The 72,089-nt window shown below is 41.7% G+C and overlaps 2 protein-coding genes across 3 annotated transcripts; one reads left to right on the top strand and one right to left on the bottom strand.

Moving 5' to 3' along the window:
* The first annotated feature begins 4,454 nt into the window (after positions 1-4,454).
* Positions 4,455-34,703, top strand: epn2 (epsin 2). 2 transcript variants are annotated; one of them, XM_060943014.1, is made up of 9 exons: positions 4,455-4,725; positions 12,698-13,556; positions 24,109-24,221; positions 29,181-29,276; positions 29,596-29,731; positions 30,738-30,905; positions 31,099-31,185; positions 31,348-31,548; positions 31,737-34,703. In XM_060943014.1, the coding sequence occupies exons 2-9, from the start codon at positions 12,962-12,964 to the stop codon at positions 32,078-32,080; spliced, it is 1,740 nt and encodes a 579-aa protein (XP_060798997.1). In that variant the 5' UTR covers positions 4,455-4,725; positions 12,698-12,961; the 3' UTR covers positions 32,081-34,703. The 2 variants fall into 2 exon arrangements, with proteins under 2 accessions (XP_060798997.1, XP_060798998.1); XM_060943015.1 differs by having other exon boundaries at positions 29,596-29,722.
* Positions 34,704-34,831: 128 nt separating this feature from the next.
* Positions 34,832-49,303, bottom strand: b9d1 (B9 protein domain 1). The gene is made up of 7 exons (XM_060943016.1): positions 49,107-49,303; positions 48,924-48,992; positions 48,693-48,804; positions 38,212-38,308; positions 37,898-37,960; positions 35,410-35,477; positions 34,832-35,321 (listed from the first exon to the last, which is right to left on the bottom strand). The coding sequence occupies exons 1-7, from the start codon at positions 49,167-49,169 to the stop codon at positions 35,206-35,208; spliced, it is 588 nt and encodes a 195-aa protein (XP_060798999.1). The 5' UTR covers positions 49,170-49,303; the 3' UTR covers positions 34,832-35,205.
* Between the last annotated feature and the right edge of the window lie 22,786 nt (positions 49,304-72,089).

Consider the following 72,089-nt stretch of genomic DNA (forward strand, 5'->3'; position numbering starts at 1 on the left):
GGATGACGTATACAAGGCTACGGTGTGCCTTAGGGGACAGAAGGGTTCGTTTTACCTTACAAATGACAAAAAATCGTTTCATATCGATATTATGAATTTTGATATCGTTTGACACCAATATCGATATCGTGATAAAAATACGATATATTGCACAGCTCTACCAGGAGAGGAATCCTGTCTACAATGAGCTCTGTCTATGATCCGCTAGGAATGTTGTCACTAGTCATACTACCTGCTAGAAACATCCTGCAAGAATTGTGTAGACTAAGAACAGCCTGGGATGACACTGTGCCAGAACACCTCGCACAACAATGGACCAAGTGGACCGAAGAACCCCAACAGTTCACTGACTTTGGAGTAACTCGATGCTTTAAGCCACCTGAATTTGGCAAAACTTCGCCAATGAATCAGCCCCCAGAGGATCATGGCTGATGGGAAGAATCGTGAAGACTGTGGAGGACGAACATGGAGTCATCCGCAAGGTTCGAGTCAAGACGAAGATGAATGAACTTGAGCGGCCGATCACCAAACTCTGCCTGCTTCAAGAAGCAGAATGGAAAGGACTGTTAAGTACATTCAATGTTGTAATTGTTTCTAGGTTAGAAAGCAATTAGGGGCCGGGTATGTAGCGGCCAAAGTAGAATTCATATAGACGTGAATTACAATTTATGTTAAAAGGTATAAATAATTTAATTTGAGTGTGTAATTTCATATAAGTAATTTATTTCATGATTAAAATGATGAATATGTGGCAAGGTTAGAAGAATTAGAACTAGAATTAGAACTGTCTCACGCTTCTCAAGAATTAGAATTAGAATTCATTCAGCTATATAAGAACGGTCTCGTGCTTCTCAGGTAGATCTCGAGAAGCCGTGGAAGCGAACAGTTTTTCTTACCTGACTCACTGACTCTCTGCATCTTGGAACCTTCGTAATTGTTAAACCGAGGATTAAAGTTCGACTTTCAAGACGTTTCAAGTGGATTTATTGCCAGGCACATGGACATTGAGAGTGGAAACAGCTACTTTGGGTCAGAGACTTCGTCAGTGTAAGCTATAGCACTTTTCTCAAGGTCTCACTAAGAACAAGCCTCTACACCAGCCAATATTATTTAAATGTCACTCAGTTCCATGATGTATTTCGTATGAAAAATGTGAGTTTTTCAATACGAGAAGATAAACTTCATATCTTCAAGCCAACATGTGATTTTCTTTTTATTATAGCAACACATTCACAAACAAGGGCGGCACGGTGGTGTAGTGGTTAGCGCTGTCGCCTCACAGCAAGAAGGTCCTGGGTTCGAGCCCCGGGGCCGGCGAGGGCCTTTCTGTGTGGAGTTTGCATGTTCTCCCCGTGTCCGCGTGGGTTTCCTCCGGGTGCTCCGGTTTCCCCCACAGTCCAAAGACATGCAGGTGAGGTTAACTGGTGACTCTAAATTGACCGTAGGTGTGAATGTGAGTGTGAATGGTTGTCTGTGTCTATGTGTCAGCCCTGTGATGACCTGGCGACTTGTCCAGGGTGTACCCCGCCTTTCGCCCGTAGTCAGCTGGGATAGGCTCCAGCTTGCCTGCGACCCTGTAGAAGGATAAAGCGGCTAGAGATAATGAGATGAGATTCACAAACAAAAAGTCCCCAAATTTATCAAAACAACTCATCAGTTTCCTCACGAGTGACATATAGAGATTTATGTTACTGTTTTAGTTCTCCAGGTGGCACGGTGGTGTAGTGGTTAGCACTGTTGCCTCACAGCAAGAAAGTCCTGAGTTCGAGCCCAGCGACTGGCGAAGGCCTTTCTGTGTGGAGTTTGCACGTTCTTCCTGTGTCTGCGTGGGTTTCCTCTACAGTCCAAAGACATGCAGGTTAGGTTAACTGGTGGCTCTAAATTGACCGTAAGCGTGAATGGTTGTTTGTCTCTGTGTCAGCCCTACGATAACCTGGCGACTTGTCCAGGGTGTACCCCGCCTCTCACCCATAGTCAGCTGGGATAGGCTCCAGCTTGCCTGTGACCCTGTAGAACAGAATAAGCAGCTACAGATATGGGATGGATGGATGGATGTTTTAGTTCTTCATGTCCCGGATGGAGGCGGCACGGTGATGTAGTGGTTAGCACTGTCGCCTCACAGCAAGAAGGTCTGGGTTCGAGCCCCGTGGCTGGCAAGGGCCTTCTGTGTGGAGTTTGCATGTTCTCCCCGTGTCTGCGTGGGTTTCCTCTACAGTCCAAAGACATGCAGGTTAGGTTAATTGGTAGCTCTAAATTGACCGTAAGCGTGAATGGTTGTTTGTCCCTGTATCAGCCCTGCAATAACCTGGCGACTTGTACCCCGTCTCTCACCCGTAGTCAGCTGGGATAGGCTCCAGCTTGCCTGCGACCCTGTAGAAGGATAAAGCGGCTAGAGATAATGAGATGAGATGAGATACTGGATGGATGGATGGATGTTTTAGTTCTTCATGTCCCGGACGGAGGCGGCACGGTGGTGTAGTGGTTAGCGCTGTCGCCTCACAGCAAGAAGGTCCGGGTTCGAGCCCCATGGCCGGCGAGGGCCTTTCTGTGCGGAGTTTGCATGTTCTCCCTGTGTCCGCGTGGGTTTCCTCCGGGTGCTCCGGTTTCCCCCACAGTCCAAAGACATGCAGGTTAGGTTAACTGGTGACTCTAAATTGACCGTAGGTGTGAATGTGAGTGTGAATGGTTGTCTGTGTCTACGTGTCAGCCCTGTGATGACCTGGCGACTTGTCCAGGGTGTACCCCGCCTTTCGCCCGTAGTCCCGTAGTGTAGAACAGGATAAAGCGGCTAGAGATAATGAGATGAGATGACATGACATATAGAGATTCATGTCACTGTTTTAGTTCTCCAGGTGGCATGGTGGTGTAGTGGTTAGCACTGTTGCCTCACAGCAAGAAGGTCCTGAGTTCGAGCCCAGCGGCTGGCGAAGGCCTTTCTGTGTGGAGTTTGCATGTTCTCCCTGTGTCTGCTTGGGTTTCCTCCACAGTCCAAAGACATGCAGGTTAGGTTAATTGGTGGCTCTAAATTGACCGTAAGCGTGAATGGTTGTTTGTCTCTGTGTCAGCCCTACGATAACCTGGCGACTTGTCCCGGGTGTACCCCGCCTCTCACCCGTAGTCAGCTGGGATAGGCTCCAGCTTGCCTGCGACCCTGTAGAACAGGATAAAGTGTCTCGTCTCGTCTTCTTCCGCTTATCCAGGACCGGGTCGCGGAGGCAGCAGTCTAAGCATGGAAGCCCAAACTTCCCTTTCCCCAGACACCTCGGCCAGCTCCTCGGGAATAACACCGAGGCGTTCCCAGGCCAGCCGAGAGACATAGTCCCTCCAGCGTGTCCTGGGTCTTCCCCGGGGCCTCCTCCCGGGGGGACATGCCTGGAACACCTCCCCAGGGAGGCGTCCAGGAGGCATCCGAAAAAGATGCCCGAGCCACCTCAGCTGGTTCCTCTCGATGTGGAGGAGCAGCGGCTCTACTCCGAGCTCCTCCCGAGTGACTATGCTTCTCACCCTATCTCTAAGGGAGCGCCCAGCCACCCTGCGAAGGAAACTCATTTCAGCCGCTTGTATCCGCGATCTTGTTCTTTCTGTCATTACCCAAAGCTCATGACCATAGGTGAGAGTCGGAACGTAGATCGACCGGTAAATTGAGAGCTTCGCCTTTTGGCTCAGCTCCTTCTTCACCACGACGGACCGGTAAAGCGACCGCATCACTGCGGAGGCTGCACCGATCCGCCTGTCGATCTCACGCTCCATCCTTCCCTCACTCGTGAACAAGATCCCGAGATACTTAAACTCCTCCAGGACCATGACGTCGCCCGGGAGGACGCAGCCGGGGCCCCACCCTGGAGCCAGGCCCGGGGTTGGGGCTCGTATGCGAGCGCTTGGTGGCCGGGCCTTTGCCCATGGGGCCCGGCCGGGCTCAGCCCGAAGAGGTGACGTGGGCCCGACCTCCTGTGGGTTCACCACCCACAGAGGTAGCAGTAGGGGTTTGGTGCAGTGTGGATTGGGTGGCAGTCGAAGGCAGGGGCCTCGACGACCTGATCCCCGGACACAGCGGCTGGCTGTTGGGACATGGAATGTCACAGGATAAAGTGGCTAGAGATAATGAGATGAGATGAGAACACTCATGTCCATATAATATAGAGGTAATGCTAGAGGTACAGATGAGGTCTAAACAGAGAACATTGTATGGAACATTTGTTCTCATTAGATGGCAGCAGTTTACCAGCAGCCGGCTGAGGGGAAAATATGCGCCATCAAAACATAGTTTATTTAAAGTAGTTTACTGATTAAAAACTTAAAAAGCTACTGTGTGTAACAAGTTGTGCACCTGTAAACTGTAATAATCTGTGAATATTCAATCACTAATCTTACAGAGGAATTATGATTTGTGTGGAATATTGAGAAACCGAGTCACACCCTTGCATCTTCTGGAAGCTGATCTATCAGCAGGTCCGCCATGTTGGATAGAGTGAGTGGGTTTCTCTCTCTCTCTTTCTCTCTCTCTCTCACACACACGGAGTTTTACTACTGGCTGAACTAGATCACACTGCGACGTGTATCCCGCCTGTCTTCTCTCCACATAAACACTAACAGAGACATAGCAAGCTACTTTCACAAAGTTCACTCCATCTTAACAAGCACTTATACTTTCTACATCCCTTCCTCTGGTACTTATGCCGGGTATTAATCCCGGGAGGATACTGAAACTACACCACTGGAGGATTGGTAAGTTATTGTTTTTCTAGCCGCTTCTCTCTCTCTCTGTGTGTGTGTTACTGACTCCCAGTTTTGGTGATATCCCCACAAAGCACCAGTCAGCCGATTAAGATCAAATTAATAACTTGGCGAACTAAATATCTTAACTTGTTCGGGAAAACCTGGCAGCTTAGATACATATCTGGCGATTTATTTAGTCATCAGTAACACCTTTTAAACTATCAGTCAACCATTAGTCCAAGATTAGCTTTAGAGAGCTAGCGGTGTCGGCCAACTAACTACCACAAGACTAGCCTTTTATTACAAACCATCTCCAAATCTACCCTCGACCTGTTTAATAATAAAGAATAATAGATATGGTGATACTTGTTCAAGTTATGTACTCGCCATATTTATCTCGCAAACCGACCGTTAGCAACAAGCTAACAGGATGAGAACTTTTCTTGCATTTTTTTTTCTCTTGCTGTCTGTCCTGCTAGCTACATGTTTACTAACTCACGGGGAGTTGAAGTTTAACGGTGTTTTATTTACGTATTCAGACACATAGCAACTGGAAGTTTGACGTGAGTTTTAGTGTTAGTTGTTTTTAATAATAATAAGAGCTCTGTGTTAAGATAGCAGCTAGCTAGCTAACAACAACGGCTAACTCAAGTATGCTAATATCCTAGCTTAACCGAGTTAGCAAGTTGGCTGTTTACAGTGTAATGTTAAACGCGTAGATATGATGATTAATATAGTTATCTAGAAAGTTCGACCTCGTTTGCTAGTATTTTTATGTTTTTGCCTTATAATTTTGTACGTTAAAGTGACCAGCTAATATTAGTTGTAAGCTTAGCTGAGTTTAATGTTGCGTATTTATAAGAACAGCCTGCTTTGTTTAACTGAGCTTTTTTTTTTTTGTTTAATTTTTCATGTGTTTATAGATTAGCGAACCGTCTATGGGTGTGATTTTAGAGAACTTGTCTTGTATGAGTAAAAGAAAAAAGGTCCTGAATGGACATGTTCAGTCCCTCCAGGTGAGTAAAGTCAAAGCGCGGGTGGTCCTTTCAGCGTAGGCTGAATAAAATAAACACTGAGCTGTACATGCTAAGAGTAATGCGGTTATTTCGTGGCTTTGTCCCCGAGTGGGACACACCCGTGTATCTCCTCTTTCCATAGTGGTGTGGGGTATTACGGTTTAAAAATTCTACGGTATGATAACTTGGTCTTAAATATCACGGTATTCATCGGCCATGTAAAGACTCATGCTGATTAAAAGTATTACGACTTGGTTGTACAAAATATTTGTCCTGTCAGTAATTTTTTGGCTTTCTTTGAAAGATATCCACCGATCAGCTGTAACATTAAAACCGTTGACAGGTGAAGTGAAGATCATTGATTGATTTATTTCATTACAATGGCACCTGTCAAGGTGTAGGATATACTGTATTAGGCGGTGTAGTGGTTAGCGCTGTCGCCTCACAGCAAGAAGGTCCGGGTTCGAGCCCCTGGCCGGCGAGGGCCTTTCTGTGCGGAGTTTGCATGTTCTCTCCGTGTCCGCGTGGGTTTCCTCCGGGTGCTCCAGTTTCCGCCACAGTCCAAAGACATTCAGGTTAGGTTAACTGGTGACTCTAATGGCCCTTTTCCACTACCCTTTTTCAGCTCACTTCAGCCCGACACGGCTCGCGTTTCGACTACCTCAGAGCAGCACGACTCGGCACCCAAAACTCGCCCGGTTTTGGAGTGGGGCTGAAGCGAGCCAAACCGAGCCAAGTGGGGCTAGGGGCATGAGGAGACACTCCCCTGTGCACTGATTGGTGAGGAGGAGTGTCCTCACATGCCCACACGCCCCGCGAGCACGCCGGGATCTGTAAACACCGTAAACCTGGAAGAAGAATTACAAGAATTATGAAGCCTTATGTGCCTCGCCTCATCTATACGCTCTTGCCAGTATCTGTTGGCGTTGTCGGTGACAACAAGCCACAGCACCAAGACCAGCAACACTAACGACTCCATGTCCTCCATGTTTATTGTTTACTATCTGGGTCGTGAGACTACCACTTAAAAGATCACTGATGTCACTGTTTGCGCCGCCTAACGACATCACGTGACGTCCACCCACTTTCGCTAACTCCACCCAATGTGTCCACCCACTTCCAGCCAGCACGGTTCAGCGCGGTTGTAGTCGAAATGCAACTCCAACAGCCCCACTCAGCTCAACTCAGCCCAACTCAGCACGGCACGACTCAGCCCAACTCAGCACAGCACGGCTCAGCCCAACTCAGCCGCGTTGGTAGTGGAAAAGCGGCATAAATTGACCGTAGGTGTGAATGTGAGTGTGAATGGTTGTGTGTGTCTATGTGTCAGCCCTGTGGTGACCTGGCGACTTGTCCAGGGTGTACCCCGCCTTTCGCCCATAGTCAGCTGGGATAGGCTCCAGCTTGCCTGCGACCCTGTAGAACAGGATAAAGCGGCTAGAGATAATGAAAGAGAAGAACGGTCGTTTTCCGAAGTTGATGTGTTGGAAGCAGGAAAAATGGGCAAGCATAAGGATCTGAGCGACTTTAGAAGAGAAAGTGAAATTCATCCTCTGCATTTAACCCATCTGAAGCAGTGAACACACACGCGCGCACACAGCCAGAGCAGTGGGCAGCCACACTAGAGCGCCTGGGGAGCAGTCAGGTGTTAGGTACCTTGCTCAAGGGCACTTCAGCCCAAGGCTGCCTCACGTTAACCTAACTGCACGTCTTTGGACTGTGGGGGAAACCCACGCAGACACATGCAAACTCCACACACGCTGGGTTTGAACCTGGAACCTTCTTGCTGTGAGGCGACTGTGCTAACCACTACGCCACTGTGCCGCCCACGGTGGATGGCTGGATGACCGGGTCTGAGCATCTCCAAAACAGCACATCTTGTGGGGTGTTCCCAGCATGCAGGGGTTAGTACTATTGTACAAACTGCTGAAAACGTTAATGTCGACACCTTTCTGTTTTAGCCAGAATTAACTTTTTCAGCAGGTTGTGCTCTTCTGTGGGATTGGACCATATGGGCTATCCTTCATGCCCCATGTGAATCAATGAACATTCGACACCCATGACCCTGTCTCCGGTTCACTGGTTGTCCTTCCTTGGACCACTTTTGGTAGGTACTAACCACTGCATACCAGGAACACCGTTTTGGAGATGCTCAGACCCAGTCATCTATCCATCACAATTTGGCCCTTGTCAAAGTCGCTCAGGTCCTAATACTTGCCCATTTTTCCTGCTTCCAACACATCAACTTCGAGAACTGACTCTTCTCTTGCTACCGAATACATCCCACTCCTTGACAGGTGCCATTGTAATGAGAGAAGCAGTGTTTTCCCTTCACCTGTCAGTGGTCATAATGTTGTGACTGATTTGGTGTATTTGAGAACTTTTCCATAAAACCTCTCACATGAGCCCTATCTGGACAGGATTAAATTTACATAAGGATCTGGGGTTATTTCCTGTTTTACAGGTGCTCCTATGTGACTCCCTCCCCAAGTCCAGATCAACCATGTTGGTGTTTTTCTCCATCTTTCTTCAGAGAAAATACAGGCCGAATTATCTACTGCTTTTCACCATATTTGGTGCTTGTCTTTTTTTTTTTTCTGTCCAGATACACGTCTGCAGTTTTCTTTACAGATGCCTCCTCACGTAGAAAGCAGGATGTTTGACTTCTCCGACTTACCATATTTAATCTCGTAGCACGCGCATCAGTGACCCTCCCCCAGATATTAAAACATTTCCTGAGTCTCAAAACGTTTTCTTGTAAACTTTGATTATGAATTGTTTGTAAATTGTTGCTGGAGCCTTGGCTAACGCCAAACTGAAATAAAAGCCGGCATCTTTTCTCAACTCTGATACCTTGTTGACCGCTTGGAATGGTGTGAATGGAGCATGAACTTGTAACGATGTCACACACACGCCCAGGTTCTACAAATCTGCTAGAAATGCACTCTTCGTGTAGTACATTTATTGCTGTCTGGATGCGAGATGTTTTTCTCTGAGAAGACGCATGTTAAAAAAAAAACCTGATTACTGTGAGAAAAGAATCCAGTCTGAATGGGACTATTGTCAGTATTTATCACCTTGACTTTATCAGCCATTCAGCTTATTATTTAAAAAAAAAATTGTCTAGTTCTAGTCACCGATGCCATGTTGCTCTGTACGTTTGATATCCGTCATGTTTGATAAAGTTGTGAAAATGCTATGGGTGGCAGCAGCATAAGACTTACACAGCCGAAGGGTTTTCAGTGCCGCCGCCGCCGCATCCCCTGTGCAGAGAAATGAAGGGTGCCGTAGTGTGATGTAGGGGTCCTGAAGGTTGCAGAATATCTGGGGAGTTGTACCAAGGCACAAATGGGATGATAACCACTGGAATAAGGAGCTTGATTGGGGGGATAAAGAAGTCATAAATAGCATAATGTCTTTTTAATCTGTATTTTGAAAGTCAGTTTTGCTGTAACCCTCTGATCATACACCAGGACACTGTAACAACCCCAGTTCTGTGATTAGTGTCTCTTTCTCACGGTATCGTTTTGTCGGCACCTGTATAGTTTTACATGACGTAGGACGAGCCGTGCAGTTATGAACCTATGTATTAGATGTCAATAATTCTGCTCTGAACTTAAGTGACAATAACGTGTGTCATGAAGATGGGGCTTTTCCCAAATGGTAACCAGCTTTTAAAACGTCTGCATTAGGCGCAGTTAAGTTTATACTAAAGTGATATAACTGGCTGAGTTAGGAAAAATGGCGACGTGCGCTGAGAAACACACCCAGTTGTCTCTTTGACACTCATGTGTTTTCTCTTACTTAAACAGCACTGTTTTGGTTTAGACTGCATTCTGAACTTGGTGTTCATACTGACACACCCCACTACTAATATCATTGTTTAGGCGAATGCCTTATGTACAGAGTTTGCTTTGAGAGTTGAGGTGCAATAGTTTAAAGTCACAGTTATCGAAACCGTCATTTAGTACTCGTATCTCCTCATTTGCTTTTTTGTAATGCAACCATGAAGACTTGTCTGTACTTGGCGCAGACTTTTTTGTTCATCAAGGTTGGCCTGTATCAGGGCACTTTGTCCTTCATACCTGTGCTGTATTTCTCGCATGTATGTCTGTTACCATTCAGCTAATGTTCATAGCATTTGCTCTGTCTTGTTCAGGGTTGATTATGGATTTTTAGAGCTGCATTACAGCGAGGAGGAGAAGTAGCTACTACAAACTATCAAACTGCTAGCTTGATGTTTTGATAATACTAATCATGCTTCATTTACATGGCGCCTTTTACAATCCCAAGTTCGCATAGGTCTAGCGTACAACGAGGGAGACTCTTGGTTCATCAGTGAACATTGAGACTTTTGATTATTGCACTGGCTGAATTGAATTTTCTGCAGTGTTTGCTTTTTTTTGCTTTCCGTTTCTGTCTGGTTTCTCAACTCCGAATAGTTAGTTTCAAGTGAAACCTTTAACAGTTTTGTGATCTATACAGTAGATAAAAATGGGTGTCTGTAGATTCTGGGTTCTCGGAATGATATAGGTTGATTTTTTTTTTTCCCTCCTCCCCATTTTCTTTGCTTTCACTCCCTCCTCACATGGACCACGGTAAAGGTTATCAAACCCTCTTTAATATTGGTAGAGGCAGTGTGTGACCTAACCCATGCCCTGAAATTGGAAACTGATCTTGCGTTGTGAGCAGGGTGGGTGAGTTCCTGTCAGATTTGAATTTCATATACATTACTCTCACCCCCTGCCCTGGGCTCCATAATAAGCTTATCATAGCATAGTGAAGTGTTTAATCAGCAGCAGCTAGGTGGGAACTACGACTGTGCGATATGGATAAACATAGCAGATTGCAATTACGCTGCAACATGTTGAGAGAACAATTTGCTTATCAGTATGTTAAATGGTGAAGTCGTGATGTGTCAAGGTTAAACTTTTTGCCTGCGTGATTCGAAAAGTTTGGCTCACGTAACAATACGTGAAGTATATTTTGCTGATCGTTTGTGTAAAGCAGGCATCTGTGATATCGGTCTAACGCATTTTGAGAATGCAATTACCTTGGACTTGTTTATCTCTGCGTGTTCATGATGCTGTTCTCATGATTTATCATTATACATTACAGGCATTTAGCAGACATGCTTATCCAGAGCGATGTCCAACATACCCAGGGCAGCCTGGGGAGCAGTTGGGGGTTTGATGAATGGCTCAAGGGCACTTCAGCCATTCCTGCTGGTCCAATCGAACCAGCAACCTTTTGGTCCCAGAGCTGCTTCTTTAATCCTTAGGCCATGGCTTCCCCAGTACAACAGCTGTATAGGCTGCAATTGGTTATCTGTAATCCTAAAATTAATCGAGCCTTTGAGACCCGTGAAATGTTCTCAAAGACTCGACTAATTTTAGGATTGCAGATGATGACCAGTTGCAGCATGTAGAGCTGTTGTACTTGTATGGCAAGTTATCTTTTGAATTAAAGAATCATCTTCCAAGCCTAGAAATCAGAGCTTTACCAGCAACAGATGTGAGCATTATGACTCAGAGCTTATCCATCTTTCCATTCTTATACGTTTCGATAACTCGTGACAGCATTTTATTTGTCCAGCTGTCATTTCATATTGATCTCCATAGGAAAAGTTGTGTCATATCTCCGATTAATTAATCGGGTGTTTCGGTAAATTTGACGAAGCCACAGTGCATCCTTGCTTTTTCTCTGTCCCTGGATTTGTTCTGCCTGGTGCTTGGCTTTGTTTCAGCACCAGCTACTGAGTTGCCTAGATCTTGGCAAGGCGAAGACTTGAGCTTGTTCTTTAGTATGGAAGAAGCCACTGTTGCGTCTTACACCCTCACACAAACTGTGCCTGTGTGCTCGCTTCCTGAGCCCCCGGTCAGAGCGAGGGCATCTGCATCAGTCGCCCCTCTCTTCCTCCTGTGTGCCGGGACTGAATCGGTGATTAACGCAGCAGATGTTTCATTAGGGCCTGTCTTTATTCATGTATATGCAGACTCAGGGATGTTGGGAGGGTGGTGGGTGGAGGGAATCGATGCCGAGGTTGAGCTGTATGGATGCTTGGCAGGAGTCACATTTCACTGATTTTTAATGAATTTACAAGACATGCCAAGCATGCCGAGTTTGCCTCCTAGTTAAGATTAACTCATTGTTGTCAGTAGGAAACTTTTTTTTTTTTTTTTGATCAATCATTTAAAAAAAAAAATGTGCAGAGTTGGAATAGGTCGGTCAGGAAAATGAAATTAAAATCACGATTGGGCTCACGTGCTGAGAAAAACTAAGCAGAACTAAATTGCAAACTTATGTTGCTGTGTGTTGTGATTTTAAGATTTGATAGCTGTATTCTATTAAGGTGCTGCTTATTATTTTTTATTTCACAGTAGCAACTTGGTGGTGGTCAATCCTGTGGACTGTGTTTCTTTCAGAAATGGAAAGAACAATATGATGCAATTGCTTTCGGGAAATGAGACATTTCCTCACATACTGACAGTGTTGTATTACTGTAAGATGTGTAACATGAGCCACGTCAGGCATTAATCCACTCTGTTTTTTAGTCTCAATAGCATGTAGTATGTGTGTGGGTAATGTTTCACTACCTGGATGGGAGCCTACTACACATTCTGTTTGGAAAGTGCACAGCTGTGACCTATTTCTCTTTATCCGACTTGGGGGTAATTTTTTGACAATGAGGAAATGCTGGTGCTGTCAGGAAATGTGCTCGCTAAACTTGCCTGCATGTGCGTTCTTAAAACAAAGTGCATGGTTTTTTTTTTTTTTTTGGACCTAAGATTAGCTTATATGCATGACCTGTCGTGATCAAGTTTGAAGACAAATCACAGAAAAATAATACAATTGGGATCAGTTCAGCCGTGTTGGATGTTTAATTTGTTTGTTCTGTAGGTTTATGACCAAGGATTGTTTAGATGTCTTGACTCTGTACTGACTTTCTTGGTTTTGTGTTCTAGGTAATGGAGGAATTTGCCATGCTCACTCCCTACTCTGTGTGGAAACGATTTTAACAGGCACCAACTAACGCAGAATCGTTGGCATACACTTGGACTAGTTAAAACCTTTCAGAAATCTGAACCTGACTCTGAGAACTTACAAAAGAGAAGGAACTTTCTGGTTGTGGTTTTTTTTGTTTTTTTTGTTTTTTTTTTGTTTTTTGGCAAAGTTGAAAAGTTTTCTTCTGTCTAAACTTCAAGGATATTAACACGCGAGACCACACCATGCCGAGCTCAACGATCCGGAGGCAGATGAAAAATGTGGTCAATAACTATTCAGATGCAGAGAAAAAGGTCAGAGAGGCGACCTCCAACGACCCATGGGGGCCATCCAGCTCGCTAATGTCCGAGATCTCTGACCTCACGTACAACGTGGTGGCCTTTTCCGAGATTATGAGTATGATCTGGAAGAGGCTGAACGATCACGGAAAGAACTGGCGGCACGTGTACAAGGCGCTGACACTGCTGGACTACCTGATCAAGACCGGCTCGGAGCGTGTGGCTCTGCAGTGCAAAGAGAACATCTTTGCCATCCAGACCCTAAAAGACTTCCAGTATGTCGACCGTGACGGTAAAGACCAGGGTATCAACGTGAGGGAGAAGTCCAAGCAGCTGGTGGTTCTGCTGAAGGACGATGATCGGCTGAAAGGCGAGCGCTCACAGGCCCTGAAGACCAAAGAGCGCATGGCCCAGGTAGCCACCAGTGTCGGTAGCAGCCACCAGATGGGCTTTGGTCGTGGTTCTAGCCAGCCGAACCTCTCCACCAGCTACTCGGAGGAGTACGGCAGGTCTGAGGGCTCACCAGCGTCATATCACGGATGTAAGTTTATTTGGTAATGATTTTCTAAAGTAGTGCTAAAGCCATATTTGGTTTGAGACTTACATGATATTGCAATGTAATACAAACTCGTTTATCACAGGAGTAATATAAATTTGTGTGCGTGCCTTTATGGTACATTTATAGTAATTTATTATAATTTTACTGTGGTGAATGGTAATTAATCGTCCGGGGGGGGGGAAACAGGCAAGCAATCATGTCTACCATTTCATGTACTGTACCGTGCTGTGCTGACTTCCGACTTTGTTGTCGGCCTGTTTAACCTTTTTAGGTCAAAATCTTCAACTTTTTTTCTCTTTAAAGCGCCGTGGTTGGTGTTCCATCCTGAGCTCGAGTGAGCCTGCGGGGTTTGATTAGGGCAGCAGTGACTCAGTGTTGGTTAAAGGTTCTGGGTTACTGATCAGAAAATGAATGGTTCGAGCCCTGGTACCAGTTCACTGCCACTTGAGAGAGGCTCTCCTCATTGATGAGCCTGCACTCTGGCCCCACCTTCCTAACATACTGGGATATGTGAGGAAAGAATTTCACTTCACTATAATGTAGATTCAAAAAATAAAGGCTGCTTCTTCTAATAGTTAAGTATGGTTAACTGATGTTAACTTTTATAATTTTCTAACACACAAGTCTAAGTCAAACATGCATTGCTAGATTTTTCTAGACCTCAAAGCATTCTCTGTTCCACTTTGTACAAAGCGAGGCCACAGAGGTGGAGTAAAGGGGGAGGGGCTTCTCGATGATGTCAGTTAGTAGTGGAGAGTTCAGAACATTGTTGTTCAAAACAACTTGTAGTAGCGTCCTCCGATGCTGAATTTCGGCACTCCTATGCAGGATTTGTAAAGGTTGCCAGGTCTGGTGCTAATGTAGAAAACATCACTGTGATAATTTCACAGAAATCTATGGTATAATGTTATGTGGTGCATGGATATTTTTTTTTCTTCTTGAACAAAGTTTCAGGACTAGGAACATGAGGCTTTATAAAGTAATTTTGATCTAGCCTAGCTTGTGTAATATCTTGTCTCATCTCATTATCTGTAGTCGCTTTATCCTGTTTTACAGGGTCGCAGGCAAGCTGGAGCCTATCCCAGCTGACTACGGGCGAAAGGCAGGGTACACCCTGGACAAGTCGCCAGGTCATCACAGGGCTGACACATAGACAACCATTCACACTCACATTCACACCTACGGTCAATTTAGAGTCACCAGTTAACCTAACCTGCATGTCTTTGGACTGTGGGGGAAACCGGAGCATCCGGAGGAAACCCACACGGACACGGGGAGAACATGCAAACTCCGCACAGAAAGGCCCTTGCCGGCCACGGGGCTTGAACCCGGACCTTCTTGCTGTGAGGCGACAGCGCTAACCACTACACCACCGTGCCGCCTGTCTAATATCTAATATGATGTTTAGCATTTTAGCCATTTTTTTGGATTATCGTGGATGCTGTGCATGTGGCCTGGCCTGCCCCTTACTCATGATTTACTGTCCTTGAGCCTTGAAGGCTTTAATCTCATGGATTAATCCTTTACTCTGTACAATACGAAAACTAGTAGCTCTGTTTTTTGGATTTATGTCACTTTGTTAGCTATGCTTCTGTTCTTGGAGCATTCTGAACTGTGGCATGCCTTGCATTTCACTCCCCATTTGCCTCACGCTGGTTACAGGAAGCCAGCATTCCCAAATTCCCCAAGGCCCAGTGTACTGCTCTGTGATCCTGTACAGAGGGGAAGAAGGTTGTAAAACATCCCCCCCCCCAAAAAAAAAAAAAAAAAACCAACAAAAAAAACCCCCCAAAACATGACGAAGTCATTTTATAACTTAACAAAGGGATGTCAGACATAGAGTTTACTGATAAAGTGATGTGTCTGTGTATCAGGCTTGAAGTGTTGGAGCACGAAGAGTGGGTTTTAACTTGTAAATACTGAGAGTGCTCCATATTGCCTGGTGGTTTTGGCTTTGTGGTGTTAGTATAGCATTTGACACAATTTTTTTGGAGGGAGTGACCGGGTGTGTTAGTGTTTCAACTGATGTCGCTTTCTCAAACATGGAATATTAAACAGAAGAACAAGCAGCTGAGTCATTAGAATAAAAAGGGGGGAGGAGGGAAAAACCTCTGCAAGAAAAGCAGGACTGTTATAACAGCGGAATGGTTTACATTCCAGTGGAAATTTCCGGGAATTGTCCTTCCAGAATTTGTGAATGGGCTTTCTGTTAAATGTAAACCAGTCTTCAGCAGGTTGTTTTTGATTAGCACGTTTGAATGTACAAATAAGGACAAACAGGCAGCTGGATATAATAATCGTTTGGAGAAATCTCATGTGTTGTTCAGAGATGAATAACTTTTTTAAAATTATTCAGCGTTGCCTAGTGGATTAGATAAATTCTTGAATAAAATATCGAGACTGATTGCAGCCTGTAGAGTTAGTGTAGTTATAGTTTACTGATATTGACCATGTTTGCAATCTGGCATGCAGTGTGGTGAAGGAGTTTCTGTGTTGAGATGAGCAGTGCAGTTAACAACATATAGCACGCAGGTTAGATTGACCAGTTCTTTTTATTCACTTGATTTCTATCAGTTGTTGTTTCCCATTATTTTTGAAGTCATGTTAGCGTCCATGTCCAAACTTTGTCCCAAATTAACTGCTCTTTAAAGGAGATACGCAGAGCCATGGCCTCACTTTTGTTTATAAATGCCTTGAGACCTCAAGAATGGCACAGGAATAGTTTTAAGCGTTAACAATAAATCTAATATAGTAATTTTTACGATTAAAGTGATTTCATATAGGTAGCGGTCTGAGTGAATGATGTCCATAACGTCACAGCAGGAAGTCTATCGGTCTCATTGCCATTTCCGCTCTACTAAAACACAGAGCTGACTGCAACTCCGATCCTCCATTTTGAGCTAATTTATCGCCATGACACGTAGATGTGTTGCTGGCGAGTGCAGCAACACAACAGAAGGTGGATTTACGTTGCATTCATGGCCCAAGAATGTTCAAACTGCAAAGATTTGGACGCGTTTTGTGAGAAGTTCACGGGCACATTGGGCGCCTACGAAGTGGTCTCTCCTCTGCTCTGCACATTTTACTGAAGACTCGTACGAGACCTCTGATCTGTTGAGGAGCGTTGGCTATAAGCCTGTATTGAAAGAAGGTGCAGTACCAACAATTAAAGAAAAGGAAATAAATAAATTTATTTATTTAAAGGAAAGCGAGTTCAGTTGCACCAGTCCTCCCGGAGTGAGCCGAGGGTTGTTGGTAAAACCCGGGACGGTACATATCGCTCGGGCAGTGACCTCCCTGCAGTTGTTGCTAAAACCGGTGACCTCCCATTCCGTCCCGGGTTTTAGTAATTGCCTGAGCCGAGCAGTAATGGCGGAATACACAGTATGAAGAAAACAGTGAATGAGTGGAGCAGCTGTTTTATTTCTAAACTGGATATTGCTGCCGTCTCGCCCTTGCGTTGAAGAAGTGAATGAACGGAGAACTAAACGAGCAACTGAAAGTCAGATTGTTTCAAAAACAATCGGCCACAAGGTCGGCCTTCAAGAAGCGAGAACACAGACGGGTAAACTCCGACTCTCATTTGGATAAAAAAAACCACCCCCATGTTGTTTACCTGCATTTGGATTAATACATGTAACTTGTATTGTGTTTTTAAGTTCCCGGTATAAGATATTTATTTAATTTGCTTCAGAATGTGATTGTCTCAGTTCATCTGATTATTTAATTAGCCTTTTATGTTTTATCAGTGAAAATGCATGCATGTACCTGTATGTTGCATAAGTTATAACACCTATCCTGTTTTAATGAGAGTCGACCCACAATCACTGAAGTCAAATCAGTCTTAGTTGAGCAATTCGGTAACGGTATTTCTTACTTTCACCATAAATGTTTATGACTTTGGTCTATAGCTGTTAAAGGCCTCGGCCTTAAAACCGGTTACCAAAGTGACGTCACGCACTCAGGGCTGGCTGGCTCGCTCAGCGGGGCAGCTCGAATGCCAACTTTGCGGTCGATTTTAACCCTCAAAAATAATTTAAATTCCCATTTATGCAGCATACAAGAGTCAAAGATGGAGATACTATCCACTCAAATTTATTTAAAAATAAAGGTTCTGCGCATCTCTTAAGGTGGCAAGAAATTGCACTAATTTTTAACTTTTGATGAGGCACCTGCTAATTGAAAAGCATTCCAGGTGACTACCTCATGAAGCTAGTTAAGATAATGCCAATAGTGTGCAAAGTGTCATCAAGGGAAAATGGTGGCTACTTTGAAGAATCTAAAATATGCAACTTTTTTAACCACATAATTCCGTATATTTTCCAGATGTCGTTTCATAGTTTTGTCGTCTTCAGTATTGTTCTACAATGTAGAAAATAGTCAAAATACAGAAAAACCTATGAATGAGTAGAGTAGGGGTGTACATACTTTTGACTGGTACTGTGGCTAATATTCCGTAGCTGTGGGTTGTAGTGGCGTCTTGTTTGTAATTGGAAATTTTATATTCAAATTTAATTCATTCAGTGCTAAACATTTTAAGATAATTTTATTCCTTCTCAGTACTCATGGGTACTTGGGCCGTTATTAACATCCACTCAGCTTAGATTTCTGACATTGCTTCTTCCCTTTTTTCTGTAAACTCGCTGTGCTTTAGGTATGTGAGATTACCCACACTCAATTTTATACCCAAAAAACAAAAAAAATTCAGCAGAATCGATGCTGCTCTTGAATAAAATTGCACTGTGAAATGACAGTCACGATTTTAATCCAACATTTGTGCAGTCCTAGTATATTATGTTCTGATAATATTTATTAAAATATTTAACAGCAATCAACATTCGTTTTATTCAGTACTATGTATTATGCTCTTTGAAAAATATGTTGCAAATTTCTGCTATGAGACATCTGGGACCAGTTCCTCAGTTACATGACTACAGGGACCTGGGCACTGATGAGAAATGCTAAGCGGAGCTGGGTCAGAGGTGAGGTGAATGAGGAAATGCAGGTGTGGCTCACTGAAACATCCTATATGACGGCACAAGCTTCTTCCTGTGCTCGTCTTAATGGAGAAAGGATATAAATATGACTCACACTGAGCGCAGTCAGCTGAGTAGCCTGGCACCTCCATAAGCAGAGGAGGATCAATAAAGATCTCCTCCAATGATTGAACTCGCTTGAGAGCTCATTATACTTCATCACAACTGCATCTGAGAACTGACTAAAACGAGCTTTGGAAAGCCCTGTGAAAGCTTTCAGTCTGTTCACAACCATAGAAGGATGTTCGTGGACATGACATTGGTTTGCGTCCTCTAATTAATCATAGTGGACGCGGGCAGGCCGTTCGAATGCCTTGGTTTCAGCAAGCGACTTTTCTGAAGGAGTCAGAAGTCTGTTCAGAATGAAGTGGGCCTTAACATACAAACTGACACATCGTAGTAGGAGTGTGGAACCACTACCAACGCACCAAAAGTGCCCCTCCAACACAAACATTTTCATTTGAAATGGTGCTTTCCAGTGTTGGGGGAGCTCCTGGGCCATGTTTGTGAGCTCAGATATGAATCAGTTTGATTAGCATGACTGTGCACTGATTCATATTGAAATGTGCTCTGTACTTACACTCAAGTAAAATGGAATAAGCACAGAGAGAAAACCACAATGTTTTTATATTTAAAAAAAAAAAAAAAAGACTTGCCTGGAAGTCAAAGAAGTGACAGACGGAAATTGTTCTAGACGTTTCCATCAGCAGTTCCACTACAATAATACAGCATCAGTCAAAAATTTGGACACACCTAATTCATTTTTTTCCTTTATTTTTATTAATTGACACTTCATGTCTTAACAATGAACTGTTGTTTCTCTTTACTTAGTTGAGCGGTTCTTGACAATGTGGATTACTACAGTTGTGGAATAGGGCTATTTACTGTATTTTTATTTACTACTGTATCTCAAATGCAAACTAGCCCACTACTAAACTTCTGATGAGGCACCTGTTAATTGAAGAGTATTCCAGGAGACTACCTCATGAAGCTGGTTCAGATATTGCTAATGGTGTGCAAAGTGTCATCGAGGTAAACAGTGGATACTTTGCAGAATTTAAAATATGAAACTTTTTTAACCAAATAATTCCATACATGTTCCGTATGTTATTTCATAGTTTTGATCTATTCAGTATTGTTCCACAATGTGGAAAATAGTCAAAATACAGAAAACCTATGAATGAGTAGGGGTGTACAAACTTTTGACTCGTTCTGTATACACCACTAACCAAGACTTTAAACCTAATTAATACCTTAGAACGTCAAAACAAACCTCTATGGCAATTTAATAATGTTAAAACTCCCTGTATTATTTTGTTATACATCTTTAGGTATGAAAATTCACAGTATTTTTGAAAAACAAATTAAATGAATTTTATTACAAAAAAAGCAACATTTATTTCCCTATTCTTTAACAGCTTTAATATTCCTTTTGTTAAATTAGAGAAAGTTGTTAAGAAAATTAAACAAGTTAACAATAATTAATTACCTACATTTGTAAAGGTTGGGATAAAATAATTCCCCAAAATATTCCTTATTCCCTAAAATATTCCTTTTATTAAAAATGAAAACATTAATAACAAAGTCCTTTTCTTAATAAACTTTATGAACATTTGGACTACCTCCATTTTCTTTTTTTAAGTTTTCAGCAGTCTATAAAAACGCAGCTCTGATTTCTTGTTAAATCTATTTGTACAATCACACAACAGCTCTTTCCCGTTTTAGATCTGTTTGTTTTAGCAGCATTAGAACTGCGTTACTGCCGCCTGGGTTGAAGTCACGTGTATTCCTGCTATTGTACATTAGGCCAAAAAAAAAAAAAGTGTGTTTCCGGTTACCCGACCGACCCTAATCCGTACCGCCTGACCCTAAACTTTTTTTTTTCGTTTTTTTTCCCAGTCGCGACTTTTACATATAACCCAACCGCGTGAACCGGAAGTTTTTGTCACTCACTGGGAAAATCAGGGCTTTCCACAAGCGCCGGCTGCCGGCCATACAGCCGACTACACAATTAAGTCCAGCTGGCTACTTTAATGACTATTTTTTAGTCCGCAGGCTCTAAATATTAATTTTCGATTTTAATAAAATTAAATGTTTATCTAACGGACTGACAATAACGTCAAACTGAACCGCACTCATTTAAGTTGTGATTCGCGCTGTTTGTACCGATAATAACCACAAATTCCCCGCCGACTTCGTTGATCAGGGGAGAGTAACTCATCCGCGGCCCCGACATGCGGTGTGTGCGCGCGCACTCGGCGGAGGCAGTAGTGTGTCGGAGGGAACAGAAGCAGAGATAACGCTTATTTTGTCTTTCACCTAGAGACATGATTCAAACTTTAAAACGGAGACAAAATTCTCCTGTGTGGATCTGGCATTCAACTTTTTTGCTAGGTTCTATACTTTTTTGATCAGTCACAGATCAAACACCATGAGCACATCTGGAGAAATTCAGGCTTTATAATGGGTGTCTATGGCGTTACACACCAGCGGCGCTCAGGAGTTTAGAGTGTAGGCAGCTTGAAAAAAAAAAAAAGCTCTAACTTTCTCATTTAAACTGTTTTCTCAGCCACAATTTTCACTCTACACACACAACTTTCTCAAAAGTTGTAGTCACACATTGTGTGAATCAAGACAAGTGTCTCCCTGAGTGATAGGATTTACAGTTTTTGAATGAGAAGCCTGAAAGTAAGGAGAGGACAGCCGCACTCTCCCATAGACTCGCATTATAAACGTGGCAGCGCTTTTACTGCAAAATCAGAAAAGTCACTTGTTTTTAACTCGCTCTAGTGTCCACATTTTTTACACTAGGGACAAAAAATTACATTTATGTGTTCATGGGAGCCTTGTAGCACTCAATGTGAAAGAATTTTGTGAATAGCTCCTTACGTTTCCGTGTAAATCAGCGTTGTTCGAGGAGAGGGAACTCTGAGAAAAAGCGCTCTTTGCTTGTTATATTGTGTCTTTTCCCTGCACCGTTACCAAGGCGACGAGCTGCACTCAGGGAGCAGAGAGGGGCGGGGCTGCTCTCTCTCTCTCTCTCTCTCTCTCTCATGGTGTATTGAGCTGTTATATTTACAGAAAAATTCATGTTAAAAGGTGTCTCATGCTGCATCAGATTCATCAGAAGGTGGTAACTCAGGTGACCTGCAAAGAAATTCATTATATTTTGTGAAATTATTCCTGTCTAAATATAGGTTATGGCAGCCATCTTGAAAAAAAAATTCGAAAAAAAAATGCCTGCCTACCGACCCTAGTTTTGAAATCTACGTAACCGGAAAAACGCACTTTTTTTTTTTTTTGGCCTTACTGCTGTCTAAACAACACAATTACAGCTACAAAATATACTAGGATTACACAGCCTGATAAAAATTGAGATTCATTTTTCATTTCATTGAATCAAATTTGTATCATGATTTATCCTCGCACAATATATTGCTACATGCCTATTAAACACCTTGCACAACAACCACAGTTTTCCTTTAATCGTTGGTACTGCACCCTCTTTCAATACGGGCTTATAGCCAACGCTCCTCAACAGATCAGAGGTCTCGTACGAGTCCTCAGTAAAATGTGCAGAGCAGAGGAGAGACCACTTCGTAGGCGCCCAATGTGCCCGTGAACAGCTCGCAAAAGGCGTCCAAATCTTTGCAGTTTGAACATTCTTGGGCCATGAATGAAACGTAAATCCACCTTCTGTCGTGTTGCTGCACCGGCCAAAAACACATCTACATGGCGTGGCGATAAATTAGCTCAAAATAGAGGATTGAAGTTGCAGTCAGCTCTGTGTTTTAGTATAGCGGAAATGGCGACGAGACCGATAGATACTGCGGATGTCAGGCTCATTCAGTCAGACCACTACCTATATGAATCTTTTTAATTGTAAAAATTACTATTAGATTTATTGTTAACGCTTAAAACTATTCCTGTGCCATTCTTGAGGTCTCAAGGCATTTATAAACAAAAAGTGAGGCCATGGCTCTGCGTATCTGCTTTAATGTGTTTGAGATCCAATAGTTAATAATAATAATAATAATAATAAAAAAATGCAGTAAATTAGCCCTATTCCACAACTGTAGTAATCCATATTATGTGAAGAACTGCTCAACTAAGTTAAGAGAAATGACATCCATCATTACTTTAAGACATGAAGTGTCTTTTAATTCATAAAAATAAAGAAAAAAAGCATTTAATTAGGTGGTGTGAATACATTTTTGACTGGTATTATACATGCATAAGATGAACAAATGGTGTAAATGATTCATGGTTGCTCTCATTCAGAACCTTCCAGTGCTATATTCCAAAGTGTTTTTATTAAAGGTGCCACAGAATAAAATAAATAATAAAAAAAAAATTTTTACTTCAACAAAAAGTTATCAAGTCGTTTGGTCAGGCTGGAACAAATGGCTTGCTTTTTTTTTTTTAATTAATCGTACATTCAAGTCGAATGATACATATACTGCATCATGTTTGTACTTTTTTTAGAGTGGTAAAACCTCCCCAGTTTTATCGTTTCAGGCATTTCTCTTCAATTCCATTTCTTTAACAGCTCTAGGCGTGTGCAGCAGTACTCCTGGGAAATGTGGGCGGATAGCAGTGAAACGCAGTCAGTGGCGCCGCTGTTTACTAACGGCATTCTCTCATTTTAATTCATTTACAAATTGTTTCTGAATAAGTTGGGTAAGAAAATAGAAAGGAAGGTTTGAACGTGAATGCCCTAACTATGATTGTTATGAAAGAAAAATTTGTGATACAAATCGAGATCGTTTTATTGTCCAGGATTATTAGGAAGTAAATGGATCAGAAGGCCTAATGGTCAGAGGCTTTATGGATTGGAGACCTGCATCCTATCGATCACTGCTGCTTCACTGTCCTAGCTTAGAATAATGAGTGCTTTTAAAGGTTGGAGCCATACCACAAATATTTACCTCTGTTCTGCATTGCCCTGAAATGTTGCTATTAATAATCCCAGTCATCCTGGTTACGTTAGGGGCAAAATCGCTTGCATCAGACCACGGGTCTATGAGCACACCTTGGCGAGACCTGGTTCTCTTGTTTGCTCTAAGCTTTTGCAGCTTATTTATCCAAAAGACTCCATCCATGGATTTTCATTCTATTTATTTATTTATTTATTTATTTATTTATTTAACATGATCAAATCGTCCTGGCAAATCCTCTGTATGTTTTTATATCCATTTCTACAGGGTGGGTTTGTGCTTGGCACCATCCTCAGGCTGATCTGACAGTTTTGCATGTTAGCAAGCTTGAAAAACTTGATCTGGGCTTTTCTGCTCGTAGGTAGTCGTTGATCCATCAGATATTCCACGCATCAAGACAAGTGAATTAGTGGTGGAAAATAGTAACTAATAGCACTCTTTCACCCTAGTTTCTCACTCTTTATTACTTGTACCAGTTTCATCACAGGTAGCATGGCCTTCAGAGAACATGCTTCATGTTGCTGAATGTGTCTTTTTTTTTTTTTTTTCCCCCCCTTTCAGCCACATCCCCTAATGCATCATCAGAGCTAGAGCAGGCACGACCACAGACGAGCGGAGAGGAGGAGTTACAGCTGCAGCTCGCCCTGGCCATGAGCAGAGAGGCAGCGGAGCAGGTGCGGCATACGTATAGTCATAATGGCGTCATCACAACACGTACACCACAGCAGTCCTCAGCTATTTCTCTTATTTCCATGCTGTTTAATAACGCATCACTCAGGTACTCTTTTTATAAACAAAAGATTTAACGTAGGGTGCCTCCTGGTCTTTCATGGAGCTGTTTCACAACCATGTATGTCTTTTTGAATAACATCAACTCGGTTGCGTGTGTGTGTGTGTGTGTGATTTTTATTTATATATAGTGTGTATATATAAATATAAAATGTGTATATACATGTTTTTATATATATAATATGTATGCGCGTGCGCGCTGGAGTTTCTTATACCTTATGTTCCAGGAACACAGCAGTAATGTCTGAGTTCTTATAAATATGTTTAAGAGTCAAATGCAGCCTCAATTTTGACCTTGTGCTCATTTAATTTAATTCTACTTTAATTATTGCATTTATATTTTACTGATTTAAATTCAGAATTACATTTTTAGCACTAACAAGATTTTACTTGGGGACATGTACCTTCATTCACAATAGAAAGATATTTAGATTAGATTAGATAGAACTTTATTGATTCCTTTGGGAAGGTTCCCTCAGGGAAATTAAAATTCCAGCAGCATCATTACAGGATAAACAGAGAATAGAAAATAGAGAGAACTTCTAGATAAATTAAGTATTTACTTATACAAAAAAAAAAAAAGATATAGGGAGGGGGGGGGAAAAAAAGTCCAGCAGGAGAGGTATTGCACATTTATATTGCACATTGTTCAGTATTACTTTTTGTCAGGCTCCGCTACTGCTCCTTCCCATCCCGTCCTCTGTCCTCCTGTTACCCCTCCTCCCCCCCAGAGAGGGGGGAGTCTGATGGCGTGAGGGATAAAGGAGTTTTTAAGTCTGTTAGTCCTGCACTTGGGAAGGAGCATTCGGTCACTGAACAGACTCCTCTGGTTGCTGATGACGGTGTGCAGAGTGGAAATTTATATTTTCTTGTCAATGAAGTGCCTCTGACAGGATCCTTTGTCCATCAAAAATGCCCTCTCTGGAAAACACTCACCATATGACGAGTTTGTAAATGACGTTTTAAGAAGATATTTCTCTCCTGAAGCAGAATGCTCTGTAGTTGTTTCACAGTAAAAACTGGACTTGAAACAGATGCGAGACACATTTACAGCAGAGCTTCACATGTGGTTGAAATGTGAGTCCATCAAAGTCTCCTCTCTAGAAAACAACAAGGATTGTCACCACTTCAGTTGTTAATACAGTTCTCACCATGTACAAACATCGCTGCACAGGACTTGGCAATTTGCACTTAAAATCACATCCATTTCAACAGTTTTTCACTTTGTATTACTTACTCTTGTGAACTAGAAATACACTAAATGCCGTCTTCTCGCCACAAGTAACGTGAACAGTATAGGACCTGTAGCTCTGAAATTCTGTGCGGTTTATTTCCATCTCAAAAGGTCATTTTTGGCAGCAGAAAAACACAGAAATCTGAGGTTTGATTTGTGGACCCAAAAAGTTTCCCCCAATGGTCAAACAGCCCAGTGAGTGAATTTTCATGTAATTGAATACAATTAATATATAATCCCGCCTTTTAAATTTAATAGTAGCAGTATATTTTAGGCTGGTAGTGTTTTCAAGCTGGTGTAAATGTGTATTTATGTGTAATATGTAATACAATCACTTGCATGAGACCGAGGCATGTATTGAACCAAGGCTGAGGGATGGGTAACTGCTCTTGAGTTAGAGTCGATACTGAGAAATGTAAATTTAACCAAAGGTGGGTGCAGAATAGCAAGTGTTGGTTATAAAAACAGATCTGCCACCGACTCCAAAACTCAAAGGATACTGTGCCGTAAAGTTGTGTTAATATATTTCAGTGCTTTGGACTTATCAAAGATGGCGGGGTTTTTTTTCTCTCTCTTTCCTTTTCCCATTGCTGTGGAATAAATATAGTTTGGCACAGTTTTTAACAACTAAATAATAAATATATCCACTGTAAATCTGATCTTAAACTGCATACTGTGTATGGTGGTGTTTAATGTCCATTTAACTTAAGGAAACCTGTAGGTGCTCTTTTTAAGAGTGTTTTAAGAAAAGACTAGCACGAGACCTTACGATTATTAAAAAAAAAGTGATCCCTGCCAGGATGGTGTGGATTATTTTTGTTATAGCACGTGCCGTTTCTTTAATACGACAGTGATTTGCCCACACTTGCAATTTTTAATGGACATAAATGATTTAATGAATGAGGGTTCATGTTCTTGCAGATATAAACAGCCACTCCCACACCAGCCTTTCTTTTTTTCCATGCTGCTTGCCATGTCAGGAAACTTACCGACTGTTACAACACACTGATACCCAAGACCCTGAACTATAAACATCTACTAGCAGATAATTTCACCACATCAAGTATCATAAGGGTTTCGTTGTTAAATTGCAACACCTTGTTTATCCTTTTATTATTAGGTAATACAGATTCTTGTGAATGAGCTGTTGGTATACACACAGTAACGTATCAGAATGATTGATTTAATATAAACCTGTTATTTACAGTACTGTGTAAAAGTCTTAGGGCCCCCTTATTTATTTATTTATTTATTTATTTAAGTACAAGCTTTTTATCAATTTTTATTTTATGACCTCTACATTGAGTCAGTACAAAAACATTTTGTATTTCAAACATGAGTTTTCTAGTACAAAAGTAAATGTTGTAGAAAAATGTTTCAGTGAAGAAATCAACATATTATGCAAGAGACTCTTCAGACAAAAAAAAAAAAAACGATGAAGGCTGCTGGGTTTTGCTACAGAAAGGGGGGGAAAGTGTGGCAAAGTTTCCAGAAGAACGGTGTCTGGTTCTGCAGGATGCTCAATAAAACTTGCAGCTCATTTCCTTATAAAACTGCATGTTATACCTGGGATTACTGTTTACTGCTCTTTAAAAGTTTGTTTATTTATTTATTTTTAATGTAGAGACATTTAATTTCGTTATTTTTGAAAGCATCTTTTTCTTATCTCATCTCATTATCTCTAGCCGCTTTATCCTGTTCTACAGGGTCGCAGGCAAGCTGGAGCCTATCCCAGCTGACTACGGGCGAAAGGCGGGGTACACCCTGGACAAGTCGCCAGGTCATCACAGGGCTGACACATAGACACAGACAACCATTCACACTCACATTCACACCTACGGCCAATTTAGAGTCACCAGTTAACCTAACCTGCATGTCTTTGGACTGTGGGGGAAACCGGAGCACCCGGGGGAAACCCACGGGGAGAACATGCAAACTCCACACAGAAAGGCCCTCGCCGGTCACGGGGCTCGAACCCGGACCTTCTTGCTGTGAGGCGACAGCGCCAACCACTACACCACCGTGCCGCCACATCTTTTTCTCTACAGTGTTTTTCCATGTGCAAGACTTTTGCACAGTATTGTATGTTACAGCTGAAACGACTGTCTGAATCTGTGCTGTTATAGAAAAATATTAATCCACATTTTCTGATCAGTCAGATTCATGAATTCAGTGACGCTATGGTTTAAAAATGCCACTAGTTTTTTTTTTTTTCCTCTCCCCCCAAGGAGGCCTAATTTGTTTAGTCCCTGCATTTCTGGATCTGATATGGCATTGATCAACTTTTTTGGGATTGGAGTCGAGGGGTTTCTCTGGTTACAGTCAGTCTTGTTGACAAATTGGCTAATTTACAACTTATTTTTATTACTGTTTTTTGATAGTGTGTTTAGTATTTATTCAGTAGTGCCTTGGGCAGTTCAGAGAGGTTTTAATGTGTGCACTGATAGGCACGACCTGTGCTACTTGTAGACAATAGTCAAACTGCTTTTTCTGCAGGTTAAATTTCATTATATAAACCTGCTCTTTTTCTTTCAAACACTACCTCAAGCATTTAAGACACTGTGACCTCCCCCATGTGCCTGGTTTCACTTCTCCCTGATTACAGATTATACCGAAATGCCGAGCTGAATTTTTCTTCCACCCGTGGAACCAAGCCAGCACAGGGATCTTGCTCAAATAGAGTACAAATTGGAGTGGGAACAGTGCAACCACAAGTGTAATCACTGTTCTAAATCCCAGTTATGCAAGTGATAAAGTGGGTCCAGTAGATTGGATGGGAAGTGTAATGTTTCCTCTAACCCTGGAAGCACTGTGAGGTTTGTCCTTAGTTAGCACTCGGAGAGCATCGTACAGGAAGCGTGCCTGCGCCTGGACATCTGGGATGAATTTCCACATGAAAATACGAGACGGGCCCACCGGTGGCTCAAGCTGAGGAGGGGCTGCTCCGAGCAGGATGTGTGCTCTAGGAGGTTCCTGCTGTCGGGACAGCATTTTTCTCTGAACCTTGGCCTCTGCCTGGTGGTACACGGATTCAGCCTTTCCCCCTGCAAATCGTTCATTTCCACATGCATCATACTCTTCTCCTTCCAACACTGCTCATCTAAAATAAAATATTTTCAAGTTATGAATGCCTTTTTGTTTGAGTTCCTTTTAAGACTTCCTCATACTGCTTTGCGTTTCAAGCTGTCACGTCGGTCAACCGGGTTTGCTGATGTAGCGCAAATTCCCCTCGTTCATCTAGGAATAGCACTGGCAGCTGCATGGGTCACAGTTTTCACTTCCCAAATGTTTTGCCAGATTCTCATTTACAGCTGCCACTGGTTAAGAAAAAATAGCAAAATTTCAGCCAGTCTTCTGTTACCCCTTTGGTCTTCTGACTGCTTCCTTCATTTTCTTCCTCGTACTGTACTTTTAGATGGGGGTGTGGGTGGTTGGGTGTGCCCCATCATCTGACTGTCAGCCTCAAGTGCTATCCAAATGTAAATGATTCATGTATTATTCAGGAATGCTCATGTCGTTTTTGTGCATATACAATGAACAGTGAATTTCTAAAGCATCCTAGACCATATGTATAAAACCTAATGCATGATGTCATTGTGTGCGCGTTTAGGAGGAGAGGATGCGCCGCGGGGATGACTTGCGGCTCCAGATGGCTCTGGAGGAGAGCCGTAAAGACACTGCTAAAGTGCCCAAAAAGAAGAAAGGGGTAGGTGCAGTGTTCCTGGATTGACTGAGAGGTTGATGAATGACTCATCTTGTATGCAGCTAATGCATTTCCGCCCATCATGTCCTGATATCACATTATCTCCGATACTCTTTCTGACTATAGGTTTAGGGTAACTATAAACGCTTTTTGCTTATTGTTTCAATTAATGCTTTTCTCTCCTCCCATTTCCTTTTTTGCGGACTTGCTCAATGTCCTGTAAGTATCTGTACAGAAGCTTAGTAGTGTAATGAACTGTTTTTAACGTCCTTTTTAATAACAGAATGCAGATATAAGGTCTAACTTTGCATGTGTGTGTCAGCCTCAGTCGTCTTTAATGGATCTGATGGATGCGGTCCCTGGAGGTCCTGTTGACCCTTGGGGATCAGGAGGAGGAGGAGCAGCAGCAGCCCCCGCAGCCCCCGCCTCAGACCCCTGGCAAAGCTATGGTAAACCTGGTGTGTGTACACACGCATGCGCGCGCACACTTGTCTGCTTCTAATAATGGCATCTTGACCTCAATTTGTTACTTTCTGTAAGCCTAGTGTTTTACCTCGACACTTGGTGTTTAAATGTTTTAGGTATTTTGTTAACCTGTTGTGTTTTTTTTTTTTAAATCGTGTTGACCAGATGGTCTCTCTCCAGGCTCACTCAGCCCTCCACTATTAGTTTCTCTTTATAGATCTCACTAACCATTTGTCTCGGTTTCTGTTGCTACCGCTGTATTGTGTACTTTCTCACTCGGTGGCTGTAACTGGTTTGGTGTCTGAGAAATGTAGCCAGGCTGGTAGTAGTGCATTCCTGCGTGCTCTAAACAAAGGGGCTCAGTACGCAGATTTGCAGGTGGAGCACGCAGTGTGCCCATCAACGGATCCGTTTCCTCTGTCTTCCATCTCGGCTGCTTTATACAGGGCATATCGAGTAAATCTTTGAACGTTATGAAGCTAACCGCTTCATGGCTGAAACTTTTGTGTCCAAAAATAATGAAGGAAAAGGAGTCAGTGACGTTTTGTTATTCCACCAGTAGGGATATTTAGCAGTGGATATACTGAATTATATCGCCGAACAGTTGCATCATGTTTATCTGTTGCTTAAAATTGTGCAGAGGATTGTGGGAGACAAATACGTTTGGGTAGAACCGTAGGCATATTTCAAGTGTATGAGCATTTGATGGGTCATTAGGTATAATAAGTTTTCTGAAACGCAAACAAAATGTATCTCAAAGCTTTTATATCCGGTTTGTGTAAAGTGCCATTTTGTTTGAGTACAGAACAACTCGGCATTTATTTTACTCTGGGCTGTTAAACCTGCTTGCATTTTAATAACGCCCCAAAGCAGTGACTGGATGCTATTGGAGGAGACATTCAGTTGTTTTGCACTGACATTGTACCATCGGTGCAGTGTTCCCATCTTGTAAGAGGCTAAACAATGTAAATATTTTCTCTCTCTCTCATGCGCTTGCAGGTAGTGCCACTAAGCCAGCAGCTCCTGTGGATCCCTGGGGCCTGCCAGCCTCTGCAGCATCAGACACTCCCATGAAGAACAGTGACCTCTGGGGGTCAAGCCCTGCTCCTGCAGTGGCTGATCTGTGGGGCTCGGGGCCTGCCACTCGTCCCAAAGCCCCTGGCCCAGGTCTACACACACACACTTTATCTGCATATGCAACCATAATGTTGTATTTTCTGACTTAAGGTGTTTTTTTTTTTTTTCCAATTCCACTTTCTTGCCAGTTTATAGTGGTGAACTTTTTTTTTTTTTTCCCTTTTTATCCCAAGATAATCATGAGTTGAGTGCTTGACCCAAATCTTCTGATTTTACCTAATAGGGTCTTTTGATCTCTTCTCCACATCAAATGGTACTTCTAAAGATGACCTCGAAGATTTTGACAGTCTTCGCCCTTCAGTGATGTCAGGTATATGCCTCATCGCTTTAATCTGGATACATTTTTAATTCTTACTCCTTTCTTTTGAACCGTGTTTTCAGCTCGACTTGGAATTCCATGGAATTTTTAGATGATGTGCATTTGACTGATCTGATCTTGTCCTGAATGATGTTGAATGGCCTGCTTTTACAGGTGGTGCTAAAGGAAGCTCAGCAGTGCCCTTACAGACCAGCAAGTCTGTCAGCCCTGACCTGTTTGACATGCAGCCGAGTGCCACAACCAGAAAAACCCCAGAGTCTTTTCTGGGACCTAATGCAGCTCTAGTAAACCTGGACTCTCTGGTCACCAAGCCTGCTCAACCAGCTCCTGTTTCTAATCCTTTCCTTGCTGGAGGTATGTTTGATTTTCGACCTGCTGCATGTATTGAGTAGTTTCATTAGGATTTATGGCTCAGACACTGTCTGTTACTGAAGACATTGCATGAACTAGATTTCTCTCTAGTAAATTTCTGAGGAAGGCTCTTGATGTCACTGTGTGAAATCAGTCTTGGCTCACTGTTTCTCTCTGATGCCTTCTCTTAGGAGTCACCTCTGCCCCTCCAGCTCAGGTCAACCCGTTCCAGGTGAACCAACCACAGCCACCCACTCTCAACCAAATGAGAGTAAGCCCCATGATGAGTCAGGGATTTGGCAGCCTGGCCCAGAGAAGCAATGAACCCATGCCCTTGTCCTCTATGCCCCCTACTGGTGCTGTGGGCATGGGGCCTGTGGGTGGCATGACCCCTGTCGCTCCCATGGGCCAAATGATGCCAAGCATCGGCATGCCAGCCTCCATGTCCATGCCGCAGCCGCTTATGAGCGGTGTGCTGCCGCCTACAGGCACTGCAACCCAGGCTGCTGGCCCTACTAATCCCTTCCTGTTGTGAGGAACAATATAGGCTTTTATTGCCTGTCTCCCTTCCTGGCTCCTTTCCTATAGTATGGACAGCATACTGTTGTGTTCCCCAAACCAATGTGCTATTTTGAGACTTTCTGGAGTAGCAGTGGTGTTTACAGTTTTTATTACATTGGCAGGAGATGCCGTCTTTGGCGGTAGGTACCATAGAGTGATTGGTATTTTATTTTTCTAAATTTACTCGAATGGACTGCCAGCGATTGATTACTGTGTCCCTAGGTGTGACTTTCTCACCACTCTTAGTCGACAGTCACTTTCTAAAAGACAGCCTTGCGTTCAACGGCGTTCTGGTTTTTAAATTTCCTTTGATTGATTGATTGCTCCTTTTTCTTGATGGAGGCTTAAAACTCTGCTTTCATTTGTTTAATTTTCTAATTTTTAGTATTTTGAAGCTGTACAATTTGCAAAAAGCTAACCCGTTTTAATGAAAACAGCCTATATGTTCTACCCGGTGCATATACACTATGTGTATTTTACAGTACGTTATAAGTAGACACATTTTAGAGGACACTATCAGTTTACATGGTAATAATTTTGATGTTCTAAGCAGGGATTTTGCACACACTCCTTTTTATTTTTGTTCTTGTTTTGACTGTTGGCTCACCGTTAGTCCTTAGGTCTGATCTGACTCTGATCAATTGTGTGTGTATGTATGTGGGGGGGGGGACAAAGCTTGGGACGTAGAGAATTTGAATGGTTTCAAATTGAATGCATTGGAAGATGAACTTCAGAGTGAAGCAGAGGGGATTTTTAATGTATGATATGGATATCATAAGCTCAACTTTTATAAATACAGCAAAACCTCTGTTACATCAAAAATGCCCGTAAAGTTTTACGAGCTTGTGGATTGGCTGGATTAGTTCTATGGGCTGTTTCAATTCATTACTGCTGCAGAGATTACTCTTCACATAGCTACTCTCCCCGTCCTTGCGGTGATTGCTTGTCTGAGCTAATTAACGAGCAAATCGATACTAATGATTAGTATTCAGCCAGCTAGCTTTTCAAACACCCTGAAACGTTTAAACTAGCTTCAGTGATCTTGTTGGTTTGTGTGTAATGGTGGTAATGTTTTGTTTTAGTTATGATCAACAGAACAAAGGGAATTGGGACATTAATTTAGTTGACGTTTTTATCAGGTTCAACTGTATCTACTGTTACCAGTATAACTAATCACTTTTACCCAGTGCAATCGGTTTATATAGCGTACATTTAAATAGTAAAATATTTAGCAGCATTTTCATTACAGCAAGTCCTTGGTGTGAGTGTGTGGAAAACTGACGTAAGTGCATTTATGTATGGTTCATTTGGTTGGTGGGGGATTTCTTGAGTAGGCCATTTTGTGTGTGTGGGATTTTTTTTTTTTTTGAGCTATGGTGTTTTTAAAATGCATCAAATGTTGTTGATTACCATTTAAGCATTACTATGTATGCAAAGGGACATTCTTTAGCTGGAAGAAAATTTACAGCAAAATCAACCCAAAAGATGAGAACTTAAGCTCTCTGATCCCTTTGTTCATATCAGACAAACATTGTTTTCATGTACGTGTTATTTAATGCAAGTTATACACCTGCTTTTATATAGATATTGTCAAGGTCAAACATCCACTACATGTTCATGCTTGCTTAAGTTGAACTAATGAATTGATGAGTCTAGTCTAATTATTTACACACCTCTTACGAATTGTTTTTTTTATTTTTTAACCCATCGTTACCACCCCACAAGCACAAGATTGCGTGTTTTTTGTTTGTTTTTTTTCTGCCCAAATGTAGTTACCAAAGTCATAGTGCTTTTGCTGTATTCAAGAGCAACTGTTGTAGTTGTGTGGATACACTTTTTTTTTTTTTGGCCCCTAGTGTCAGTATTGTTGATTTTGAGCGGTATCTCAGATGTAAAAATGGTGCCCTCTTGAACTGTCCTTCATTCATGACACCTACTGGAGATTCTGTGGTAGTACTGCCCGAGCACAGCAGTGTATTAGAACCCGGGTGTGTTCATTCTCATAATCTGCATCCATCCTCAGGTAATCAGGGGAAGACAGCTTTAAAATGTACGCGATGGACTTGATGGTTGATGCAGGTGCTGAGCCTATGAAGTCAGACTAATTGCTGATGAACATCACAGTTGGTAAAATTACACAATTATGGAAAAAAGAAATTGTTGTAGTTATGCAAACTATCATGACCAGTTATTGCTTTCACGGATACAATATCTAGCTCAGTTCATCCTGTCTCATTTTGCTGTTACTGACTGTATCACCCGTTTTTCTGTTACTTTTTATTATGCATTTATTGTGGCGGACTAACCTCATGAACATGCATAAACACCCTTTACTTTCTCATGTTATGTCTGTATATTTACCAAACTGTCTCATGTTACTGGGAGCAGGCTGCTTTTTATGAATGTGCTCAACCTGTTGGCATTATAACTGTATAATATAATTTATCATTTGTTCTATTGTAACATATTGTTCTGTATCTTATTTCTGTGTAATGCTTTTGTAGGAAAGTCACATGAAATTTTAAATGCCATCTAAATCGCAGCGAGTGATAAAGGACCTGTAGCTGCAATGATAAAATAAACTATCACTGATATCAGATTCGAGTCATTCGTTCAGTTGTAACGCAGCAGGATGTCGATTTGTGCGTGATGGATTCTGGTGAAAATCTTTCATTCAACTGTAGTTGTGTCCCCAGAAAGTGAATGCCAACAAACACAGCTGGAGAAATTTTATTACAAATGTATAAAAGTAATAGGATAGACAAAACATCTTGGTTTTATAGCTTAAATAAACATGATGCTAACTATGCAGTAAAAGCTGTTGAATACAAATACAAAACAGTAAACACTGTGGCAAGGGATAAGAACAGGGCTCGTACCCCAACTGAGTCCCTTATGCTAAAAAGGGGAAAAAAAAGATGTATAAAAAGCAAGTAAACAAAATACAAAAGGACAGGAAAATATTAGTAATGAAATAATGCTGCAATGAGTGGTGCATGGAAGAATAGTAGGCCTATGCAAATCTATTTTATAATGTACTTTGAAGTATATAATTAGATCTGCACACTTATGAAACGAGGTCTAATGAGTGTGTAACAGCTATGGCATCAGGTTCCTGGCTGGCGTTTGGCCGACGTCATATCCCAACTTCTTCATGTCTTTGGTAATGATGTTAAACTGGATGGTTACAAAGCCTTGAGAGCGCACCCTGGTTACTGCAAATATAGAAATCATTTGGCGTCACTCTAAATGCTCCATCATGACATAAGTGATGGCTCAATGGGACGTTATAACTGAGCTTACCTTCTCTTCCCTCTCCCTGAGCAACGATTTTAGGATTTGTGAACTCAGGACGCCTACCCATCAACCAGCTGTGGACAAAGTACGTTTAATATGATAAACTATTGTTCAGATAGATGATCACTAGGGCGCATCTACAAATCAATTCACTGGTGTTTCCTGTCAAAAACCTGTTACCACATGCCCTTGTATTACAGCTCAATCTAACATTATTGCTAGGCTTAAAGGTTTGTATCCCTATTGACTGTTCTTGTTACTTTATTTTAACTGGGCCTCATTAACAACTCCCATGTTTAGGTCTTATTTAAGGCATGGGCAAATATTATAAATAACATGTTCAAGCAGGTTGCTACGAAGTAATAAAGAGGAAGGAAAGAAAAACAGGTTTCACAAGATCTACGCCTGATCTTTCACACAGCCGAAGAAGGGTTGAAAAAAAAAAGATGAATGTAGCAACAGAAAAATCACTGCTGTACAATGAAAGAAAAGGAAGTGTGAAGAGCAAGTGTAATTGTTGCACATAACTGTTAATGCCTTATTTTTCATTTCATACAGCGGGGTCCAAATGTCTGAGTCCATTTGTGAAAATGCTCCTGTTTTGTATTCCTTTCTAATTGAATACAAATGTTTTTCAAATTGCATTAAATCCACTTAACATGAGTGAAAACCAGAATTTTAGAAATATTTACATGAAATTAATTTTAGTACATCATTTTGGAGATGGCATGGACTCCACAAGTGTGTGTAAAAACTGACGATTCATGTTCAATCAAATCTGACTGAACATCTGCATGTGTTTCAGTGGAAAGGATGTGAGACTCAACATATTAAAGGAGAACTGGAGTCATTTTTAAACTTGCTTTATTTCTTAACGTGTTATTCAATTAAGTTTTTGGTTTTAGTAACCGTGTAGCGTGACTCATATTGGCAACTAATTGCAATTAAATATTATACTTATCGGCCTGGGGCGGCATGGTGGTGTAGTGGTTAGCGCTGTCGCCTCACAGCAAGAAGGTCCGGGTTCGAGCCCCGTGGCCGGCGAGGGCCTTTCTGTGTGGAGTTTGCATGTTCTCCGCGTGGGTTTCCTCCGGGTGCTCCGGTTTCCCCCACAGTCCAAAGACATGCAGGTTAGGTTAACTGGTGACTCTAAATTGACCGTAGGTGTGAATGTGAGTGTGAATGGTTGTCTGTGTCTGTCAGCCCTGTGATGACCTGGCGACTTGTCCAGGATGTACCCCGCCTTTCGCCCGTAGTCAGCTGGGATAGGCTCCAGCTTGCCTGCGACCCTGTAGAACAGGATAAAGCGGCTACAGATAATGAGATGAGACTTATCGGCCTATTCGGTTTTTAGCCATGCTGAATTTGGCTCGTTTGGTCCACGGCAGGCGCCGCTTATCCGCACGATCTTCATGAGACTTGTGCGAGACTTTGAAACGTGAAGTGTGAACCAGGTGTCAGTGCCACCATTTTGAAAACGAAATATTGCACAAAAACGAGTTTAAATGACGATTACTGCCTACTTTTTTTCAAACTTTCCTGATTGCTATCAAAACAAACAAAACTTCCGGCTTGATTACGTCAGCATTCGAAAGAGGGCGCGCGCGTCTTTTGGCAACGTTGGCAGATGTTGGTCACTTTGATTTCGGCTGTACGTTTTACTTCCGTCCTATGATGTCTCGCACAGGTCTCAACGAATCTCGTTTACGGCCGTCGCTTTGACGTGTGGACTGGTATTACATAGCTATTTTGTCACTGCTATATGTTTGAAATATGCTATCAAAAATGCATTCCTATATTTAATAAAATGAGAGAATTGATAAATTTGCCTTCAGTTCTCCTTTAACATCGTCAATCTGTACATTTACATGCATGCTAATATTCCACTATTATTCTGAATATGACAATATTCTGAATTTAAAAGTCATGTAAACAGCATATTCTATTCAAATATCCTGAATTTAGCATTTTCTGATTAAAATGTGAGATGCCAGTATTATTCAGGTTTTAGGAATATTCTTATATAGTGCATTCGAAATATGCGTTTCATTTGGGGGTTTTTATGGCAGTTCACGACACACGGCCTCTTGCCTGTTTACGGTCAGCTCCATGCATCGTACACAAACTAGAGAGTATGCATAGCTGCATGTAAATGGGGATATTAGTGGAATATTCATTTTCAATAGCCATGTAAACAGCTTAGTAGGACCTGTATTTTTCTGAATAAGGGCAAAAATCTGAGTACTTTGTGCATGTAAATGTAGTGTCACAAATCTGCTTGAAATCAAATCGTACCTGAATTGTTAATATTCCTAAAACTTATTTTCAGTTTTAGATTAAGGGGGGGGCCACCCCAGATCTTCAATGTGGTCTAAGGCTTTTAGACTCTGCTGTACGTAATTTGTGATAACAGGACCAGTGAAAAAAACCTCATGGAATCCATCTCAAGAACCTGTAGTCAAAAAAAAAAACACGCACAAAAAAAAAGTACTACCTTGTGAGTCTCTGCAGCCTCGATGTGGACTCAGGAACAAACATTGGGATTGTCCTTGTGTGCCTGCAACAATAGATCATACTTTTTTAAAAAAAAAGTCAACATTGGGATATGTCTTTTGCTAATAATTGGCATGTATTATTGCTGGATTTAGCAAAACGCACAAAAACTCATCCGACGACATGTTAATCAGAATGGTTCATTTGTAGGCTATAACACGGCAGGTGTGTCATCAGTACTGGCCAATACCTGAGCACTGATTCACAAACGACTGCTATTACGACAGCCTTAAAGTCAGCATGACAGCCACTCACTTTCCAGGGGTAAAGGGGACATGCACAGCTCCGTAACCCCGGACCACGTCATTTCCGAATGTGTCTGGCCCATATACACTCACCACAACCTGAGGCCCTGGGGAGAAAAGAAAACACCACCACACACACGTATTTATTCTGAACTGCACTGTAGTTAGACTTAATAAAACTTAATGGGCAAATATTATTAACTTGTTAGTGATTATAAATAGGGTTCCCAAACCGGTCCTCAGAGATGTGCAGACATTTGTATTTTTGCCATCACAGAGCTCTCATTGGCTGTGCTTGAAATGGAGTACTACGCATACTAATGATAGACACACCCAAAAGCAGTATGTACAGTAGTAGACTTTTGGAAATGTAAAAGCATATTTCCAGTACCAAAAAAAAAAAAATCATTATCTGTAGCCGATTTATCCTGTTCTGCAGGGTCGCAGGCAAGCTGGAGCCTATCCCAGCTGACTACGGGCGAAAGGCGGGGTACACCCTGGACAAGTCGCCAGGTCATCACAGGGCTGACACATAGACACAGACAACCATTCACACTCACATTCACACCTACGGTCAATTTAGAGTCACCAGTTAACCTAACCTGCATGTCTTTGGACTGTGGGGGAAACCGGAGCACCCGGAGGAAACCCACGCGGACACGGGGAGAACATGCAAACTCCGCACAGAAAGGCCCTCGCCGGCCACGGGGCTCGAACCCGGACCGCAACAGCGCTAACCACTACACCACCGTGCCACCATATACACACACACACGCACCCCAGTATGACTTACTGGTTGAGCTGAATAAAGTATGTTTTCAGAGCTATCTTGGTGGTTGAGATGTTCACAAGCCATTTTATGTTCATTGTGCCATTTTAGTCTTAAGACTAAAATTACACAAGTTTAAAAAATATATATATTTTGCTTTCACTTTGATTAAATCCATCACAATGAAACTGTTATAACCCATTCAGCTATATTATTTGCCATAGGGGTGATTGATTTTTATATGATTTTAAAACATCCAGGGCTTATCAGGAGGTCTGGGAGATTTTCACATCGAATCTACTGGTATCATTTTCAAGCTTTTGTGATCACTGTTCATGATCCTGCAGCACAGGAACTGAGCACTGAATAACTGACCAAGAATGGAAGCACTTTATACATGAAGTGCGTGTTTATACATTGTGCCATTTTAGTCTGGGGATCAAATGAACAGAGCAGCCAGATGTGCACCTCACTGTTTCTCACAGTGTTGCTGTATGTTTACTCATCTCATTATCTCTAGCCGCTTTATCCTGTTCTACAGGGTCGCAGGCGAGCTGGAGCCTATCCCAGCTGACTACGGGCGAAAGGCGGGGTACACCCTGGACAAGTCGCCAGGTTGTATGTTTACTTACTAATTAAATCTGATTACCATGTATTAAAAATATGATCCCTCATATTGAGTTCAGCATCAATCAGTTGCAGTACCTCTTTCTGCGTGCGTGTCTCTTCTGTCTCAGTGCTGCCACCCTGTGCAACAGTTTAAGAAATCACTCAACAGTCACGGTGCAAAGAAAGTTAGTACATGATGCTCGCTCTTAGGCCTTGGTTTAGGAGTAAGCTTCCTTATTTCGATGGATGTTTTTGGCAGTTAAGGCCAGGCTTGTAGTACTCGAGTCCGACTCGTGCCCTAATTTTAAGGACTTGTGACTCAACTTGGACTCAAGCACTGATGACTCGGACTTGTGCGTTAACTGCATTTGGACTTGGAAATTGGAGACGAGGACTCGGATTTTTTCTTTAGTTTTTGTAACATGCCATAATAAGTTGGCATAAGATATTTATATCTATGTTAATTTTTATACTAATTTCATGCAAGAGCGTCACACCTGCATGCCTTGGCGCGTGCATCTCGGGCGCGCTCCAGACAGCGCACAGGCGCCGGAAACAACTCGCACCTGCACAGGATTAAAGCACAATCACCGTGCCTAAATAAAGACTGTGAAAACACACTTACTTTACGAAGTATTGAGTTGTGTTGCTGACACATTACCAAGCCTTATTTCCTTGTTTGGTTTCCCGATCCCTGATTTCCTGTTTCTCGTCTTTGATTCTGCCGAGTCTACGATAGCCTGTTTGTGTCTCGCTCGATCTATTGCCCGTTTCACTGTTTTAAGAGTTTGCCTGCCATTCTGGATCGTTTACCTGTCATCACTTGCATTAATAAACACAGCTTCTGCACTTACATCCGTCTGACAGAATACTTCGCACTCCCTGACAAAGAGAAACACATTCACCTGTTCATACGTCATGTTCAGGAACAAACTAATGTTAAATGGCACTAAAACAGCCACCATCAAATGGTGCAGTTGGAGTCTTGGACTCGAACCAATAGTGGACTCGACTTGAATTTTATTTTATTTTTTTTAAAATGACTTGGACTTGACTCAGACTTGAACACTGGGGACTCCAGACTGGACTCGGATTCGAGGTTTAGTGACTCGACTACAATACTGGTTAAGACCAGAATTTTACTGAGGCTTTATACTGGTTCACATCAAGTCTGTTTCATGATTAACAAACATACTTGGGCCAAACCTGTAATTAACAATTATTCACTGAAGGTGAAGTGAAGATCGGTGAACAATAGTCGAGATGAAGTCGAGGTTATTATTCACCGATATTCACTGAACCTGAGGTGGATAATTGTTTTTGTATACAACCCTGATTCCAAAAAAGTTGGGACAAAATACAAATTGTAAATAAAAACGGAATGCAATGATGTGGAAGTTTCAAAATTCCATATTTTATTCAGAATAGAACATAGATGACACATCAAATGTTTAAACTGAGAAAATGTATCATTTAAAGAGAAAAATTAGGTGATTTTAAATTTCATGACAACAACACATCTCAAAAAAGTTGGGACAAGGCCATGTTTCCCACTGTGAGACATCCCCTTTTCTCTTTACAACAGTCTGTAAACGTCTGGGGACTGAGGAGACAAGTTGCTCAAGTTTAGGGATAGGAATGTTAACCCATTCTTGTCTAATGTAGGATTCTAGTTGCTCAACTGTCTTAGGTCTTTTTTGTCATATCTTCCGTTTTATGATGCGCCAAATGTTTTCTATGGGTGAAAGATCTGGACTGCAGCCTGGCCAGTTCAGTACCCGGACCCTTCTTCTACGCAGCCATGATGCTGTAATTGATGCAGTATGTGGTTTGGCATTGTCATGTTGGAAAATGCAAGGTCTTCCCTGAAAGAGACGTCGTCTGGATGGGAGCATATGTTGCTCTAGAACCTGGATATACCTTTCAGTATTGATGGTGTCTTTCCAGATGTGTAAGCTGCCCATGCCACACGCACTAATGCAACCCCATACCATCAGAGATGCAGGCTTCTGAACTGAGCGCTGAGAACAACTTGGGTTGTCCTTCTCCTCTTTAGTCCGAATGACACGGCGTCCCCGATTTCCATAAAGAACTTCAAATTTTGATTCGTCTGACCACAGAACAGTTTTCCACTTTGCCACAGTCCATTTTAAATGAACCTTGGCTCAGAGAAGACGTCTGCGCTTCTGGATCATGTTTAGATACGGCTTCTTCTTTGAACTATAGAGTTTTAGCTGGCAACGGCGGATGGCACGGTGAATTGTGTTCACAGATAATGTTCTCTGGAAATATTCCTGAGCCCATTTTGTGATTTCCAATACAGAAGCATGCCTGTATGTGATGCAGTGCCGTCTAAGGGCCCAAAGATCACGGACACCCAGTATGGTTTTTCGGCCTTGACCCTTACGCACAGAGATTCTTCCAGATTCCCTGAATCTTTTGATGATATTATGCATTGTAGATGATATGTTCAAACTCTCTGCAATTTTACACTGTCAAACTCCTTTCTGATATTGCTCCACTGTTTGTCGGCGCAGAATTAGGGGGATTGGTGATCCTCTTCCCATCTTTACTTCTGAGAGCCGCTGCCACTCCAAGATGCTCTTTTTATACCCAGTCATGTTAATGACCTATTGCCAATTGACCTAATGAGTTGCAATTTGGTCCTCCAGCTGTTCCTTTTTTGTACCTTTAACTTTTCCAGCCTCTTATTGCCCCTGTCCCAACTTTTTTGAGATGTGTTGCTGTCATGAAATTTCAAATGAGCCAATATTTGGCATGAAATTTCAAAATGTCTCACTTTCGACATTTGATATGTTGTCTATGTTCTATTGTGAATACAATATCAGTTTTTGAGATTTGTAAATTACTGCATTCCGTTTTTATTTACAATTTGTACTTTGTCCCAATTTTTTTTGGAATCGGGGTTGTAAATACACAGGTGATTATTTTTAAAAAAATCTCATCTCATTATCTCTAGCCGCTTTATCCTGTTCTACAGGGTTGCAGGCAAGCTGGAGCCTATCCCAGCTGACTACGGGCGAAAGGCGGGGTACACCCTGGACAAGTCGCCAGGTCATCACAGGGCTGACACATAGACACAGACAACCATTCACACTCTCATTCACACCTACGGTCAATTTAGAGTCACCAGTTAACCTAACCTGCATGTCTTTGGACCGTGGGGGAAACCGGAGCACCCGGAGGAAACCCACACGGACACGGGGAGAACATGCAAACTCCACACAGAAAGGCCCTCGCCGGCCACGGGGCTCGGACCTTCTTGCTGTGAGGCGACAGCGCTAACCACTACACCACCATGCCGCCCTTTTAAAAAATCATATTAAAAAATGTATTTCAAACTTCAAAAGCAGCATGTAAATGTAATAAAGGCGCGACGCAGGGTTGTCACTTATCTATGCCGAGTCACGTAAAATACTTTGTTTTGAAATGGGTAAAATAAATCACAGTTCCACCTTACCCTTGGATAGTTTTAAACTTTGTAGCATCTTTAGTGCTTTTAGGAACAGCATTTTCTTTCATCGTTTGTAATTTTTCCTCACTTACGGTGACAAAGCGATCAGTCGAGAGATTCGGACTGTTTCTCGATAATCAGTGCACTCGATTTTCTGTAACTCTCCTCTGTATTTATACTAAATATCTATGTGTACCATATGTAGGTTAGTACCCTGCGTTATGAAAATGCATATTTTGAACTTTACTTCCTTTTTATATATATATATATATATATATATATATATATATATATATATATATATATATATATTATATAAATAAAATGCTATTCATTTGATTAAATGTTCTTCCATATATAATGAATCAAATCAAATGAAAGTCAATATTCTTAAGACTTTATGCATTTTCTGACTACATAATCCCTCAAACGTACAAAAACACCACAGCACATTGTTCACTTTTATCACTGCAGAAATTACACAATCAAAAGATCATAAAGTATTTACTTATTTAAATCCAAATCGTGACTTTTTTTTTTTTGGCCAGGCAACGTATGTACATGTATAAATATTTTATTAAAAGCTACAAGCCTTGCCATTCAAGATCATTTTGTGCAAGATTTGACAGCCAAAATCTGGGTGGTTTAATAAACACAGAGGTAAATTAGGTCAATCTGCATAGAGATGCCTAAAGCCTTGCTAAACACACACACACACACACGTGCTTTTCTCAGTGTATGCCACAAGATGATTAAGTTTTTTGGTCTAATCAATTCAGTTTGTGATGAGATACCAGCTGTCACATCATCAAAAAGACCCCACGTACACGTTGATGACAGCAGACAAATGTTAAAATGAGCTTAGAAAACATTAATAAGAAGAAATTTAGCCAACAATACAAGGCAGGTTGATTTCATCAGAGATTATTTCCCCACCAATGTTAGCATGAACAGAGGTCAATCGAGTGAAGAGACGACAAATCGGCTTATGTATAAACGCCGGGAACGATAGAGACAGAAGTGGTGGATGATGATCAAAGTGAGAACTTATTTCTCTACTGGAAATCTATAATTTTTTCTAAATTTTGCAATAATGTCCCTCCCCCCATACACCGATCAGCCATAATATAAAAACCACTGACAAGGTGAAGTGAATAACATTAATTATTAATTATTTTATGCAAGATTTGACAGCCAAAATCTGTGCGGTTTAATAAAACACAGAGGTAAATTAGGTCAATCTGTATAGAGATGTCTAAAGCCTTGCTAAACACACACACACACACGCTTTTCTCAGTGTATGCCACAAGATGATTTTAAGTTTTTTGGTCTAATCAATTCAGTTTGTGATGAGATACCAGCTGTCACATCATCAAAAAGACCCCACGTACACATTACAATGGCACCTGTCATGGGGTGGGATATATTAGGCAGCAAGTGAACAATCAGTTCTTGAAGTTGAGGTCATGGAAGCAGGAAAAATGAGCAAGTGTAAGGATCTGAGTGACTTTGGCAAGGACCAAATTGTTTTGGCTAGATGACTGGGTCTGAGCATCTCCAATATGACACATCTTGTAGGGTGTTCCCGGTATGCAGTGGTTAGTACCTACCAAAAGTGGACCAAGGAAGGACAACCGGTGACAGGGTCATGGGTGTCGAAGGTTCATTGATTCACATGGGGCACTAAGGCTAGCCCATATGGTCCAATCCCACAGAAGAGCTACTGTAGCACAAACTGCTGAAAAAATTAATACTGGCTATGACAGAATGGTGTCAGAACACAGTGCATCACAGCTTGCGTAGCCACAGACCACTCAGACACCCCACACTGATTCCTGTACATCACCGACAGCCAAGTGTGTGTGCGCACGTCACTTACCTGAGGAAGAAATGGCACCAGGAAGCACTGTGGGAAGAAGGCAAACTGGCAGAGGCAGTGTAATGCTCTGGATAATGTTCTGCTGGGAAACATCAGGTCCTGGCATTCATGTGGATGTTGCTTTGATACGTACCACCTACCTAAACATTGTTGCAGACCAAGTACACCTTTTCATGACAACAGTGTTCCTGAATGTCAGTGGCCTCTTTCAGTAGGATAATGCACCCTGCATAACACTGCAAAAATTGTTCAAGAATAGTTTGAAGAATATGAAAAAGAGTTCAAGGTGTTGACTTGGCCTCCAAATTCCCCAGATCTCAATCAGTTTGAGCATCTGTGGGATGTACTGGACAAACAAGGTACACCGTGTGCTTTGTAGGGCATAGTCGTTTGCTGAAAGGCTTCGACTGGGTATTGCTGTGATCCACGGCGAAGCACAGGATGCCGAGTCCGATCTCGTGGATGGAGGACACTCTCCACCTACTGTCAGAAACATCGGCGCTATCCATCCCAGTCTGGAAATACCTCGTAAGCACTTACAGTTAGGTCCATATATATTTGGACACTGACACAATTTTTTTTTTTTTTTTACCTGTTTACTGAAACATATTCAGGTTATAGTTATATAATGGACCTAAAGTCCAGACTTTCAGCTTTCATTTGAGGGTATCCACATTAAAATTGGATGAAGGGTTTAGGAGTTTCAGCTCCTTAACATGTGCCACCCTGTTTTTAAAGGGACCAAAAGTAATTGGACAATTGACTCAAAGGCTATTTCATGGGCAGGTGTGGCCAATTCCTTCATTATGCCATTCTCAATTAAGCAGATAAAAGGCCTGGAGTTGATTTGAGGTGTGGTGCTTGCATTTGGAAGATTTTGCTGTGAAGAAAACATGCGGTCAAAGGAGCTCTCCATGCAGGTGAAACAAGCCATCCTTAAGCTGCGAAAACAGAAAAAAAAACATCTGAGAAATTGCTACAATATTAGGAGTGGCAAAATCTACAGTTTGGTACATCCTGAGAAAGAAAGAAAGCACTGGTGAACTCATCAATGCAAAAAGACCTGGACGCCCACAGAAGACAACAGTGGTGGATGATCGCAGAATAATTTCCATGGTGACGAGAAACCCCTTCACAACAGCCAACCAAGTGAGCAACACTCTCCAGGAAGTAGGCGTATCAATATCCAAATCTACCATAAAGAGAAGACTGCATGAAAGTAAATACAGAGGGTTCACTGCACGGTGCAAGCCACTCATAAGCCTCAAGAATAAAAAGGCTAGATTGGACTTTGCTAAAAAACATCTAAAAAAGCCAGCACAGTTCTGGAAGAACATTCTTTGGACAGATGAAACCAAGATCAACCTTGACCAGAATGATGGAAAGAAAAAAGTATGGCGAAGGCGTGGTACAGCTCATGATCCAAAGCATACCACATCATCTGTAAAACACGGCAGAGGCAGTGTGATGGCTTGGGCATGCATGACTGCCAGTGGCACGGGGTCACTAGTGTTTATTGATGATGTGACACAGGACAGAAGCAGCCGGATGAATTCTGAGGTATTCAGAGACATACTGTGTGCTCAAATCCAGCCAAATTGATTGGTCGGCGTTTCATAATACAGATGGACAATGACCCAAAACATAAAGCCAAAGCAACCCAGGAGTTTACTAAAGCAAAGAAGTGGAATATTCTTGAATGGCCAAGTCAGTCACCTGATCTCAACCCAACTGAGCATGCATTTCACTTGTTAAAGACTAAACTTCAGACAGAAAGGCCCACAAACAAACAGCAACTGAAAACCGCTGCAGCAAAGGCCTGGCAGAGCATTAAAAAGGAGGAAACACAGCGTCTGGTGATGTCCATGAGTTCAAGACTTCAGGCAGTCATTGCCAACAAAGGGTTTTCAACCAAGTATTAGAAATGAACATTTTATTTACAGTTATTTAATTTGTCCAATTATTTCTGAGCCCCTGAAATGAAGGGATTGTGTTTAAAAAAATGCTTTAGTTCCTCACATTTTTATGCAATTATTTTGTTCAACCCACTGAATTAAAGCTGAAAGTCTGAACTTCAACTGCATCTGAATTGTTTTGTTCAAAATTCATTGTGGTAATGTACAGAACCAAAATTAGAAAAATGTTGTCTCTTTCCAAATATTTATGGACCTAACTATATATGCAGCACTCAATGTTTTTTAAATCTGCACGCATTTTTCATTTGAATTGTACTAATTAAATAATATTGGCTGATTGAGTGGTCGAGCAGATGTACTCCATTTAGCTAGCATGATACTGAATGAGTCGAAGACAAGTTCAGTATCCTGCTAGCTGAATGGAATATATCTGAGAGACCATGAAGAAAGCTATTATTATACATACACATACTTCATATCAGCATTATCGAAGGCCAACGCTAGCTTAGCCGCGACACGGTGCTGTTAGCATGGCAGTCCAGTTACCTTCCAGCCGGTGTAGTGTTGGCGAAGGCCAATGCTAGCGCAGTCAAGCTGAATAACGTTGTTGTTGTTTATTATTATTTTCCCTGTGTAATTTACTTGGTTACTTTTAAAATCAACATCGACAGCTACACGTAATGGAGCGAGCTGGCAGCCAAAATTCTCTCAAAATCTTCTGCTTTTAATGACGCAAACCTGGCGGCCATGTTTGTTTACCAGTTGTCACAGTCACTTGCTAATGTGGAAGTTTTACATCTCTGATGTGTGACATCATGTTATCTTGACAATGTGCAATATTATAACAATATTGCAAGCTCATTCTCCATTGGGGAGAGTGGCGTAATACAAGGAGGATAAGCGATCCATGCAGGCCTGACCTTGCAACAACTTCAGAGGTCTTGAAGTCCATGCCTTGACAGGTCAGAGCTGTTTTAGCAACACAAAGGAGTCTCCAGCGTCAGCATTTGCAAAAGTCAGCAAAGTTTTCTGCCTAATAAGAGGTTTCGGGACAGAACACTTTGTAAATTTGGATTTCTCAGTAACATGACAAGCTGCATATTTTAGTCTTATTACCCTCTAACTTCAAGAGCGATTAAAAAAAAAGAAGAGGCTGGTGAAGGGATGACTGTAGCTGCTTGATAACAGGAACTAACTTGTTTTGCAGACATACTTCAAGTTTAAATTCTAAACTGATCAAACGTATGATGTGTCATGAATAAAAGAGCTGTAGTATAAGAGAAATAAAACACTTCAGGATGTCCTGTGGGCGGCATGGTGGTGTAGTGGTTAGCGCTGTCGCCTCACAGCAAGAAGGTCCGGGTTCAAGCCCCGTGGCCGGCGAGGGCCCTTCTGTGCAGAGTTTGCATGTTCTCCCCGTGTCCGCGTGGGTTTCCTCCGGGTGCTCCGGTTTCCCCCACAGTCCAAAGACATGCAGGTTAGGTTAACTGGTGACTCTAAATTGACCGTAGGTGTGAATGTGAGTGTGAATGGTTGTCTGTGTCTATGTGTCAGCCCTGTGATGACCTGGCGACTTGTCCAGGGTGTACCCTGCCTTTCGCCCGTAGTCAGCTGGGATAGGCTCCAGCTTTCCCGTGACCCTGTAGAACAGGATAAAGCGGCTAGAGATAATGAGATGAGGATGTCCTGTTATAGGGTGTAGGATAGTAATCAACTTCAAAGTGGTGACCGCTTCACACCACCATACTACTGATTATTTTCCTACAACAGCATACCTCGTTATGTTTTACTCGTACACATACTGAGGTAACAGGATGTAATAAGAGAGATGTGGGAGACATACAGCCAAATGGGTTTGTGCTTTTGAAAGTAATGTCCAGGGGGAAGTTCCACACAAGGCTCTGAGAAGAATCTCGTCCTTTCGATGTTATTTGAGATATCCCCTCTTCCAGTCCCTGTAGATAAGTACGTAAAAACAAACATACAGACAACAAATATGTTAAATGCCACCATGTGTATTAATGAACAGGAGAAATGATGTAATGCAACTTGTTTTTTTCCCCCCTCCACTTACTGCTGTTGGAGCCCAGTCATGTCCATACACAAAACAATACTTGCAATATAAGTCATCATATTCCGGGAACTAGAAAAACAAACAAACAAACAAACAAACATTTTGCAATGATGTTTGCTAAGAAACCAAACTAACCAGCTTTAACTAACCATCCTGACCTGTTGTGATGTAGCAGTAACTTACATTAGCTGTTTCGATTTGTCCATTGACCATGAGAAGAAAAACGGAAGGGTTATTTGAGGTCATTTTCACAACAATAATTAATAAATATACAACATTAAAATTACAGACACGTTTTCTTCGCGAATACTATTTAGTTGTAAGGAGAAAGGCTAGCTGTTCACACTCAAATGGCTGCTGGTTGCTAACAGCAATTTCAGCACTAAGGACGCTTTTACTACGGATAGCAGCAAGGTCCAAATCTAAAGCAAAGGCGATTTGTAAATTTGAGTCTCCACCAGGTGGCGGTAGAAGAGCATCACAAAAACACATGAGGTGACTTTTTGCTCTGTTTATTTTGTTTTTGGCCTTTTTAAGGGTATCTTGGGAATGCTATTTAAGTCATCCATCCATCCATTATCTCTAGCCGCTTTATCCTGTTCTACAGGGTCGCAGGCAAGCTGGAGCCTATCCCAGCTGACTACGGGCGAAAGGCGGGGTACACCCTGGACAAGTCGCCAGGTCATCACAGGGCTGACACATAGACACAGACAACCATTCACACTCACATTCACACCTACGGTCAATTTAGAGTCACCAGTTAACCTAACCTGCATGTCTCTGGACTGTGGGGGAACCCGGAGCACCCGGAGGAAACCCACGCGGACACGGGGAGAACATGCAAACTCCACACAGAAAGGCCCTCGCCGACCACTGGGCTCGAACCCGGACGATCTTGCTGTGAGGCGACAGTGCTAACCACTACACCACCGTACCGCCACTATTTAAGTCAATATTAAATAAATGAATAAACATAACAAAAATGCATATGAATAAGTATGGCTATGAAAAAAATCCTAAAATGAACTAGACAAATATATTTTACAATTATTCACTGATATTCACTGAGCCTGAGGCAGATAATTGTTTTAATATAAATACACAGGTAGTGGTTAGCGCTGTCGCCTCACAGCAAGAAGGTCCGGGTTCGAGCCCCGTGGCCGGCGAGGGCCTTTCTGTGTGGAGTTTGCATGTTCTCCCCGTGTCCGCGTGGGTTTCCTCCGGGTGCTCCGTTTTCCCCCACAGTCCAAAGACATGCAGGTTAGGTTAACTGGTGACTCTAAATTGACCGTAGGTGTGAATGTGAGTGTGAATGGTTGTCTGTGTCTATGTGTCAGCCCTGTGATGACCTGGCGACTTGTCCAGGGTGTACCCCGCCTTTCGCCCGTAGTCAGCTGGGATAGGCTCCAGCTTGCCTGCGACCCTGTAGAACAGGATAAAGCGGCTAGAGATAATGAGATGAGATGAGATGAGATGAGATAAATACACAGGCGATTATTTAAAAATAAATAAATAGTATTAAAAATAATTTATTTAAAACGTCAAAGGCGGCATGCAAATATAATAATGGCGCGGCGCAGACTTGTGTCACTTATCTACACCGACTCACATAAAATACTTTGTTTTGAAATTGATAAAATAAATCACAATTCCACTTTAACTATGAATAGTTTTAGACCAAACTTCATAGCATGTTTAGTGCTTTTAGGAACAGCATTTTCTTTCATAATTTGTAATTCTTCCTCACTTACAGTAACGAAGCGATTGGCCGCCATTTTGCCGACTCGCTCGAGGTGATTATCGAGAAATCAGCACATGCAATTTTCTATAATCACTTGCATATTTATACTATATGTTAATTCATTGATTTCCCCAACATTGGTTCAATATAGTTCCATATAGTTAAATAGTTAAATAAATAAATAGGGATTTTATTTTCAAAATGTCGTTTTTCAAAGGACTACTTTTATTTATTTCAGGAGGAGACTTATATTTCGTAATTCTACATTTATCTATTTCAGAGGACTTTTTTATAGGACATTTATTTATTTCATAGGCATATATATGAATTAATTAATTTGTTCATTCATTTATTTATTTAATATTGACTTAATTAAATTAAGTATTCCATAGGTCTTATGGCAGAATTTACCATTTTACCTCATGTGAACCACCTAATTTGCTAACTCATTACCAAAACCAGCATGGTTGTAATTTTTCTGTATTACAAAAAATAAAAAATAAATCTGTCAGGCAGTGGGTTTGATGGACCTGTGTTTGACATTCCTCCAGGCGCTCCGGTTTCCTCCCACAGTCCAAAAACATGTGGATTCAGTTAACTGGCTACTTTAAATTGCTCATAGGTGTGAATGTGAGTGTGAATGGTTGTTCGTCTCTGTTTTAGCCCTGCAGCTGATTGGTGACCTGCTCAGGGTGGACCCCGCCTCTTGTCAAAAGTCAGCTGGGTTTGGCTCCAGGTAATGGATGGATGGATGGATGGATGGCACTCTTATTACTTCACATGGGTCTTTTCTTCATGCTTGCATTGGGTCACTGCAACTGCAGGGTTTCATTCCAGTCAAGCAGAAGCACATCTGATTTCAGTTGTTTAAAGAATCAATCTCTGGTCTTTCAAAGATTATGTTTACATTGCTGAAATGAAAGCCTGTGCCCATAGTGGTCTGTTACAGATAAGACTGAAGTCCCTTGGTAGGCCAATTCCTGAACAGATTTAGTGAGTCTGGGCAGTTACAGTACGTGCACAGGGCTGAGGAAATAGTAGGAATTTTGGACCAGAGGATAGCTTAATGCATGGGACCAGCAGCTTTATTGTCCAAATTTCATTCATAGGGTTCCCTTAGACCCCTTGTGTACTTGGAGCCTTTGAAATTCAGCACTCCTTGTGCACTTTTGGTGCAAATGTCTGTAGAAGATGGCATCCTCTTTCTAGCACCTACACATTTTCTGAGGGTTGTACAAGGGTCACTGGTTATGAAGAAAATTCACTAAGGGTTAGTATCACATAGCAAAAAAAAAAAAAAAATGCTGGGAACCCCCCCCCCAAAAAAAAGCAGCACACAGTGAATGTGCTCTCAGGGATGCTGCATGCTGAATGTGACATTTCTCAAACCTGAGTTAAAAAAGTTCTGCTGCAGAGGAATCAATATTACTATCAGAATCAAATGACCAATTTCAAGAGGTTTGTGTATTAAGGATGCATCACTACTCTGTATGTAAATCTTTCCCTCTCTAGATCAAGAGAAAAAGGCCTGACTGTCACTAAGTGTGTCCCAGTTTGAGGCGTCCTCGTCTGTTGCCAATTTTCCCACTCAGGGACCAGGTTCTCTGACTTTCAGCTACTATTTATAGGACAGACTTGTCTGTACTACTTAAAAGTCCTTTGCAGGACCCGTATCTACCTTTTTTTTTTTTTTTAGACATGAGCTGAGGTTTTGATAGAGTCTTTTCTGTAGGGTATGATTTTTGCTCTTTCTCTGTACAGAAGCGACTTTGAGATGCACTTATTACACTTTAAAATTTGAAGGCTGACTTCGATACGTCAAAGCTTAACACCATTTAACAAATTGAAACATTGAACACATTTTAGCATGTCAGTATCAGTGACAGTTTTACCCATTCGCTAATTACATTTCACAAACTCATCCATCTTAAATGCTACACTGCGGATATTAAAATGTAAATAAAAATGCCATATTTATTATAATGTAAATGCCAACTTGTAATAATAAGTCATTGTACTTATTGTTATACTTAAGGAGTATTTTAGCATATTCATAGTTTACTGTACATGAGTACCATTGAAAATTCTTGTGTAGTCTTACTTAATTACCTGTCTAAGAAAAAAAAGCACTTTTTACTGCTTACATTTTTGTTTAAATCTTCAAAGTACTCATTACACATCTCAAAGATCTTGTTTTCTCTCATCCAGCCAATCACTGTACACTATATCTCAACCGAATGAGTTTAGCACCTAATCATTTAAGTTCGAAGCATCCATTCAAGTTCATCAAAGTAGAAAAAATATCAAGAATCATGCCAATTCATTAGTAACCTTCTCTGACAACCATGAACTCCTCATGCTACACAATGTACAGTAGTTCGTGCTACAGATATTTGTGGCTGTTTAAATTTGGACAATCCAGTGTTGAACTGGACGATATATGCCCCGGCTCTACATCAGGAAAATGCTGGAATAAACAAAGACTCGAATAAAACGAGGCGTCATCTTTACCTCCCTATAAAGGATGAACACCATTAAATTTGCAAAAGCATTTTGATGGAACATGTAGCTAATTTTCTAATATTAGCAGGTCATGTTAGCCTGTTTTCTTTGCTAATGCTCGGATTGACTAGCACTGATACCAGTAGCTAACAATCAGCTAGGCAGCAAGTCAGATTCTAGCTAATGGTAAATATTGCAATCTTTCAAACAAAGCAAAACAATGTTGTTAACTATAGTGGAGTTTTAGATAAGCAAGTTATGTTTCACATAAACATTTCATCAGTTAATTCCATTAACTTTTATTACTTTTCAATGCTTGAGTAAGTTTAATCATACATTTAAAACTTACAGTTGGGGTCAGACGTTTATAAACACTCATCATGGGCATGAGTGTCATGCAATATTGGGCTTTCAGTCATTTCTTTGAACTGTTCTTTTTCTGTGACCAAACGATTGTACAACATGCATCTTTAATTAAAAAAAGAAGAAGAATTTGTTGTAATTTATTTTGGGTTTTCTGAAATCAACACAAGGTCAAAATTACATATACAGCCCTTATATTATTAATTCAGTGGTGCTGAAAGTTCCAAAATGTCCTTTAAGTTGCCAAGGCTAAAGCCTCGTAACTTCCTATTAATGATGATGATTGACTACAGCTGGTAGTTTCTCTGTGCCAACATAAAATGGTTTGGTTGACAAGGACAAATTATTGGTAGGTGTGGCCACTTTGCTAAGGTCTGGAAGACGACCCAAACTGTAACTCTGAGCTGGGAGGAAATTGATTTGCATGATCAGGAACATCTCAGGAACCACCAAAGCACAGGCCCGCCATGGACTGGAAGCAGCTGGAATACCAGTGTCACTGTCTACAGTCAAGCCAGTTTTACATCACCATGGACTGAGATTGCAGTCCAAGAAAAAAGCCCCTGCTTGAAAATAAAGTTTGCAGCTGATCACATGGACAAAGAAAAGGCATTCTGGAGGAAGGTTTTGTGGTCAGATGAGACAAAGATGGAGTTGTTTGGACACAATGACCAGAGGTACAGAGTCTTGCAAAAGTATTCATCCCCCTTGGTGTTTGTCCTGTTTTGTTGTATTAAAAGCTGGAATTAAAATGTTTTGGGGGGATTAGCACCATTTGATTTACACAACATGCCTACAACTTTAAAGGTGCAAATTTTTTTTAATTGTGACACAAATAATAATTAAGATGAAAAAACAGAAAGCTGGAGTGTGCATATATGTTCACCCCCAAGTCAATACTTTGTAGAGCCACCTTTTGCTGTAATTCCATCTACAACCCCGATTCCAAAAAAGTTGGGACAAAGTACAAATTGTAAATAAAAACGGAATGCAATGATGTGGAAGTTTCAAAATTCCATATTTTATTCAGAATAGAACATAGATGATATATCAAATGTTTAAACTGAGAAAATGTATCATTTAAAGAGAATGGAATGTTAACCCATTCTTGTCTAATGTAGGATTCTAGTTGCTCAACTGTCTTAGGTCTTTTTTGTCATATCTTCCGTTTTATGATGCGCCAAATGTTTTCTATGGGTGAAAGATCTAGACTGCAGGCTGGCCAGTTCAGTACCTGGACCCTTCTTCTATGCAGCCATGATGCTGTAATTGATGCAGTATGTGGTTTGGCATTGTCATGTTGGAAAATGCAAGGTCTTCCCTGAAAGAGATGTTGTCTGGATGGGAGCATATGTTGCTCTAGAACAGGGGTGTCCAAACTGATCCATAAAGGGCCGTGTGGCTGCAGGTTTTCATTCCAGCCATGCAGCAGCACAACTGACTTGGCTCATTCAATCAACTGAACTGTCTTCACACAGTCAAATACTTGCAGCCACACCCACCCTTGATTAAAAGGTGGGTGTGTCAGTTGATTGAATAAGCCAAATCAGGTGTGCTGCTGCATGGCTGGAATGAAAACCTGCAGCCACACGGCCCTTTATGGATCAGTTTGGACACCCCTGCTCTAGAACCTGGATATACCTTGCAGCATTGATGGTGTCTTTCCAGATGTGTAAGCTGCCCATGCCACATGCACTAATGCAACCCCATACCATCAGAGATGCAGGCTTCTGAACTGAGCGCCGATAACAACTTGGGTCATCCTTCTCCTCTTTAGTCCGAATGACACGGCATCCCTGATGTCCATAAAGAACTTCAAATTTTGATTCGTCTGACCACAGAACAGTTTTCCACTTTGCCACAGTCCATTTTAAATGAGCCTTGGCCCAGAGAAGACGTCTGCGCTTCTGGATCATGTTTAGATACGGCTTCTTCTTTGAACTATAGAGTTTTAGCTGGCAACGGCGGATGGCACGGTGAATTGTGTTCACAGATAATGTTCTCTGGAAATATTCCTCAGCCCATTTTGTGATTTCCAATACAGAAGCATGCCTGTATGTGATGCAGTGCCATCTAAGGGCCCGAAGATCACGGGCACCCAGTATGGTTTTCCGGCCTTGACCCTTACGCACAGAGATTCTTCCAGATTCTCTGAATCTTTTGATGATATTATGCACTGTAGATGATGAGATGTCCAAACTCTTTGCAATTTTACACTGTCAAACTCCTGATATTGCTCCACTATTTGTCGGTGCAGAATGGGGGATTGGTGATCCTCTTCCCATCTTTACTTCTGAGAGCCGCTGCCACTCTAAGGCTACGTTTACATTAGACCGTATCTGTCTCGTTTTCTTTGCGGATGCACTGTCTGTTTACATTAAACCGCCTGGAAACGCCGGGAAACGGGAATCCGCCAGCGTCCACGTATTCAATCCAGCTCGTGTCAGCTCTGGTGCTGTGTAAACATTCAGAATACGCGGATACGCTGTGCTGAGCTCTAGCTGGCGTCTCATTGGACAACGTCACTGTGACATCCACCTTCCTGATTCGCTGGCGTTGGTCATGTGACGCGACTGCTGAAAAACGGCGCGGACTTCCGCCTTGTATCACCTTTCATTAAAGAGTATAAAAGTATGAAAATACTGCAAATACTGATGCAAATACTGCCCATTGTGTAGTTATGATTGTCTTTAGGCTTGCCATCCTTCCACTTGCAAGTGGTAAGTGATATGCGCTGGGATCACACACACACAGCGGCTCAGTCCCGAATCACAGCTTGTTCACTTCACTCGCGTGCTCTGTGAGCTGTGCAAGGCCGGAGTGTGCACCCTCCAGAGGGCACTTGCTGTTCAGGGTGGAGTGATTTGGAGCGCAGGATGCCTGCGGAGCCGAGCGTATCCGTGTATTGGTATTGCTGTGTGCACACAAATCGTGTATTGGTGTTGCTGTGTGCACACTAATCGTTTTAAAAACATTAATCTGATGATCCGCTGATACGGTCTAATGTAAACATGGGCCAAGATGCTCTTTTTATACCCAGTCATGTTAATGACCTATTGCCAATTGACCTAATGAGTTGCAATTTGGTCCTCCAGCTGTTCCTTTTTTGTACCTTTAACTTTTCCAGCCTCTTATTGCCCCTGTCCCAACTTTTTTGAGATGTGTTGCTGTCATTAAATTTCAAACGAGCCAATATTTTGCATGAAATTTCAAAATGTCTCACTTTCGACATTTGATATGTTGTCTATGTTCTATTGTGAATACAATATCAGTTTTTGAGATTTGTAAATTATTGCATTCCATTTTTATTTACAATTTGTACTTTGTCCCAACTTTTTTGGAATCAGGGTTGTACAAGTCTCTTGGGGTATGTCTCTATTAACTTAGCACATCTAGCCGCCTGGATTTTTGCCCATTCCTCAAGGCAAAACTGCTCCAACTCCTTCAAGTTAGATGGGTTGCGTTGGTGTACAGCAATCTTCAAGTTATGCCACAGAATCTCAATTGGATTGAGGTTTGGGCTTTGACTAGGCCATTCCAAGACATTTAAATGTTTCCCTTTAAACCACTCCAGTGTAGCTTTAGCAGTATGTTTAGGGTCATTGTCCTGCTGGAATGTGAACCTTTGTCCCAGTCTCAAACCTCTGGCCAACTCAAACAGGTTTTCCTCCAGAATTGCCCTGTATTTAGTGTCATCCATCTTTCCTTCAATCCTGAACAGCTTTCCTGTCCCTGCAGATGAAAAGCATCCCCACAGTATGATGCTGTCACCACCATGCTTCACTCTAGGAATGGTGTTCTCAGAGTGTTGGGTTTGCGCCACACATAGTGTTTCCCATTATGGCCAAAAAGTTACATTTTAGCATCATTTGACCAGAGAATCTTCTTTCATGTGTTTGGGTAGTCTTCCACAATCTGTTGAGCAAACTCCAATTGTGTTTTCTTTTTTTTTCTTTAAGCAATGGCTTTTTTCTGTCCACTCTTTCATAAAGCCCTGCTCTGTGGTGTGTACAGCTTAAAATGGTCCTATAGACAGATACTTCCATCTCTGCTGTGGATCTTTGCAGCTCCTTCAATGTTATCTTTGGTGTCTTTGTTGCATCCTTGATTAATGCCCTCCTTGCCCGGTCTGTGAGTTTTGGTGGGCAGCCTTCTCTTGTCACGTTTGTAGTGGTGCCATATTCTTTCCATTTTGCTATAATGGATTTAATGGTGCTCCCTGGGATATTCAAAGTTTGGGCTATTTTTATAACCCAACCCTGATCTATACTTCTTCACAACTTTGTCTCTGACCTGTTTGGAGGCTCCTTGGTTTTCATGTTACTTGCTTAGTAGTGTTGCAGAGTCAGGGTCCTTCCAGAACAGGTTGATTTATATGACATCATGTGACAGATCATGTGACACTTTGAGTGCACACAGGTGGAGCTTAATCAACTAATTATGTGACTTATAAAGTGAATTGGTTGGATCAGCTCTTATTTAGGGGTTTCATATGAAAGGCGGTGAATACCTATGCACACTCCAGATTTCTGTTTTTTTTCATCATAATTACTGTTTGTGTCACAATAAAACAACAATTTTCACCTTTAAAGTGGTAGGCATGCTGTGTAAATCAAATGGTGCTAAACCCCACCCCCACCCCCCCCAAAAAATCCCTTTTAATTCCAGCTTGTAATGTGACAAAACAGGACAAACACCAAGGGGGATGAATATTTTTGCAAGACACTGTATGTTTGGAGGAGTAAGCATGAGGCATTTAACCCCAAGAACACTGTATCAGCTGTTAAACATCTGTTAAGCATGGTTAAACAAAGTGGATGGAATAATGAAGAAGGAGGACAACCTCAGAATTCTTCAGCATAACCGTAAACCATCAGCTAGATGGTTGAAACTTGGACACAGTTAGGTGTTCCAACATGACAATGACCCCAAACACATCAAAGCTGGTTGTGGGATGGATAAAGAAGGCCAGTATTAAGCTTTTGGAATGGCCTTCCCAAAGTCCTGACCTCAACCCTATCGCAAATATGTGGACTGAGCTTAAAAGTTGGGTCTCTGCCAGTAAACCAATAAATTTAATTGAACTCTACCAATTCTGGTCATGAAGAGTGGTCAAATATCCAACCAGAATTTGGCCAGAAGTTTGTTGATGGCTCTCAAAAGCATATGGTCAAGGTGACCAAATTTTAGATGTTCTGTATGTATATTTTTGACCCTGTGTTGATTTCAGAAAATTGAAAATAAATTGAACCAACTTCTTGCCTTTTTTTCTATTCAAGATATATGCTGTACAATCATTCTGACACAGAAAAGGAGCAGTTCAAAGAAATCATTGAAAGCCCAATATTGCCATGACATCCATGTCCATGATGAGTGTATGTCAAATTCTGACCACAACTGTATACTTTCACTTAAGTGTAATTTCTCAGTACTTTGTCCAAAGCTAAGTATGCTACACAATCATGTGAGTATCCGGCCATTTAATTCACTTGTGGATTCAGTGTCCTACAGAACAGCTTCGTTTTTGTACGAAGTATTTTCACAGTTACTGTAAGATAACATTATTTATTTACAAACAGGAGGTGAAATTCTATGTGGTTAGTCTTCTTCTTCTTCTTTTGACTGTTCCCATTAGGGGTCGCCACAGCGAATATTGTCTTTCCGTCTCCTCCTGTCCTCCATATCTTTTTCTGTTGCACCAACTGTCCTCATATCCTCCTTCACCACATCCATAAATCTCATCTTTGGTCTTCCTCTTTTCCTTTGACCTGGCAACTCCATCTCCAGTATTCTTTTTCCAATATACCCTGGATCTCTCCTCTGTATGTGTCCAAACAGGTCTATAGAGGATGCTATCTCCGCTGCTCTCCACCCAGCCCTCACTCACTTGGACTCAAAGAACACCTACAGTATGTACGAATGCTGTTCTTGGATTACAGTTTGACATTCGACACAATCATTCCCCAGAAGCTAATACAAAAACTCGGACATTTGGGACTCAATGCCTCTCTTTGTAACTGGGTGTTGGACTTTCTTACAGGGAGGCCACAGAACGTTTGGGTCAGCAGTAACACCTCTAGGACCATCATGCTGAGCACAGGGGCCCCACAAGGGTGTGTGCTCAGCCCGCTGCTCTTCACCCTGCTGATCCATGACTGTATACCAATCTACAGCACCAACCACATCATCAAGTTTGCGGATGACACGACTGTGGTGGGCCTCATCACTAACAACGATGAAGCCAACTACAGGAATGAGGTGAGCCAACTGGTCCAGTGGAGTAAAGACAACAATCTCTTCCTGAACGTGGAGAAGACCAAAGAGATTGTAGTTGACTTCAGGAGAGGCCACTCACAGCATCCCCCTCTGACCATCGATGGTGCTGCAGTGGAGAGGGTGAGCAGCACCAAATTCCTAGGGGTGCACATCTCTGAGGACCTCTCCTGGTCCAACAACACCGCATCGCTGGCCAAGAAGGCTCAAACTCGCCTCTACTTCCTCCGCAAACTGAGGAGTGCACGAGTCCCACCCCCCATCATGTGCTCATTCTACAGGGGCACCATTGGGAGTGTCCTCACTGGCTGCATCACTGCATGGTACAGAGGCTGCAGTGCCTCCTGCCGGAAGACTCTGCAATGCATAGTGAACACGGCCAGCAAGATCATTGGTACCCCTCAGCCCTCCCTTAGGGACATCTATTACTCCCGTCTCACCCGCAGAGCCATCAGCATCGCTGGTGACACCTCCCACCCTTCACACTCACTCTTCAACCTCCTGCCCTCAGGGAAAAGGTACCAGAGCCTCCGGGCCCGCTCCACAAGACTGCTGAACAGCTTCATCCACCAGGCTGTCAGGATGCTGAACTCCGTTCACTACCTACCCCCTACCCCTGGTCTATAACACATTCATTCACACAAGAAACTCTATCTCATCCGTTTGCACATCACACCACAAACATTTGCATTACTGCTGTATCTGCTGCTATTGCTCATTTGCACTACTATTCATATAAACCTCATAAGCTGCTCTTCTAAGCACCTTCTCCGTTAGATCTCATCTTATCTCATTATCTCTAGCCGCTTTATCCTGTTCTACAGGGTCGCAGGCAAGCTGGAGCCTATCCCAGCTGACTACGGGCGAAAGGCGGGGTACACCCTGGACAAGTCGCCAGGTCATCACAGGGCTGACACATAGACACAGACAAACATTCACACTCACATTCACACCTACGGTCAATTTAGAGTTACCAGTTAACCTAACCTGCATGTCTTTGGACTGTGGGGGAAACCGGAGCACCCGGAGGAAACCCACGCGGACACGGGGAAAACATGCAAACTCCACACAGAAAGGCCCTCGCTGGCCACGGGGCTCGAACCCGGACCTTCTTGCTGTGAGGCGACAGCGCTAACCACTACACCACCGTGCCGCCTCTCCGTTCGATATTATACTGTATTTACACTACTGCTATTTTGTACATTGTTTTTAGTGTATTTTTTATCAATATTATCTATATTTATAAATATTTATATATATTGTTTTTCTTAATTTTTTTTGTGTAATATTTATCTTTTTTACAAGTAAGGTGAGAGAGAAACGACATTTCGATTCTCCTATACGTCCTGGATATATAGTGAATTGACAATAAAAAAATCTTTGATTCTTGAAACCATCTCAATCTCGCCTCTCTCACTTTGTCTCCAAGCCATCCTACATGTCCTGTCCCTCTAATATACTCGTTTCTAATCTTGTCCAGCTTTGTCACCCCCAGTGAGAATCTCAACTTCTTCAACTCCGCTACCTCCAGTTCAGCCTCCTGTCTTTTTGTCAGTGTCACTGTCTCCAAACCATACAACGTCTCTGCTCTTATGACTGTCTTGTACACTTTCTCCTTCACTCTTGCTGGCAACCTTATGTCACAAATCACTCCTGACATTCCACAAATTCTATGTGGTTAGTACAGGTCATAAAATATGAGCAGTATACATAACGTAGCATATCAAACACAGTCACATACAGTATAACTGCTTCAAGGCAAGCATTTTTCTTCTTAGTGTTAAGAAAAAGCTTAGTTGTTAACGCGCTCTCCAAGCAACTTGGGTGTAGCGGAGCATCTGCATCGTTCTCAGTGTTGTGAAGAGGCAATCAGCCTCACAAAAGATGTCAGAGTCATTATTGTTACTGTTGCACACTAATGCACTTGAACAAAGTGAACTGACACAGCAATTAGGGACTCAATATTGTGTAACCCATATTGAATCCCTTCTGAATCTAGCTTGCTCTTTAGTCTTATACTCATGATAACTTATTTTTCTGGCTTATAGGTGTATATTGAGTTAAAAATCAGACATCAGGAAGCAACTTCTTTTCATTTATTCATCTTCACTAACCTCTTCATTCTGATTAGGGACACAGTGGATCTGGAGTTTATCCAGAGAACACTGGGTGTGGACACAGGTAGAGCATTTGAAATGCCACACAAACAGTAACCTGAGCTCAGGCCTTGCATAGCCATTAGGGCCTTTGTTTAGCCATTATAGTTACTTGATCTAAACATTGTTTTTGGTCATGAACTTTGCCTTTTTCTGCTTTAAGCACTGGGTCTATGAGTTCATATTCTGGGACTGCCAGAAAGTCAGTGTTTGGCTCTTGAGACAGACTCTTAAACCTCAACTATTCAGCTACATGATTAGACTGGATTGTTGCTAAATGTTTTATTGAATTGGATTCTGCATGACTTGTCTCATATTCTTTTTGTTTATGAATTTTTTAATGCATTGCAGAGGTACCACTGGGATCCCAGTCACCCCTTCTTGTTTTCTCAAGCACTTCACATTGGCAGCCTACTAACCAGCCCCTTGGCACTTCTGGTATGGTGTGTATGGTATATACCGTACAAGCTAACTTTATCATTTTACTGTATCAAACTTCATTTTTTTAAGTTACAAAAGACAAAATCTTTCTCACCAACCATGATCGAGATAAATACTCAATGTCCAAAGCCAAAGGAAAACAGGCCTGCTCCAAGCATAACAATGGTGGTAATTAGCTGCCTACTTGAAGGACATAAAGCCATCCTTGAAGCTGATTCAAGCCCTTTGATGTTCTAAATGTCTAGATTAGACAGCATCCAGTCTACCATGACCAAACAAGAACACCATATCAAATCTGTCGAATTCAATGCCAAGCAGTTTGGGCAGCTAGAGACCATATACAGTACTCTACTTTGTTAAAAGTCAATGCAATGCTAAAAGCCAAACTTGTCAATCTCGGGGGTCATAAAAGTGCCTGAATATTAAAATCATAGGCCCAACAAAGTTGACTGTAGTCAGCATCCTTCATCCATCTTTTCCCAGCTCCTCAGTGATGTCCTAAGTAATTCTCTTGGCCATGGAATTTGGATCAGCCCACTGAGCCCTTGCTCAAAACACAGTCCATTGGTTTGCATGAAGGGGGTAGGTCTGTGTGCTCCAATATTTATTATTAATAAATTATTACATTCTTGCCTTTGCTCTGAATATATAAAATTCCTTCCCGGTATTCTCAAGGTGGAATGCCTATTTGTCCTTGAGATGCAAAAGCTTTGAGGCCCTGTGTCTGAATGCTCTGTATGTACCACTATCGATTTATGCCTCCTCCCATCTCCTCCAATTAGGTTTAAAAGTACAGTTTATTATGAAAGCTTATAGTTATATTGCTTCTCCATTAGCTGAAGTGCAGCTACATGATAGCATAATGGCCTGTGTCAGGTGCAGACGAGTGGGTCACAGTGGATTTGAACACATTATATTATAGCAAATAGGATATTCCATTCTGACCACTTCTTAATTACGTATGGAGGATAAGTGACTCTCTTCTTAATGGTTGTTGCAATTATGTCTTCAATAAATAATGAATAATAAATATTTTTTAAAGATCCAATGATTATACATGAGATATTGGTGAAATAGTGTCAAGTCATTTCCTCATAACAGACAACTGAGATGTAGATATGTGTTGATGCCATCCTGAAGGGACGAGTATTATGGGCTGTAGCTAAGCCACATTCATTTTGGGGCAATTTGCAGGTTTGCTAACCACTAAATCTGTGGGAGTAATGGAGCAAGCTGAGGACATGCTGCAGTCTCAGACAACATTTAGTTTCATTAGCAATGACATTTCCTGCCATGGCTGATCTCTCAGGAAATGAAGTCAAAATTCCATTAATCCATTAACTTTCCAATTGCATTGTGCTGGCTAACTTCAGCATCCGAAACAGAGAATGTACAAAGTAAATATCAGTGTCACTCCTCTGATAGAATGTCAGAAACTCATTATGAGCTGTGGTTTTTGTTAGAGTGCTTACGTAATGGGTTCAAATAATTCTTTATTATTTTAAAACCTATTGTCTCTATTATGAAAGCAAGATGGTTTTTATTTTATCTATTTTTTGAAAAGGCAAGGACAGAGGAAAATAAAGAGGTAAGATAAATGTGGTGAACTTAAGCTCAATTAAATTTAATGAGCTTCTCTAACAGCACAGCGTGGTGGTGCAGTGGTTAGTACTGTCACCTCACAGCAAGGAGGTTTCAGGTTTAAGCCTTGTGGCAGACTGGGGCCTTTCTGTGTGGATTTTTCATGTTCTCCCTGTGCCTGTGTGGATTTCATTCTGGTTCTCTGGTTTCCTCCCATAGACAGGTGGATCAGGTCAACTGGCTACTCTAAATTGCCCTGGGTGTGAATGGTTGTTTGTCTCTGTGTTAGCCCTGATTGGTGACCTGCCCAGGGTGTACCCCGCCTCTCCCCTGAAGGCAGCTTGGATTGATTCCAGCTTCCGTTGTGACCCTGATGGATAAGTGGTATAGATAATGGATGGATGGTTCTTCTCCAGCTGTAAGTGAGCAGTCATGACCTCAATATACTGATCTGCATTTAAAATAAAATCTGACAACCTCTAAATTAGGGGTGGTGTAATGGTTAGCACTGTCGCCTCACAGGAAGAAGGTTATGGGTTTGAGCCCAGTGGCCAACGGACGCCTGTGGAGGAGTTTGCATGTTCTCCCTGTGTCTGCGTGGGTTTCCTCCGAGTGCTCCGTTTTCCCCCACAGTCCAAAGACATGCAGGTTAGGTTAATTGGTGGCTCTAAATTGACAGTAGGCGTGAATGTGAGTGTGAATGGTTGTTTGTCTCTATGTGTCAGCCCTGCGATGACCTGGCGACTTGTCCAGGGTGCACCCCACCTCTCACCCATAGTCAGCTGGGATAGGCTCCAGCTTGCCCGCAAACTTGCTCAAGATAAGTGGTTACGGATGGATGGAACCTCTAAGTTTCATACACACTTTCATCATTTTGCTTGACACACTACACAATGTCATAAGTCAATTTTGGAAAATGATTAAAACATGGCTTGTAAAACCTTTGTTGTTGGTGAAGTGGTGTGCTGAATAATTTTCAGTGCAACCAGTAGCAAAGGACAGGCTAAACTCCAGGATGTGCATTGATGCATCACCTGAGTCAAATTTCCCTTTGGGCAAAAGAGAAAGTCACTGCATGTCCTGAATTTGCTGCAGATGTAGTTTTATCATCTTATCAGTTGAAGGACAGGAAAACATTTTTGTAGATTTTTTTTAAACATGAAAGATGGCTATGTACGTCAAGCCAAGAGGCAGTTGGTTCAGTGTAAATACAGTTCAACTGTGCATAAATTTTACCACATATAAAATATCTTATAAACAATTCAGTTCTTAGAAGTATCTAATATCAATAGTATGCAGGATCCCATAGGCAATAAACTCTATATTTCAGGAGCAGTGATGCCTGTGCTGAAAATGACCCATTAACTTTGAAGCTGGGATACTGGGAAATGGAAGAAGACGCTGTTCTGATACTTTGAAGTGGTGAGGTCATGTTGATATATCCTTGGAAAATGTTGTCTTGAAGGCAGCATATGTTGCTCCAAAATCTCAATGTAATTTTCTGCATTAATGCTGCCATCACAGACATGTACGTTACCTTTGCTAAGGGCACTGACACAACCCCATACTATAACACACCCTGGCTTTTGGATTTGTTGCTGGTAACCGTCTGGATGGTCCTTTTTGTCTTTGGTCCAGAGCACACGGCATCCATCTCTTCCAAAAAAGACCTGGAATACTGATTCATCTGACCTCAGTACACGTCTCCACTGTGTGATTGTCTATACAAAATGCTTCTGAACCCAGAGATGTCAATGGTGCTTCTGGACACAGTTAACAGAAAGCTTCCTTTCTGCGCAGTAAAGTTTTAACTGGTATTTGTGGATGAAACTCTGTATTGTAGTGCTTGACAAAGGTTTGCCAAAAATAATCAGAGCCTATGTTGTTATATCAGCTACTGATGAATGACAGTTCTTGATGCAGTGCTGTCTGAGTGATTGGAGATCACGGGTCTTCAGCTTAGGCTTGTGCCCTTGCCCTTTACACACTGAAATTCCTTGATATACTTTGAATAGTTTAATGATATTGTACTCCATGGAGGGTGAAATATCCAAATCCCTTCCTATCTTCTTTGAGGAACATTGTTTTTAAACATTTCAATCATTTTCTCACACATTTGTGGACAAACTGGAGATCCTCAGCTAATTTTTGCTCCTCAAAGACTAGGCCTTTCCTGGACACTGATTTTGTTCCAAATCATGATTACAATCACCTGTTGACATCACCTGTTTCAAATCACATCATTATTTAATTGTTTTACCTCATTACTCACCCTAAATTGCCCCATCCCAATTTGGTTTTTTTTGGAATGTGTTGCAGGCCTGAAATGCAGGAGTGGATGTATCTTAACAAATGAAATGAAGTTGACCAACAAAACATGAACTATCTTGGGTTCATACTGTTTGCAATAAAATACAAATCAAATTAACTTTAGATATTGTCCCAACTTTTTCTGATTTGGGGTTGTAGATCAGGAACATCAAGATCAAGTACTGTAATCCCACAGAGATGTGTTTTCAATATTTTAACACTTTGCATTCTGCCCATGAAGGCCTTGGTAAATAGCTGATGAGTTGTGTTAAATGAGGTAGATGCTAATGTTTTTCCTTTCAGTTGTTTGCACACTGAAACATGAATTTCAGGTTCATTTAAGTCAATATGTCAACAACAAAGTCATACACTAAACAAAGGTAAATATCAGTATGTTTTCTTTGTCCACCCAGATTGTGGTTATACAGCAGGTGCTTGGTGAAACCCAGTAGGATTTACTGTAGTTTCCTGAATCAGATACACAGCTACAATATTATCATTGTGGCTGAAAAATATGACCCTAAGTACAAATTTAGGTATAAATTTGGGTCACAACATAAAAAGCAGTCACAACATAAAACTGTTTTTAAAGATTTAAAGTTTCAAAATGATGGTAAAGATTAAAAAAGATTACAGCAAACTATTAAAGATTTGTAGACAATGCTTATTGATTCTAAGATTCCTGTTCTTGGCTGCAGGAGTGGAACCCAATGTGGTGTTCTGCTATTGCATGCTGAGATGTTTTTCTGCTCACCACGGCTGTAAAGAGTTGCTACGAGTTACTATATCCTTCCTGGCAGCTCGAACCAATCTGGCCATTTTCCTCTGACCTCTCTTATCAACAAGACGTTTCCACCCACAGAACTGTCGCTTACTCAGTGTTTTTTGTTTTTCGCACCATTCTGTGTAAACTCTAGAGACTGTTGTGTGTGAAAACCCCAGGAGACCAGCAGTGTCTGAAATACTCAAACCAGTCCATCTGGCACCAACACCCATGCCACAGTGAAAGTCACACTCTGAGATCACAAATTTTCCCATTCTGATGTTTGAAGTGAACATTAACTGAAGCTCTTGATTTGTATCTGCATGATTTGAGGCATTGTGCTGCTGTCAAGGGATCGGCTGATTAGAGAACTGCATAAAACAACATGTCTATGGGTGTTCCTAATAAAGTGGCTGTTGAGTGTGCAGATGTTAATATTTACAAATAAAACTCATAAATAAGTGATAAGCAGCACTTATTATCAATACATCAGACTAGACTTTTATTACAGAAGCGTTGTCTACGAATCTTTAATAGTTTGTTGTAATCTTTTTTAATCTTTACCATCATTTTGAAACTTTAAATCTTTAAAAACAGTTTTATGTTGTGACTGCTTAGTTTCTAAAAATATGAATCGTTGAGAACATTTCTTCATGCATTATCTGATTTTCAGCTTGTAGAAACTAGGACATAATTCACAATTTGGTGAGACAAAGATCCTATTCTGCTGAATATATTCTTTTACTGTGGCACATAGACTGCAGTGTTTCACAGGCTTGCAGAGGTACTGTAGTACATAAAACAGTAACAAACGAGTAAATATCTAATGTAGCCTACTGAAAAATATGAACAAATCCAATAGAAGGGACTCTGCGGCTGGAGCGCAAAACAACTGTCATGTTCTTATATTGGAATAGGCATAAAAAAGACTGCAAAAAAGATGTTTAGTAACTGAAATTTGACCAAAAACTCATGATGCTCTATTGCTAATAATCATAAAATGAAAAAGAAAAAACAAACAAACAAACATACAAAAAACACAGGTAATCCAATGCTTTGGGTTCAGTGAGTTCTTTTATCTGTGCATTAATCCATCCATCTATCAGTACATTGACTTTCCATCCATCTATCCATCCTTACATCCACTCAACCAGAGCTCCTAATTAAAATTCATTCATTGAATGGTGTGTAATCACTGGTGAAGGTGTGCTTCTGCATGAACTGTATCGTAAAATGCCTCCTGCTTTTGTAATGAGAAGCTTGTTTAGTTGAGGATAAGCTTCGCTACAATCCAGGCTTGGAAAAAAAAAAGCCAGCACACCATACATGCAGGATTGTGAAGTTTCTTTCAGAGATCTAGAGTATTAGAGTTGCATAAGATCTCTGCTTCAGGCAGCCAGCCACACAGGTCAGAAGCTTGGTAGATCTGGATGTGCTTCTCAAACAGAGAAACAGATGAGCAGAATAGATGACGGAGGCAGACGAGTGGCGGATTAGTCTGGGGGTGTTCATGCTGGAGAATTTTGGGTGGAATTGTACTGCATGACTCATGGCATTTCCTTCACAGGTGTGGGTCCTTCCTCAGTGAGAAAGTGTGCTGAGGGCTGCACTGTGTTCATGCAGTTTCTGGCATGTGTGTGTGTGTGAGAGAGAGAGAGAGAAAGGGGGTGGGAATGCTGGGAAATACATGACCAATCTCTCAGGAACTGACAGCCTTCATGCTTTTAGCTGCCTCATGACCTTGGATTACACAAAGTAATCTTGTTAATAGAACTAGGCCTGGTTTCCTAAAAGCATTGTAGTCTGGTAGACATTTATCATTTAACAATGATCTTCATGCTGCAATGCTTAGTACATTTATTAGCACATATATCTGCACATATTTACACACATGGGTGCATTTATAGCACCTGCATATGTGAGTATGTGGTGTATGAGCAATTTATGGATGTGGGTCCATCCATAAATTGGATGAACAATTTAAGTGGGTGTTCTGTAAATATAGTACCTTGACATGAAGGCAAAACAGGCTAATTATGAATATGGGTAATGGATTAATTTTCAAAGAATGAAGGCTTTAAAAAAAAGATAGTCTCTTCTGCGTTTTCTGAAGATCACTTCAGGTGGGATGTAGGTGTCATTCATGCAGGCTGTGCATTTTCACTGGGAAGTGTTTGAAATTCTGTGAAATTATTAATGCTGTCTCTATTTGAGCAGTGTCTGTGTGTGTGTGTGCATGCGTGTGTGTGTGTTTTCATTTCCGTACAGTGAAAACGGTAGTGCTTTCCTAACAGAGCCACCTCGTTGCATAGCAACTAACTTCCCATAGTGGCCCTGACCTCCCCCTCCCGCTCAGTCTTAGCTACGCACTGCAATAAAATCTCTCCATCACCAGCTTCCCTTTACACAAGGCAAAAGAAGGGGTTATTCTATAAAAACATTCCTGGTTATTCAAACCTAGCAATAGATACAGTCTATTCTTTTTTCCCCCTTTTCCCTCCAAACACAACAGAGCTTCTGTTTCCGTTTCACGTCTGTTCTTGGTGACAGCTTAACAAAAAAAAATGCCAGATAGCAAGAAAGAAAGAACACCAGTCTCACAAAGGCGGTTTATACAGTATGTATTAGTCATAGATTCTATGATATTAAACCTTCATTAAAACGTAAAACAATGTGGATAAGCAGCATGCATGTGAATGTGGAGTCTTTGCTCCTCCTCATTGAGCTGTCCTGGGCATTGTAACTTGTGGCCTAATTTGGCAAAAATGGCCTGTCTATTTGAGCTTTCATTTTGCTCAGCTATGTAAATATGCCTTCTAATATGTACTGAAAGTCTGCGGGGAGCTATTGTGGTGCGTGTGTGAAGCATGTGCACTGGATATTGTGAGTCTGAAGCACTTTAATTGGGAGTTTAAATCATTAGGATTAAGCCTTTAAATGTGTCCCCTCTCACCTCACAGTGAAAACAGAGCAACAATGCTTGAAATGGATACATCCAGAAAGAGTGTGAGACAAATAATGTGTGTGTGTGTGTGTGTGTGTGTGTGTGTGTGTGTGTGTGTGTGAGACTAGTAAGAGATAAGGAACGAGAGAGAGAGAGAGAGAGAGAGAGAGAGAGAGAGAGAGAGATATGTGTGAGATAGATGAGTAAGAGAAAAAGAGGGAGAAAGACATTGTGCAACAAGAAAGAAGGGGAGGGGGGGAGGATCCTTCTCCACGATGTGAAATATTGTAGTTTGTGATTCTGCGTGACGCACCAGCCCACAGAGAACTGCCAGCTCTTGAGGACATTTTCTCACAAACTTAGTTTACCGGCTTCATCCTTTAGCAAGCCCAAGCTTTCATTAGTCTACAGTAAAATCCTCATAGCATTACATTAAATATAGACATCATATTAAAAGCCTTCTTACATCACATTTCACGTCCACTGGCTAATATGTAATACACACGACAAGCAAGAGCCTTGATTATATAATGTGGATGAAAGTCTTATCCAAATGAAGGCTCATGAATAAAACATAGCATCTTATTTGAGTCCTGGCTCATTGTTTCTTTTTCACAGACATTACAGCAGTGCCACTAATGAATCTGAAACTCTCCCGGGTCAGTCCACCTCCTAAATAAAGTAGCCTGCACTTTATTCACAGATGTATGTCTCTTTGATTTCTTTGATAATAACTGTTTTGAGCAGGAGCCAGTTGGCACTCGGAGATAAATAACACGCTCAGTTCAGTTCAGTGTGATGATGGCGGCTTTGAGGTGATTGTGTATAAAGGGATGAACTGCTATTGTTAAATTTCAAAACCAAGTGGATGGCCGTGTGTCTTTTGTCTCAAAGGTGGACTGAGGGTGGCTTTTTATCTTCTGCAATAATGAGTTTTATGGGGTGGGGAGGAAATTAGGGGCATGTTTAATTAGGCTTTTTGAAAAGCACCTGCTCTTTGAGGTCCATTTGGATTGGAGAAGAGTTTTGTATGAGAGCAGTACTCCAGAGTTGTGCAAATGAAGAGATGGGAAAAAGGCAAGTTAACAGGCCCGTGCGATTCTCGAGCTTCTAACCCCCAGCACGCCCACACACTGTCTTCTCATATCTGACAAGCCATGGCTTCTCTCACATCTCTCTGCCTCCTTCCTGGTTCCTCCCCACCTTCTTGCAGATCTTGGATAGACTACAAATACTGTAGACTGTGAGTGTTTTTTTTTTCTGATCTCCGTAACAATTCAGTATGAATTGCTTCACAGTAAATAGTGGGGTTGTTTTCAAAAAAAGGAGGGGAATTGGATGATGCTTTTCTGAGCCAAATGCAATAAATTACAAGTATGATAGTGCAAAAACATATTTATATTTATATACATATCTGGTAATGTATTAATAAAAGATGAGCTATCACATGATAAACCTGACTGCATTAAAGAAAGGCAGGACAGAGAAAAGCTGCAAGCATTTGCGTGAATGCTGCACTCACATGATAGTAGAACTGCAGAGGTGGTAGTGAGGCAGAAGGGGGTTGGGTGACCCATACTGAGTTTGATCCATGTTAAATAAAATAAAATAAAAAACCCAGAGAGATTCAGAAAAGGAATGCATTATCATCCTCTTGAATTTATCCTTCCTGTGTATCAGCACGAAAAGAAAAATTTATCCTGGTTGAACAAGAGCATGTTTTATGTCGCCTTATCACTTCCCAACCCTGCTTCCTGTATCATGCATTACCTGTGAGCATGTCAAGATGGCAAATAGGCAGAAAGACAGATCACTGAATACAAAACCTCGATATCTCTCTCTCTCTCTCTCTCATTATCTCTAGCCGCTTTATCCTTCTACAAGGTCGCAGGCAAGCTGGAGCCTATCCCAGCTGACTACAGGCGAAAGGCGGGGTACACCCTGGACAAGTCGCCAGGTCATCACAGGGCTGACACATAGACACAGACAACCATTCACACCTACGGTCAATTTAGAGTCACCAGTTAACTTAACCTGCATGTCTTTGGACTGTGGGGGAAACCGGAGCACCCGGAGGAAACCCACGCGGACA

Source organism: Neoarius graeffei, chromosome 16 (genome assembly GCF_027579695.1).
Source record: "Neoarius graeffei isolate fNeoGra1 chromosome 16, fNeoGra1.pri, whole genome shotgun sequence".
Taxonomy (NCBI): Eukaryota; Metazoa; Chordata; class Actinopteri; order Siluriformes; family Ariidae; genus Neoarius; species Neoarius graeffei.

What these genes read in the sequence shown, in the direction of transcription:
- epn2 (XM_060943014.1), top strand. Translation starts at nt 12,962, where the DNA reads ATGCCGAGCTCAACGATCCGGAGGCAGATGAAAAATGTGGTCAATAAC. An exon ending in TCGCCCTTCAGTGATGTCAG is followed by an intron (nt 31,186 to 31,347) that starts GTATATGCCTCA and finishes CTGCTTTTACAG; the next exon opens with GTGGTGCTAAAGGAAGCTCA. An exon ending in TAATCCTTTCCTTGCTGGAG is followed by an intron (nt 31,549 to 31,736) that starts GTATGTTTGATT and finishes GCCTTCTCTTAG; the next exon opens with GAGTCACCTCTGCCCCTCCA.
- b9d1 (XM_060943016.1), bottom strand. Translation starts at nt 49,169, where the DNA reads ATGACCTCAAATAACCCTTCCGTTTTTCTTCTCATGGTCAATGGACAA. An exon ending in GACAAATCGAAACAGCTAAT is followed by an intron (nt 48,993 to 49,106) that starts GTAAGTTACTGC and finishes TTGTTTTTCTAG; the next exon opens with TTCCCGGAATATGATGACTT. An exon ending in AAGCACAAACCCATTTGGCT is followed by an intron (nt 38,309 to 48,692) that starts GTATGTCTCCCA and finishes TTTTCTCCCCAG; the next exon opens with GGCCTCAGGTTGTGGTGAGT.